The 72,089-nt window shown below is 35.3% G+C and overlaps 4 protein-coding genes and 2 pseudogenes across 4 annotated transcripts; all 6 read left to right on the top strand.

Annotated features, from left to right (window-relative positions):
* The first annotated feature begins 295 nt into the window (after window positions 1-295).
* Window positions 296-724, top strand: LOC140008677 (MADS-box protein AGL24-like). Its single transcript, XM_072053522.1, has one exon. The coding sequence runs from the start codon at window positions 296-298 to the stop codon at window positions 722-724; it is 429 nt and encodes a 142-aa protein (XP_071909623.1).
* Window positions 725-1,228: 504 nt separating this feature from the next.
* Window positions 1,229-14,716, top strand: LOC113739988 (uncharacterized; annotated as a pseudogene).
* Window positions 14,717-16,150: 1,434 nt separating this feature from the next.
* On the top strand, window positions 16,151-17,909 carry LOC140008548 (putative pentatricopeptide repeat-containing protein At3g25970). The gene has a single exon (XM_072053274.1). It carries the CDS (start codon window positions 16,151-16,153, stop codon window positions 17,876-17,878), a length of 1,728 nt encoding a protein of 575 aa, XP_071909375.1. The 3' UTR covers window positions 17,879-17,909.
* A 24,326-nt stretch (window positions 17,910-42,235) lies between these two features.
* On the top strand, window positions 42,236-42,664 carry LOC140008676 (MADS-box transcription factor 23-like). Its single transcript, XM_072053520.1, has one exon. It carries the CDS (start codon window positions 42,236-42,238, stop codon window positions 42,662-42,664), a length of 429 nt encoding a protein of 142 aa, XP_071909621.1.
* A 13,088-nt stretch (window positions 42,665-55,752) lies between these two features.
* LOC113738513 (uncharacterized) lies at window positions 55,753-70,713 on the top strand (annotated as a pseudogene).
* LOC113739094 (MADS-box protein AGL24-like) lies at window positions 56,030-56,458 on the top strand. Its single transcript, XM_027266340.2, has one exon. The coding sequence runs from the start codon at window positions 56,030-56,032 to the stop codon at window positions 56,456-56,458; it is 429 nt and encodes a 142-aa protein (XP_027122141.2).
* Window positions 70,714-72,089: the final 1,376 nt, after the last annotated feature.

Raw genomic sequence — 72,089 nt, 5'->3', positions numbered from 1 at the left:
ATAATTAATTAATTAATTTGTTTATTTAAATTAAATAAAAATCAAGACCCGACTTAATATATCAACGGTCTAATTTGTGAATTTCCCGCGGCTGCCGAGACGAATTAGGAAATCACCTCTGCTTCCACGCGGGACTTTCCTTTTTCTGATAGCTGTTTCCTTTATATAATTATCAGTACCCTACTGGTCGTTAAACAGATTCAGATTACTCCCTAAGAAATTGCAGAGCGACTGAATTATCACGTCAAGGAGGCAGGAGAAAAAAAAACCCACAGAGGATATCGTGCAAACAAGGATGGGCTCCGGAAAGAAGAAGATAGAAATCAAAAAAATTGAAAAGGAATCATCCCGAATGGTAACATTCTCGAAAAGACGCAAGGGTCTTTTCAAGAAAGTTCGAGAATTGCAAGCCAAAATTGGGGCCAACGTTGCCGTGATTGTCTTCTCGCCGGCCGGGAATCCCTACACGATGGGAGATATATCGTTGTTCGATAATGCTCTGAACAAGGGTACCGGCCCTGCTTCCGGTGGTGCTACATTTAATGGGTTCGATTTCAAGAAAGGTGGGAAGGATGCGAATGCTTTTTGTGCAAGTACCAGCAATGGTTTGAGGGAGTGGTTGGATGGGATAGACGTGGATGGTTGTGCTGAAATCGAGGAATTACTGCACATGAAAGAGCAGTTGCTGGCGGCTAGAGAGAGGATTCAGGGGCTGATTCGATGAAACCTTCTTAGTTTCTGTAGATTTTTTTTTTTTTTTGGATTGGGCGATAGTTACAGTTTTAGATTAGTTAAGAAAAGGATACAGAAAAGAAATAGTTTGTTGGTTTTCACTTCCTTCGCCTGTGACTATACTTTGTTTACCCAATGGTACAGAGTTGAAGAGCATTCAACAATCAACAAAAAGCCCCTTGCCATTCTGCAACAATTTTAGTTCAACAGGTTTACCCGTTTCCTGTGTTGATCCCTTGACTCGATTCATTCTTTACATTTCTTCTCATACCAAGAATTAACTCCTTTTATTTATCAACAATGAAGTGCTAAAATTTAAGTTTAAAGACCAGGCTTACTAATACTCCTCTCTTGCATGTTCAAGTTACACTTATGCCAAGAAACTTATCAGCTTTCATCACTCCGAAACGATTCCAAATTCAAAATTAAGAAGCTAATATGTTTTGACAACTTCTGGTAAAAGGTCTGGTAAAAAGTCACGAGCTTTAACTTCTAAATAGATATAGTGTGCAATTGTTGATTTTTGTTAGCCGTTAGCTGTTGCAGCTGCAGCAAAGGGCAAACTGCCACAGCAAATAGCAATGGGAATCATAAAAGACGGTACAATCTCAGGCAATTGGCCCGCCAACACGGCGGCCTTCGCTGTAAACTACCCGGCTTACCCTTCTTCCATCGCCCGCGCCGTCGAGACTCTCGGCGGCACTGAAGCCATTGCCAAGGTTCAGTCTTTAAACTACAAAAAACACGCACTCACACACTTGATTGTGCGTTTTTTTTGTTCTACTTGTTATTACTAGCATTGATAATTACATTATTTTTTTTTGGTTATTTAACAATACTACGTTGCGTGTTGTCATGATAGTGTTCTGGGATCGTCCTATTATTCAATTGGCATGTTAGTATTCTGTTTAAATCACAAATATACACACTCTGAATGCGTATTTTGTTCTGCTTGGTACTTGTAATCTTGATATGTACAATATTTTTTTTGGTTATTTAGGAATTCTACGTTGCGTTTTCATGATAGTGTTCTGGGTCTGTCCTGTATTTGAATTCGCAATTGATTTTGTGATGAACATTCTTAACAAGTTTGATTATTTATGTCTGTTATTGTAATTGATTGTTGTGATATGGTTGGTTCAAGTGGTAAAATTATTGTTCCCCAAGTGTTAAAGTTTTTGCAAAGATAATAAAATGGCTACTGGGCTAGCTCGAGGGATAAAGTTAGTTAATGGTATAGGTTGCTCTACTTCGACTCCATAAGGCATGGATTTGTAGGCCTTCTGTTTAGTACTCAACAGCACGCATTCATGATAACTGTTGAATATATTTGAACATTTGATTCGTTTTCTTCAAAAGTTCAGTTGTTGTAGAAGGATGAAACAGACTAGTTATTCACCAGTGTAGAGGTAATGAGATGAAACAGATTAGTTGGGTTTAATGTCTTTCTCCTGGGAATCTATTCGATGATCAGTTTGCTTTTATTGATGGATGTTGATTCTGATGGTGGGTTCCTGGACTTCAATAAACTGGACTCAGAACTTATTAACAGTGGAATATATGCTAGATCAGATTGCATTGAGGAAGCACTAGATTGATTAATTGCTTTGAAGCTTCATTGGTTATTTTGGTTAAGCCACATTAAGGTTCACAATATGGCAAGGACCTCAACAGTTTTAGGTTCTTGGGAACTATCCGAAAATTGGCTCATTATCTTACAGTGGGAATGCTAATGCCTTGTTTCTTATTAGAGCCTATGTGTTCATGGAAGTTTCTTTGTGCTTTTGCCCAGGTAGAATGCTCTAGTTTTCCTGTAAAACATGTCGGTGTCCACCACTCAGTATGAAACAATACTTGGGGATGATTTGGAGTTATTGGAGGACTCAACTGACTGCATTCTTTTTTCTAACAAATACCAGCAATGAGCAGTGGGACTCCCATCCCTGAGTATGCGTAACATAGGTTTAATCTGTATTTGGAAGAGGAATTTCAGGCTCTTTGCTTATTGTCTCTTATTTTCTTTCCTTAGTTGATTAGTTGATCCATTGCTCTATAAAGAGATATTAGAGTTGGCAAGGATAGCGGCTTTTTTTTTTTTGTGATATTTTTATCTCATTGGAATATCAAGAATTTGACAAATTACCAAGTAGAGAAGAATGGTCCACCCTGCTTACCTCGAATAGTGAGAGTTGGTATTGCTTTTGGTATTCTTGAAGTTGTCAACTTCTGCTTAAAATTTGAACCTTTAGTATATTCCTAAATGGTTAGAATTTTTGGCTTGCATGTGAAATGCCCTCTTGGCTTTGTTTCAGGCTCGTAGTTCAGAGTCAAATAAGTTGGAACTCCACTTCCACCCAGAAGATCCGTATTCACACCCTGCCTTTGGAGAACTTCATACTTGCAACAATTTTTTATTGAGAATATCAAAGGACAGAGTAAGCAATGCCCAAGATCCTGAGCTTAGAAAGAGGGTATCAAGCAGTTCTTCTGCTGATCCTGTTAGTCTTGAACAACATGAATCCTGTTCTGGATCGATAGAAACTACAGCAGAAGCTGAGTCCCAGGTTGTTGAGGAACGGCAAGAACATCTTTCTGCTGATATTGTTGCTTGCATAGGAGAAGCTTATCATTTTAATGGTTTGAAAGTTCATTCATGTTGTTTTGATTTTTTCAATTCCTCTGTATCTATCACCTAGGATGACATGACATTTCTCTTTATTGTATACATGCTTTTTTAGGAATGGTGGATTACCAGCATGCTGACGTTGCCAGACGAAAGAAGAGAAATTGGGCTGAATTTGGTCAGGCTTACTTTATTTTATCAGAATTTGAAGTAAATTAGATAAAACTGTTTTCTTATTTAACTTGATTTTCAGTTCTTATTCAGCTTGATCTTCTTTTATGCATAATTAGTAGAGAAGGGTGGCCTTATGGATGTTGATCAGGATGATTTGATGATCCTAGTACCACCGCTGTTCTCGCTGAAGGATAGACCAGAAAAAATAGTGTAAGATGTCACCTTTTAGCTGTTTACCTATACATCATTTGTAGATGCAACATGTTTTCATGTCCTGCATTTTAGCACGTGTTGATGTCAATGAAAAGGCTTGTCATCTGAGTACTTATTGTAACTGGGAAGGAGCCTTATTGCTTAATAGTGGAGGAACTTGAGTCAGCGAGGCAGAAAGTTGTGCATTAGAAACTTTTTAATTCTACGTATTTGATGTGCTTATTGTACAAAAATTATACAGTGAAGATACTGCAGAAAAATGGTTCAGTATGTTCCACATTGGTATCATTCCATAAATCTATGGACACAGAATTGTCATCGTGTTGCCAGTGGTTTTGATGCATATGGGAGGTTCTGATCCATAATAAAGTATGTAGAACGCCGTGAATATAACATTCAAAAAAGAAAAACGTGTTTCTTCTAAAGCATATTCAAGGGACCACTAAAACTTGTGATTCCTTTAAAAGTACAAGTTTCTCATGATTTCGATTTCCACCAGATTTTGTTTTGTTTCTAAATGGTTTTAGGCCTGACTTCTCTCATTAAGATTATTTTCTGCATTATTACCTGCAGCTTTTTATTTTTACTTCCTCCACATCTTTCACTTAACACTACTTAACTATTACAGGATGAGTGAATTCCTCAATTGCCGATAAAGTTAACTATGAAAGGGATTTCTTCTAATAGGTTTCTTTTGTTGCTTTTAAGTCCAAATTTTAACAGTTACTGTACCCTTTCGTCTTATGGCTTTTGAAGATCACCATGAGTTTGAAATTGTTTGGATGTCTGACATCACATGCGCATGCAATCTGAGGAGGAATGAACTTAGAAGTTGGCATAATTCAAGTCAAATTGCATTGCAGGTTAAAACCATGTATGCATAGCAGCTCGAAAACAAAACAAGAGGATATGAACCAGCATCATCAGGAGGTAGCCTAATCTTTCCAAGGATGATTATATCTGATTTTGATGTTCATCTTCTATTTGCATGTGAACCACGTTTTTGTAGGTTGAAAAGTTGCACAAGTATCAATGCTTGCTTTAAAAGGAAGAGCAACTGCTTTTTGCCTAGTCCTAATATTTACTAAATACTTCAGCAATAATAGATGCTGGCACAAGCTGGCTGCTGATACCTTTATTATTTATATCAGATGATGGGTGATTCGAGATTTTTTTTCTTTTTTAATATACCCATGAAAGGGATTCTTGGAAAATTGGTAGTCGGATAGTCTAAATAGTTAATAAAATTTATGAAGGATAAGAAGCATGGATGTAAGCAAGGCATCAATACTGGGCATGACTTGTTCCGAGAATACATCAACTGTTTTCTCTGCCTCTTATCTGTATAAGCCCATAAACTTATTTAAAAATATTATTGTCAAAGCGGAAAACCGATCAGAAGCTGTCAGAAAAGTGGTTAGAAGCTTCAGATTTGTGAAAAGAGAAGAATTTTAATATTTTGTGAAAAGAGAAGAATTTTAATATTTTATTGTCAAAGTGGAAAACCAATCAGAAGCTGTCAGAAAAGTGGTTAGAAGCTTCAGATTTGTGGACCTAAAACTTATGAAGGGATAAGGAGCATGGATGTAGGCAAGGTATCAACACTGAGGTATGACTTTGTTAAGATAATTCATCAAATGTTTTCTCTGCCTCCTATCTGTACAAACCCATGTACTGATTTTTAAGTTTTAGTTTTAAGAAAGGAGAAGATTTTAATATTTCATTTCAAAGTGGAAAATCTATCAGAAGCTGGCAGTAAAGTTGCTAGAAGCTTCAGATCTGTGATCCTTTCTCTCCCTCTTTGTGCTGTTTCCAACTTTAATAGTTTGCAGTTTGAACTTCTTCCTTTTTTCTTTCTGGGTTAGGCCCCGGATTTTTAAGTAATCCCTAACCCCTCTTTTCCAGTTTGAGGAATTGCTAATCACTCTAAGCTAGTGTGGTGTTGGTGTCATTCATTTGTTGCATTGTGCTAGATAAGATATGGTGATCATTTTTCATGTGTTGGATCTCAAGTTCAGTGGCACATAGATTGACCTGTTGGGAACTTATTATTAAAAAGTAAAGCATTGTTGATTCAGAGATTTTTTTTTTATATAATCTCTTTCCTCTTACGATGGCAGTAGTTGTCTGACTCATTCCTTCTGTTGTACTAATGACTCTATTTACTTAGTGTACTCGTCTTTCCTATGTATCTTCTATTAGGTTTACGGTTTTTTTTTTTTTTTTTTTACCACTAACTTCATTTTGTTGATGCAGAGGAATATGGAGCCAAGTCTAGCACTTGATATTGATATTGAAGATATCCTAATCATGATTATCTGTATAACTTGAAGTTCTATAGTCTATAGGATCCAGTTCTGTCTTTTATTACCTTTGGCCATTCTTCTCTGAAAAATTGGTGTTGGACATTACAGTTGTTCGTGTAATATAAATGCTGAAATTGTTAAAATGTGAGTTTGCTTGACCACTTACCATGAAAACATTAGTAGCTTTTGGTTTTGGAAGTGAGAGGAGTAATTTCAGATGGATGATATCACTCCTTTGAAGTTGTGTTATGACTCCAGAGAGACTTTAGCCCTTTTTTAAGGATTGGCAGGAGACAGAGCTAGAAGGGAAAAGTTGAGGGTCTTGACTTGTGTCTCTCAGCATTTATAGCCCTAAGTCTCAATAACAAGTTTAGGCTGATCATTTGTTGCACATATAAACCTTCTACTGTTGGAAATTTTTCTCTGGTGCACAAAATGAAAGTTTTGTACCCTTAATGAGTTAGCTGCCATTTCATTTACTATAACTGTACAATAGCACCTGATATTTTTTTTTTTGGATTGCCGTTACTGCAGAAAGATCATTTCTTTGTAAAATTCAGGGAACCCTTGAGCATCATAACTGTATTTTGATGACTGTGTCTTCAATTCTAGTATTTATTAAGCAAATGTCGAAAGCTAAGACATGATCAAGCATTTAAGCATCCAGAGCAGTGTAAAGAATACTAAAACAGACATTGGATAAGTCAGTGTTAAATCTTCGCCATTTATGTCAACCATTAGTCATGTGCCTTCATGTTGTCTCTGGCTAGTTTAACTAATACTGAACGTGGAAGGATATCTATTTTCAGGAAATCATGATTCATTCTTGTTGAAGTTAATTTTCTTGCCGAAAAGAAGTTAAACTTTTTGGATTTGGGTGCATTCTTCCTATTTCTAGTTCACTTAACGTTCAAACAGATCCCAAAAAAGGTAAACTGGGAGAAATTCATACCTGAAGGTTCAGAACAATGGGTTTGCAGAACACAGTGGCTGAGCTGTTCAATGAACGACCAATATGGGTAAAAGATTCATTGTCTGAGCACTTGCTTGACAAAGGTCTGGAATTTGGAGAAAACATGCTCAAAAGGTGGTTTTTGTTATCTTATCCTGTCATTTATATGACATCGAAATTGAGTCTTTGAACTAAACAGTGAATTTCATGTAAATATTTCTTTTGGCTCTTGATGTTGGTCCATTGTCTTTCAGGCTTCTGTTCAGAGCGGCTTATTACTTTTCAACAGGGCCATTTTGCAGATTCTGGATCAGAAAAGGATATGATCCTCGCAAAGATCCCGAGTCTCGCATGTGAGGGTCCCATAAGAAAACTCATACTTTTTTATTCCTCATGAGTTTGGCATTTTCTTTCCTTCTTTTACTTAGCCTTTTATTTAAGCTGATTGTGGCCATTGCCAATACTATGCTGTCTTTTGTGATTAAAATTCATTGGTACATTTGCTTCAGGATGATTTAGACCATCTCCCAAGTCTCTTAACATCTTGTGATTTAGTTCTTTTTATGTATCAATTTGATGCTTTTAATCCATCTTTCAGGGCTAATTTGGAAAAGTGCATATCAATTTTGTGGACTACTTCTCGTAGTTTACTTGCTCTAACATGGTATATACTATGGTTCTCCACTAATTCATTTAGGGGTTGATTGGTAACTAATATAAATTGGCTTACTAAGCTCTTTGAAAACTGTAGACTTTTGGTAATGATCACGTGAAGGGACATTTAAGGAACCCACTTCTCTAGGAGGTCTGTTTAACAGACCTCCATTACAGGTCCATTAAAGACCTTGACCCATTTTACAATAGGAGCTAAAAGTCAACTTAAACCTCAGACCAAAAGAGAAAACTTGGCATCACTCTTATCAAATACAATATAAAAATTTAGTGGTTTGTCAATAGCATAATAACGAATTCATTTAATTAATTGAACTTAAACTAGTTATTGTAGCTCAAGTAATTTTATGTCAGTAGCGTAAGAATGAATTTATTTAACGGTTGAAGAAGCTTTAAGAAGCTTTTGGTCATCCCATAGCAATCAAGTCTGAACGTGTCTGGCAACATTAAACTGGTTTCGTAATGAAGGAGCCTTGTTAATATTGCTACATGGTCATATTTGCTCCCAGATCAACAATGAGATTTTTGAGCCAATTCATTTACAGATTTTGTTTCTTTGTGCTTTTCTCTTCTATGGAAATTAATTTATTGCCTTCTGCCCTACAGCTTCACAAGTCTCGCTCCATCCTCTGTTGCATGACTCTCCTGGAACATTTATTTTGGTTCTGAGCAGCTTTGTTAATTTTTGCTCCGTTTAATCTTTTTTATTCTTTGTATTGTTGAATTTGGGACCTTTCAAAGGAAGCCGCTGTCTTTTAGGCTCTTCTGTGCCAAATTTTTCTTCTTACCATTTTTGAACTGCCAAACCTTGTCTTGTAAGAAGGAGCAAGGCTTGATATTCTTCAGTCATAAGGTTGTCTTTTATTGCTGTATTTATCAAAAGTAGAATGCAGGGATGGTCCTTCAGTACTTGCTTGGGAGATTTTACTTAAACAGTAAATGCTGTGAAAGAAAAGTATTAACTTTACCTGCTTTTGCAAGCTGGAAAGTGAACTGCTGATTTTTCCTATGGATAAGCTAGTTATGGAACTTCTTATTATTTCCTTTTTCTTTTCTTTGTTTTCTTGCCCCCATAGAGTTGTTTCGTTTCTTTAATAGTAGAAAAGTTGCTGCTTTTCCATCAATTATTACACATTTTCTTTTAATAGGATCTTTCTAATGACATTGAGAAATTTTGCTGTTGTCATTTTAATTACTCTTGGACATTCTATGCATTCATCTCCATCACCAATAGATATGCTTCTGGGACATTGGAAATGCCTTATTGCTATTTAAATACTGCCTACTCATTGACCAATGGATTGTGATGTACTTTGTGAACAGATATCAAACAATGGACTTCCGTGTGCCAGTACCATTAAGAAGCTACTGTGAGGCTAATTCAGCATCAAGGTTAGTGCTTTGAGAATTAATATCTTTGGTGAAATGCATTCATAAAATTTGTTGGCTTGGTCAATTTTTTCTGTTTTTTGTTTTGGTAATTCTGTCAGTTATTTTCATCTAAAAATCCCAAATTCGTTTTTGCCCATTAAGGAGACAAATGGCTGTCATCATTGCCTTTTCCTTTATCTCAGACAAATGTTCATCTCAATGGTGATTTCCATCTGGCTTGAAACAAAAGAGATGGAGGTTATTCTGTTGGGACTCATTTTATGTTAATTTAGTCAATGTTTTATTGCCTTTATTGTAGATTTCTATTTTCAAATTTGTCTTAAGGAACTTAACGATCATTATAAAATAGTTTACTAACAATGTCTCACTGAATCTATTCAAAGGATAGAATATAAGTAGAACAGCTATTTTATAAGATTTATAACAGTGTTTGACTATTTGATTTTTTGAACAAGTCTGGAGACATTTATTTTTATCTACAAAAGTTTCTTTTGCTTCCTCTTCCTTTTATTTTATCTAGTAAAGTTTCTTTTTATTTTTAGACATTTATTTTTATTTACAAAAGTTTCTTTTGAGGCTAGTTTGCAAGAAAAAAGACGTCATGAAAGGGTGGCGCTCCCATTTACAATCATGAGAAGATCCTAGCAGTAAAACGTAATCCATTGGTGAATCATCCAAATTGGTCTCTTTGTACACAACTTATATTGAAGGATCTATACTGTAGATGCTATATTGGGAGGTTATATGTTAACATTGGTAGGATAAGCATCAGCACTTGGCACAGATGCCACTCATTGAAATATATAGCACTGCCAAGATGGAAGGTTAATATCAAATACGGTACAATCATGAGGCAACAAGGAAACCAAGTTCAAAACATTTGAAGTTGCCGATAATAACCTTAAAAAAGCTCAGGGGATGTGGCTTGATAGCTTGTGAGTTATACTGGAAGCAAAAGAAGTCTAAACTGGATGAACGAGATGCTAGGAATTCAGAGTCATTAACTCCTGAGTTGCATATCTGAACCTTTTGTTCTCGGTAGTTGGCAAGGAGCAGACCAAGTTATGAGGCATATGGAAACAAACTTGTGAGGTTGAAAGCAGTTTAAAGGATGAGAGCTCTTAAGCATTTATATTTGATTCATGGCCAAATTTACATTGTATGAAGGTTAAAAGATCAAAAACTTGACGTTTGATTCTGTATTGAGTTGCTTAGTTGTTACCGTTGTCCTTCTTTTCTTCTTTCCTCTCACTTTTTTGCTTTAGAATATATGTTGTGTAATGAGAAGACAGTCAATAAGACTTCAGTAGCCATTTTTAATGTTTCAAGAGACTATGATGCAGAAAGCTTGAAAATCCCTTATTTACTTATTTATGTTTTGCTGTTGTTAGTTTTTATTATCCAACAAGCTAACTAATAATTTTCTGATACCACTTCATGCAGACTGAAGCATCGCTGGGAGGATATATGTGCCTTTCGAGCTTTCCCATATAAATGCCAAACTTCACTGCAGCTCTTTGAACTTGCTGATGACTACATTCAAGAAGAAATAAGAAAACCGTCAAATGTAGAAGCATTCAGTGTATGTTGTACTAACTTGCAAATCAGTATTTATTAGTGTGTTATCATCATTTTTGTAGTTATCTGGAGTCTAGAGTGGTTTCTTTTAGGATTGTTTTGATTCTATAGGACATTATCGAAACTGTTTGTCATGCCAAAGGTCTAGACTACCTTTGTGAGTTCTGGCACTGTTAAATGATCATCCATTCCAGCACTGTACGAATTTTGTAGGATTAAAGAATACATTGTCTTATTTTATGATAAAACTTGGGTATTGACTGCTGCTGATACGTTGTATTGCACGTCCAATTCCATTCCTTGAAGTCTTAGTCGTTCTTTGTTTATGCCAAAAAGCTGTTAAGGTTAGAAAATAAACTTTTATCAGCACCTGTTTTAAACTTTTTAATTCTCATGAAATGATAAATGTTAACACTTCATATCTTGTCATTGGAAAGATTATAAAATAAACTTTTATCAGCACTTGTTTTCAATTTTTAATTTTCATGAGATGATAAATGCTGAAACTGATAAGAGTAACACCTTGTTGCTTATCATAGAAGGGGTTTTCCTGTGAATGTTTAAATAAGTCACTAATTAATGTGATATCTTCATTTTGAAGCATAATTTGTAATTATTTTGCTGCTAAACTGTTTCAGTGATGTTAGAAAGGAGGTTCAACATATTTAAAAGGGAAGCATTTTCACTTTAGGCCTCGTCAACATGATTTCCCAGTTTATGACTCTCTGGCATTCTCGGTAATGATTTTCTGGTTTTGCTGGATGTAGGAGAATTTGGTCAAACTTTTCCTGGACTTTAAATTTAGAATCAGAAAAAATAGGCTAAGAAAGATTTTTTTTTTTTTTGAGGATTTACGTCATTTGTTAGGTAAAGATGAATCACTTGGCAGGATAAATGAGAATATGAGCTTTATTTTCTGGTAGAAGACAATAAGATTAAACATTTATTGGCTCGATCATGGCCTATCTTCCTGTGGAAGAGAGACAATTTAGCTTTATAGATCATGAGGTTCTGGGAATTACTATATGTTGAAACTCCGTATCAATAAGAAAACCAAGGAAATACCCTATATTCCTGTACACATCTTCATTTCATTATGCAAGGTAGTGAAACTAGAAGCAAATGGGTACTTCTAATGGTACTTTGATAATTCATATTTTGATGTAAAATCATCTTTTTGTCTGGCTGCTTATTTGTAATGCTTTTTGAACTTGTGCTGGACTCCCTGCATCTGTATGGTTGTGCTACAGTGTATCAATATTTTACTCATCGATAAACTTGTGCATATAGCTTGATTTCTTTGGCTGGTTTTTCAAATGCATCTTTACCAATGTTCTGCTTGTTACCGATATTTTGATTGCATATATGATGAAAATCTCTGTAAAAGGTGACTTTTTAATCTGTACAACAATTTTAATCTGAATCTGATACAGAAGGCAACAGGATGGTTCTCAGCCAATGTGCTTGAAACCTTGAGACACCGGGTTGCTGTCAGGTTTCTGTCGGTGTATCCCAATGCTGGTGCAGAGGCAATCCTGAAATCTGAATGTGACCTCTTTGAAAAGTCAAAAAAGATGCGTCTGTATCCAAAGAACTCGAAAGCAAATGAGGAAAGGCAGCAAGACAATAGAGGTCATATTAACTTCTACATCTATGCCACTTTCAGTGTAAATGAAATTGTTGAATAGTAGACTTACTATTTTCTCATAACTTGAAATGTATTTCTCGAAGTAAATGTGAATCCTATTGGCTATTTTACTTTGTCTTTACTTCCCTTCAAATACTTGTAAAAGTGATTTGCATATATAATCTTGACAAGCTTTTCCTACGACTCAAAAGATTATTGTATTTCTAGCTTCACATTTTACTTGCAATCTGGTCTTGATGGAAATTTTGTCTTACATTGCTTGCACAATTGGAAGCTATAAAACAACCTTTTTCTGAAGTGTCACTAGGATATCGTTTTCATTGCAGAAGTGGTTGAAAATCAAGAAAAGGAACCAAATGATGAAGTAGATTATGAAGAAGATGAGGTGAATAACATTGACGATGACATTGATGAAGAGGATTTTGATGCATATGAAGCGATAGACCCGGTAAATGTCAATTGATTAATGTTTCAGCTCTCTTTAATGGTTGAAATTATTCAAGTTCCTTTTTTTTAACCAACTTTTCATGATCTGCTCATATTTCCCATGTTCTCTTTTTGTTCAGATTGGGTTCCAGGAAGGGGATTTTTCTCCACAACAGGATTCCTGTATCCTTGTGAAATTGAGTTTATTTTCTTTTTGTTGACACATTAGAAATAGGATAGACCTTTTTTACACTCACTGAATGATGGAAATGAAAGAGGTTATGGTGAAACATCTGAGCAGCTTTCCCCACTTCTGAAAGCAGATCCTGGATAAAAACTTTACTTCATTTTATACTTTCCTGTTGGAAAGGAAAACAAAGAACTGATAGATCCTTGTGATAACTGACTTTATTCTCTTTCTGTAGACCCTTTTTACAATTGGTACATGGTTAAAAAGACAAAGAGATAAGGGAGTCAGATTTCCTTACTTCTGAAAGCTGATCCTGGATAAAAACTTTATTTTGTACTTAGTGTCTTTTTTCACCCTCCTGTTGTCGGAAAGAAAAACAAAGAAATGAGAGGTCCAACGGTATGTTGGTTTGACATATAAGCTCTACCATCAAGGATCTCATGTCTTGTGTATGTTGAGATATCCAGTTTAAGAATGGAGGCCGTTTTGAACCTCCAGCTAGACCATTGACCCATTCTTTTTTTTTTTTCAATGCACGTCTTATGCTTTCCCGCTGTCTTTCTGCAAGGAAAAACTCCATCTAGGGTGATCCTGGACTCAATTACCAACCAGTGATAATGTTGCAGAAGCAGAAACTTCCATAGCATATTAATAACCATGTCTTGTACTTTAAAGGGGACTAAACAAGCATGCCTTTGGGAAAAAGCGCTGCAGCTAGTGAAGGATTATGGATGATACTTTGAGCCTTTAGTGGTGCTTAGTTTGTTTTTAGTTTGTCTCAAGTGCATTTTTTTTATGCCTCACATGTTTCTTCTCCTTTCCTTTATGTCCTGCTATGATCAAAACTGAAGCAGCAAGAGTCTTGGTTCTTATTTAGCATATGAGCATAACTATATTGTTGAAGAAATTCCTCAAGTTTCAGTACACCATTGTGGGTCTGTCCTATACATTTCCAGATACAGACCATGAGAACATGTCCAGAAATTATTTGCAAGAGCTCTTTGGTAGTTTTCCATTTAATGCAGCAGGCGATAATGAAATGCCTGATGCCAATATTAGTGATGGAGAGTACGAGATATATGAACATTATAGTGATGAAAACTACTCCAATGATGATGAGTATTAGCTTTTAATTGAGTAAGTGTTTTCCTGGTGCTTTTCTGCAACTTTTGAAGATTTTTTCCCTCCACTTGTATCATGAGACGCACACTAGTTTATCGCATTTAGCTTGAGGAATACAAAGTTGCAATTTTTGTTGTGTATTTGTTGCACATAACTGGATTCTGGTCCTTAACTGGTTGTTTCATTGTTTCAAAAGTATCATGTAGATCATCTAATATCCAGTTTCTAAGTCTTGATGTTTTGATGAAACAACTTGAACAATTTCTGTGAATTTGAGAGTTGTGAATCTATTCTACCTGCTCATTGCTTTCGACTATTATTCTAGTAATATTCCCCTTTCTTCATCAAGTCTTTATTGCAGTGAGCTTTCAATGCTAGTTTTTTGAATGTATATTACTCATTATTCAATCCGTTCCAGTGTTTTATGGCAAACTGAAAACCACTCTGGTATGCTGCAGATGCTGAGTTTGCCAATCAAGCTGAAGATGCAGCGAGAAGCCAGTGACTTTTGTAAAGCTGGAGAACTCTTTAGTTGTCCTTTCGCACTGTAGGCTCAGAAATTTAGTGTAGCTGGAGTAGGATGGCTAAATCAAATTTGTATATATACTTTTAGTTCACTTCTTCCTCTTTAGGGGTCAAGAGCGAGGTATGTTGATGATACTCTATATAAGGTTAAAAGTTTCTTCTATATTTAAGCTATCTTGTGCATATATTGACTGCCTTCTACAGCTTGTGAGGTGATGAATGAACAGAAATTTGCTTGAATCTTCCCATCTCCATTAGATGTTCCTTCATGTACTGTAAAATCTTCTTTGGAAGAAAACTGCAAGAGAAAATAAATAAATGAATAAGTTGAAGTGACACTGAAGATTCATTGTTAACTCAGAAGTTCTTGTAACTCAAAAAGTAAATTCGGTGACCATCTTCATTGGTTCCTCATCCAAATGGGTTTAATATAACTATGTCCCATTGTATCCAATCACCTTGAAAGCGTTGGTCAGCTTTCTTTCACCGGCTTCCCATCTTGTCGGTTTTAATAATTGTTCCATTGTACCTACTTAATTGCAAGAAAGCGTTTCATTATCTTATCTTTATTAGTTCTTCGTCCAGAAAACTATTTTAAAAAAGCGTCTAAAATGTGTGGAACAGTGGAAACATTAACGTTAGAGAATGGATACTTACGAGTTTAGAGTTACCATATCATCCAATCTTTAGAGCATGTTTCTTTAAAATAAGGTTTAAAGAACTATCCTATTATTGTTTTGTTATGTGTGCTGATTATTATTGTCAAATGCTAAAATTCGGGGAGAATCTAGAGCTATTTTCATCTTTCTAGATGTTATCAAACCAAGAAGAAAAGATTATTGACATCAAAAGAATAATGCTATCCCTAAAATATAATGAATAGATGTAAATTTCCATAGGTTCGAGTCAGATATAGCACATATTTCCCTTCCTTTGCACAAAGTTCCAAGTTTATTCATTTGAAGTAATTACATGGATAACGATTCTAGATAAAAAAAAAAAATTTCGTATTTCAAATTATTTTTCAAAAAGTACAAATAAATACTTTATTTCTTGTAAAAACCAAACCTTATAATTTGAATATCCAAGAAATATCCTTTTCGAATTTTTCGGTGTCCAAGATCGTTTTTAAGGTACTATTTCATCACATTCACAAGTTTCTTGGATTGGTTCTTCCATATGGTGTGATGAACAACATCTAGAAGAATAGTAAGGAAATGACTTTGGAAAAACTTGGGACATTTTTTTTCCTGTTTTAGTTGCAAATGTTGTGGATGCAGGAGACAAATTTTTATGGTGTGATGAATGCTCAAAACATACTAGAGAACTTCTGGGGATCGCTTCTTTATAAAACATGAAGAGTGCCATTTTCATAAGAAATTTTAACGACTAAAATAGGGGGTTTTTTTGTCAACTACAATATTTTAACTATCCATTTGCTGAGGTGGACTGACAGAGTGGACAAAGTGAGAAAAATAAAATATTAGGGGGTAAACTGCAAACCTTTGGGACTTCTTGTGATTGATCCAAAAAACACAGTGAACTTTATAGTTTTTAAGCATAACGGCACGGGCACGTTGGTTGTAGTTTTAGATACATGTATGCAAGCAAGTGTGGTCGAGTTGAAGATGCAGATAGGGTGTTTCAATACATGCCAGAACGTAATTCGGTGTCTTGGAATGCTTTGATCGCCGGTTATGCAGAAATAGGTGACCATGAAAGCTGTTTTCAGTTGCTGAAATGGATGGATAATGAAGGCGTGGGGCTTCAGGATGGCACATTCGTGCCACTTCTGACATTGCTTGATGACAGTGAATATTACGAACTAACAATGCAGATCCATGCCAAAGTTTTAAAACTGGGGTTGTGGATTCAAAATACCGTGCTAAATGCTATGATTACTTCTTATTCAGGATGTGGGTCCCTCAAAGATGCAAGAAGAGTTTTCAGTAGTGCTAGTGGCTACCGGGATCTAGTCACATGGAATTCCATGCTAGCAGCTTATTTACAACATGATCGCGGAGAGCTTGCATTTAAGCTCTTCTGGGAAATGGAACTGCTGGGGTTGGATTCAGATCTATATACTTATACTAGTATAATAAGTGCTTGTTCTGGAGATGCAGAACAGGCTCAAGGGAGATCATTGCATGCGTTGGTCATAAAAAGAGGGCTGGAAAAAGTAACAGCAGTATCTAATTCATTAAGTGCCATGTATTTGAAATCAAATAACAGAGGAATGGAAGATGCAATAAAAGTATTTGACTGTACTGAGATAAAAGACTCTGTTTCATGGAATTCAATTTTGACGGGCCTATCACAGAAAGGTTTCAGTGAAAATTCATTGAAAACTTTTCAGAATATGCTCTACCACAACCTGGAGATTGATCACTACACTTTGTCTGCCGCTCTTAGATCTTGCTCAGATTTGGCAACTTTGCAATTGGGTAAGCAAATTCATGTGTTCACAATAAAATCAGGCTTTGAGAAAAATGACTATGTAACCAGTGCTTTGATATTTATGTACTCCAAAAGTGGGAGTCTGGGGGATGCTTGGAAGTCCTTTACTGAGTCACCTGGAGACAGTTCAATCACTTGGAACTCAATTATGTTTGCATATGCTCAACATGGGCAAGGTAAAGTTGCACTTGACCTCTTCTTTCAAATGATAAAGAAAAATGTAAAACTGGATCATATAAGCTTGGTTGCAGTTCTAACTGCATGCAGCCATATTGGCTTAGTAGAGGAAGGCAAAAAATTTCTAAAATCAATGGAATCTGCATATGGTATTCCACCACGAATGGAACACTATGCTTGTGCCATTGACCTGCTTGGGAGGGCTGGCCGTATAGAGGAGGCAAAAGAGCTGGTCAAAGAGATGCCTTTTCAGCCTGATGCAATGGTGTGGAAAACTCTACTAGGTGCCTGTAGGAAATGTGGTGACATTGAGATGGCAACTGAAGTGGCAAGTCATTTACTGGAATTAGAGCCAGAAGAGCATTGTACCTATGTTCTTCTCTCTGATATGTATGGACATTTTGAGAAGTGGGACGAGATAGCTACTGTTAAGAAGCTCATGAGGGAGAGACGAGTGAAAAAGGTACCAGGTTGGAGTTGGATGGAAATTAATAACGAAGTGCATTCTTTTAATGCTGAAGATCATTCACACCGCCAATGCCAAGAAATGTACCAGTTATTGAGAGAATTAACAAACAAAATCAAACTTGAAGAAAAATCTCTTGATTTGGACATTAATATAGAATACTTCGGTAATGTGCCTTATTATTGCCCTAAAGATACTCACATCCATCTTAGTGTGGGTCTTTGAGCATCTGTTGATTATTCTGTCCTTGCCAAAACTTCAATTTCTGAAAGCCGCACAGCTGGTAATTTTTAATTCTCGCACCAGAGTGGGTAAATCATCTCAATGACTGGCTGGACTAATAAATTGCTTAAGAATGCGTCCTTCCCTTCCTCTTAGTAGGAAATTTTCAGATTTGTATCTTGGTTTGGCATGGATTTTGTTGGATACTTGGCAAATGATTTCCTGATAAAAGCGGATCCAACATCAAATCATGATGATTGAAGTCATTTAGATTGAGTTGTCTGCACAGCTAAACTAAATGCATAACCAGCCAATGCATTCATCCTTCTGAATTACACATTGGTGCTGCCGGGTAAATCCCGGTTTGTCACCATTCTTTGAGAGCACTACTGTTTAAAGCATAAATGATTAAGGGATAATTTCATAAACCTCCCCTGAGGTTTTACGAAATATCACCTAGCTCCCTTGAGGTTTTCAAAATCTCACTTAGCACCCCTCGAATTGACATTTTGGTAACATTGGAAGCCCTTCTAACAGGAAAAGGAGTTGGAAAGCATAAGGAAGAGAGAGGGAGCTGGACCAAGCTATGAAGGATCTATCACAAGGGTCTGGAAAACACTATGGAAGCAGAAGGTGAATCCGAAAATGAAAGTGTTCATATGGAAGTGCTTGCATGGTGGACTACCTGTGAGGGGAGAAATATACAGAAGAACGAGACAAGGGAGTCCTACGTGTGCAGGATGTGGAGAAGGTGAGTCAGAAAATGAAAGTGTTCATATGGAAGTGCTTGCATGGTGGACTACCTGTGAGGGGAGAAATATACAGAAGAACGAGACAAGGGAGTCCTACGTGTGCAGGATGTGGAGAAAAGGAAGAAACAATTGAACACCTTTTGTTCCAGTGCAGCAAAGTAAAAGAAATTTGGAAGTTATCACCAGTACAGTGAGATGGAATACAGCAACTCTCGGACTGCTTCATCAAATGGTGGTCTGCTGTAATAGAAGCTCAAGAAGATAGAGGCGGGGAGGATCAGGTGTACCTCACAATTAATATTCTCTGGCAGGTCTGGAAAGCCAAGAACGAGAGGGAGTTTAACCAGAAGGACAGGGAACCTCATAAGATAATTCAGAAAGCCATGAAAGAATGGATGGAGTTTGAAGAGGCCAACAAAGGAACGGTGACAAGGAAGAACACTCGGGAAACAGATATACAGCAAGGACCTGAGCAAGAGCATAATCAAATAGAGAGCCAATCCAGTCTGATGATCAAGGTCCATACGCATCAAGATAAAAGGCAAAAAACAGTGGGGATTGGAATCACAGCAACTGACTCTGTGGGACAACTTCAAGCAGGTTGGGCACTGAGGGAGAGAATGTCAGCAGACCCATTGCAAGACAAAGCTGTTGCTGTGAGACTCGCACTACTGAATGCGATCAACCAAGGATGGAGAAACATCACTGTGGTACTGGACAACAGGGAGCTGGTGGAATGCATTTTGAAAACAAGGAACAGCAACCAACTGATGGCTACTCTAATAGATGACATTCAGTCCATAAGTAATTTGTTTCATAAGTGTTCTTTCTCTTTTGCTAATTCAGGGTATGTAGGAAGTATTAAGTTGAGCTTGCATGCTCTAAACATCTTTTTAGATGAAGAATGGGTGAATCCCAATCTTAGGTGCTAGGCACCAACGATTTTTGTAGGATGGTTGTCCTTTTGATTGGATCTTTGTCCAAATACTGTAAAGTATTCGGTTATAAATATAAAGCTAACGTTTCGACAAAAAAAAAAAAAAAAAAGAAGCCCTTCTAACCAAAAGTAATATTAAAAAATTCATGTTTGAAGAGAGAGATTATTTTAGTGCCTTTAATATCCTTAGACTATAAAAAAATGAACATTTTACAAACCAAGAAAAAAAAAAGTACTAAATCAGAACCACCTTAAAAGTGAAGAGATGAAAATTGGTAAAATTTTATGTTACAACCAATAGTCACTTCTACAGTAGGAAGGAATAGTAAAAGCAAATATTATTTTTTAAACTATTTCTACAAATAGAACCCTTCATAGCGTTGAAGGTAATTAGCATGTAAAATCATACATTTGAGCAAAAAAAAAAACTTAGTAATAGATGAAATTCAACTTCAATATCATACAAAAAATTTACTCAAAATAGACAAACTTTTTTTATGGGTGTGAAATATGAAAATTTTATTATAGAAAAAGTCAGAATTTGAAAAACTGTAGTTCGGAGTTTCAATTACTTTATTTCTCTTGTGCTCTACATGAATAGGAATAAATAAATAAATAAAGTTGTGAAACACAAAAAAAGGGAAAAAATAAAAAGAACCTGCAGCTATTCTTCTCCAAATATATTGAATATTTCATTGATTAAATCCTATATTTCATTGACATTTGCAATTCAATTATACATACATATATGTATGTATGTATGTATGTTTGTATAGATATTGTTAAAGAAAAGTAGGAAATTTAGGAAAAGAAAAACAAGTATAGAAAATTTAAATATTAGGGTATTATTGGCAATTCATCACTTTTGATATTAGTATATGGCCCTACTATCACTTCAAGGGTGCTAAGTGAGATTTTAAAAAGTTTAGGAGAGTTAGGTGATATTTCATGAAACCTCAAGGGAAGTTTCTGAAATTATCCCAATGATTAAAGGTAACTTTTAGCATAGCATTTTTACATTTTTTTCTTTTAAATTTTCTTTTTTTCCTTGATATTTAGAAACCATCATAAGCTGAAAGAAGTTTTTCTTGCATTAGTCCTCAGCTATTTTTATGTTTCACAGGTTTTGTTTTTATCCCTGAAGCGAGGAACTGCCAAGGAGGTGTGCTTGTTTCATTTCTTAGTCCTTTGTCTCGTTCCTTCATTGAAGTCTTGCTACTTTGTGTGTTTCATCTTGCGGTCAAAAAAGTCAGTATGCACAATATTAAATACGAAAATTTGCATCAGGGGATGAGAAATATGCAGGTAGGTCTACAATTTCATACAGGGAAAGTGAAACAAATTCGTTGTAGTTCATCATAATTATGTCACTTGTGAAGCATGCCTGAGTTGAGTTTCTGGCAGAATCCACATACAGTGGATATCCTTTGAGTCAAGATTGGCCTGTGGCTGCACTTGTAGTGAAGGCAATAGGTAATATATTCATACCAATTAGGGTTAATTGCAGTTTGCACCCTCAAACTATCACCGAATTGCAGTGTGCACCCCAAACTTTTAATTGTAGCAATCTAGTGCCTTCAACTATCCATTTTTGGCACATTTTAAAATCATGTTAGATCCGGCGAAAAAAGAAGCGATGTGACCGGTTTACCCAAAATTTGTTTTCGAACTTCCAAAACTACCCCATGGGAGCCAAATCTATAGGAAACCCTATAGTTTATCCCGCCTCAGTTTCATTTGTATTTATGCTTATCTCTCCTAGTCGCTTATTCGTCTCTCTTAGAACGCTCAAATGCAGTTTTTTTTTAGCAAAAAACAAAAAAAAGGCATTATTATTTAAGTGTTAGATCTTACAATGTCTGAAAAGCTCGATCGGCTGCCAAGACAAAGGCTGAGAAAGAGTAGTGTTGAAATCAAAGGACAAATCCTTCTTATTCAAAGTTGAAATAGGTAATACGATTTTTCGATTTCATGCATGGTGTCTGCATGAAGCTAATGCTTTGGATTTGTTCATTTTGTTGTGAATCTAGACATATGTGTTGGGAATATGATTTTTCGATTTCATACATGGTTATAGGTTTACCAATGGTCCCAATGGAAAAAAAGTTATTGTTCTTGTAGATAATATTTCCTTTGTGCATGTGTCCCATGAGCATAATATATTATGATTTGATTATGTAATCAAGGATTTGGAACCATAAACAAGTATATTAATTATAGTTTTCATAGCTACTGTTTTCAGTTTGTGTGTGTGTATATATTATATATTTTGTCTTTGCATGTAGAAAACATGGTTGATATTCAATTTGTACTCAAAATCCATCATGGAGGCGTGTTGGTGAGGGGAGCAATAACAAAATATGTAGGGGGAACTACAACGTTCACCCATGTAGACGTAGACTTGATGTGCAAGAAGAAGCTTGATAGGTGTGGTATTCTTGATGTGCAAGAAGAAGCTAAAAGAATAGGTTATAAATCTTTAGAATATAACATGTAATTTTTACTCCCAGACTCGGAGTGACTTGGATAGAATAAAAGTGGACTCAGGCCCTTAGGGTCCGGGTGGGGACATTGATGTGATGGACATGTATGCCATGTATAATGGTAGGAAAACAATGTTGATTTACATAGAAAAGTTGCACCTTGATGTTCCTATGACTGATATTAAGGTTGTGAATGATGTTGAAACTAATATGGGCCTTATCAGTGAAGGGTTAATTGATAATGGCAGTTTTGAATATCTTAGTGAAGACACTAGAAGTATTTCAATTGAAGATATGTTGTATTTTAATGATGAAGACATTTATGATGATGAATTCACCAACATAACAAAGTCAAAGGAAAAAGAGTTATCTGGTACTGCACCTTCAAGTATAAAGCACCAAATTGCCATCAACACTAATGACTATGATAGTTGTGAGACTAGTTTGGACAATATAGATGCTCCATTGAATTCTGATGATGAAAGTTTTGAAAGGAAATTTCCAATCTTTGATACAAAGAAAGATATGTCAAATCCTATTCTAAAGTTAGGTATGAAATTCACAGATGGTAAACTATTTAGGGCGGCACTCAGAGAAAACTCAATTAGAAATGGTTATGAATTCAATTTCAAGAAAAATGAAAGCAATAAGGTTACTGTGGTGTGTGTCGAAGAGGAATGCCCTTGGAGAATCCACGCATCTAAGTTACAAGACAGCAGCACTTTTCAAATTAAGAATATGATTGAACACAATGTGCATCCTAGAAAGTTTAAAATGAATGCTGTGACTTCTACTTGGCTAGCTGAAAAGTACATGAACAGGTCGATTGATGATCCTAAAATGGATGTTACTGCTCTTATGAAGGCTGCAAAAAGGGATTTTAGTGTATTTATATCCATAGACCAAGCATATAGAGCAAAGTGGAAAGCCAAGAAGAGAATTGAGGGAGATCATGAGAATTAATATTTGAAGGTTAGATCTTGTTGTGAGATGCTAATGAGGTAGAACAATGGAAGTGTGGCTAAAGTTGAGGTTCAAAGAACAATATCTACTGAACCTGCACATTTTCAGAGAATGTTCATTATGTTTGATGCACAAAAAAGGGCATTTTTGGCTGGGTGTAGGCCTGTCATAGGCTTCAAAGCATGTTACTTGAAAGGACCATTTGAAGGGCAATTGATTGCTGCCGTGAGCAGAGATGCAAACAACCAAATATATCCACTTGCCATGGGAATGCAAAGATTCTTGGATGTGGTTTCTCAAGTTGATGATTGATATACTTGGAAGACTAGAAGATATAGGGTGGGTATTTATATCAGATACGTAGAAGGTAACTCCACTCATTCAATTTTTTTTAAAAGTGTTTTGTTCTTTTATACACTACTATTGGTTTTCCTAATTCCGTGAGTATTCAATTTTTTTAGGGACTTGTTGAGACTTTCAATAAAATCATGCCCAGAGCAGAACATAGGTTCTACATGAGACCCTTGTATGCAAATTTTAAACTATAGTATAAAGGAAATGACTTGAAAGAACTACTCTGGCTTGCTGCAACAGCATATACTATGGAGGAATTCAAGCAACATATGAATGCTTTGAAGAGTATAAATTCAGGTGCCCATGACTGGTTGATGAAGATTCCTCCAAACACATGGGCTAGATCTCACTTCTCATGTAGGCCTAAGGGTGATTTATTAAGCAACAATGTATGTGAGTCTTTCAATCAGCTTATTAAAGAATCAAGGGACAAGCCTATACTCACAATGATGGAAATGATCAGGAGGCAACTAATGAAAAGGTTTCAAGAGAAAAGGGAGGCACTTACTACATTTACTGGTGACCTTTGTCCTAAGATTATGGAGAAAATTGAGGAGGCAAGACTCGGAACAACTACATGTGATGTTACACTTGCTGGCGAAGAGATCTTTGAGGTTGTAATTGGAGTTAAAAATGCCATTGTTGACATTGGGAAGAGATCTTGTACCTGCAGAAAAATATGATCTGACTGGAATACCATGTGTTCACGTAGTTGCAGTTCTTATGCATATGAACGTTGATATTCTAGAATATGTTCATCCCTGGTATAGCAAACATGCATATGGACTGACATATCAACACATGATCACACCTATTCTAGATAAAGCACGTGGGTTGAAGATGAATATGATCCTATTATGCCGCCCTTTAAGAGAACCAAACCTGGTAGGCTAAAAAAGTTAAGAAAGAAAGCACCAGATGAGTTGAAAAGTGCTACTTCAATTAGTAGGCACTATGAACAAGCAAAATGTGGTAAATGTGGCGCATATGGACACAAAAAGAGAAGATGCAAAGAACCTCCTAAACAGGTTAAGTCTTTTAATACGCCTACTTTATTTTGTCATAGTATGTTCTAATCATATTTTAATTTCAAAGTATTTGTCTTTTGCTTGGTTAGGATGCTAACAAAGGGAAGAAATCAGATATGGCTGCCAATAGGAAGGACAAGGGTAAGGGAAAGTCATAGAAAAGTTGCAACAATTGACATTCCTATCACCTATGCTAGAGGTAGAGGTGCAACTAGAGGAGTACATAGAGGTAGAGGTGTTGGAAGAGGAAGGGGAAGAATTTGTGGAGGAGGTAATCCTCTTGGTCCTGATGGATTGTCATGCACTGGTGAGTCCCCTATATGTAGGAAAAGAGAAAGCTCATATGGTGTGGGAAGGAATTATTCAAGACTTGGAAATAAAAAAAAAAAAAACCAAAATGCTTCTACTTGTCTAAGTCGGCCAAGGACCCTACAACCAACCCAGAATATAGCAACTCAAGGGTCCCAACTAGGTGCAAATCAGTCCAACTCTACAGCTCCAATGTACCCTCACCTAGTCCAACTATTTCAACCCCCTCAATCAGCTTCAAATACTCAAGTATTTGGTTACTTCAATATATCATGTTAAAGGCCACTATAAAAATACTATCACCTCTGATTTTAATTTACATTCACTTGAACTGTATAGGTCATTATAAGGCAAACGAGGTTTGGGGGGGCAATGTTCAAGCAAACTCCAGTTTCTGGTGGCAATTCAGGACAAAGAACTAAAGTTGGAGCAACTTCTAGTCAAGTATCCAGTAACATTACACCTTCCTGCGAGGGGCCGTTTTAACCCAACTCAAAATATGATGCTTTCTAAGCACTTCCGTTGACTGTTCTGAAAACTTTTAGTAGTTACAATTTGGTGTCTTTTGTTTAGGATTTCAGTTTTGTTTGGGAACTTATGATCCCTATTTATGTTGTCTACTTTGCCAGCTTTATTGCTAAAACTATGCTGGATTAGTATGCTTTTGATTTAGTATTTAGATGTTGGATTGCTTGAAATAATGATTGATTTGAATACTTTTGCTATGTTTGGATGGCTTATGATGCCAAACTAAAGTACTTTAAGTAGTGGTTTCCTTAGTAGAGCATGACATAAAAGCACATTTTAATTGCTCTACAAGTTCATTTATTTTTGTGCAAACAAGGTTTGAAGTTCCAAAATTTTTTCATGTACCGATTCAGAAAATTTGTCCTTGATACTTCTTGTCAATTGTCACTGTGGTTAAATTTAGTTATTGAACACTAAAAGAAATTAGTTATTGAATTTTTACTTCTGCACATGAGTTTATTTTTGCGTATCCTTTACCGAGAAAAGTAAGGAAAGGTTAACTAGTATACTGTAGCTTGGTGGCATGAACAAGCATCCTTAGTATCAGTTTCATCATTCTATGTGTCAAGTTGTTTAGAGACATTGGATTTGCATTTTTGAGGTTTGATTATAGAGTGGATTACTAAGGAAAAAGGCAATAAACCTGTGTAAATGCAAAAATGCTAATGCAGATAGAATTACTTTTAGGCAATATTAGTATACACATCAAGTCAAAAAGATAAAACCATTGAAAATATCCTTTCATCAGCCTTTGCACCATTGAAATCAAGTTGATAAAGTTGACAGCTGGCTACTTTTGCTCTAGTTTTGATTTTTAAACTTTTATTCTGAATTCCAGTAAATAAATATCATGAATTTTGTATCTAAGAGGTCTAATAGGTTACTAGCATTCTTAACTTCTAGTTCTTTGGGTATTAACTTGAAATTAATCACTAAGTGCTCCAGCGTTATTGAAAGATTGCAAGACAGCATTATTGATACACTTGTCTCTTTATTCAATTGCTCTGGTTGCAAGTTTGAGATAGAACATGTTATTCATATCATAATCCCATAGGAAAGATGTATGGTGTATCCACGGTTCTTTTGTAATAGATTGTGCATTCCCATCAAATTTGTGATTGCGAAAAACATAATCATTCTTGCTTATGCTGAAATTGATGCCCAATATCTTGAAATATTTCCTGGTATAATAAGCGACTCCAGCACATAATGGGCCTAGGATATTGTTGTTCATCTAGAAGTGCATCTTCATTGCATATAAAGGTAACAAATACTGGTCCATGAACAATGATCACATTACCATCTCCTGTAAACCATCAGATGACTGCAACCTAGGCTTGCAAGATAAAACTGATTTTGAGAATTTTAGCAAGCTTCCTGGAAACTCCCTTCACTATATTGCGATAATTTGTTCCATCATTAATGATGCACCAATTATCACATGAAGTACAAAGCAGCCGCACCTTTAGATATACCTGTTGCAAGATAGAGAGAGTTCTACGCTAATTTGGGAAAATAGATTAAAAATGAAGATGAGATTTTGATATGGAGGCGGGAATGATTATCTGATAAAGAAGGGCATTTTGGGGACAAAAAAACCAAGGGTTCAAAATGTCTTTTTATTATTTTTGGGTTGGATGATTTTGGTCGAATTTGCCGAAAATTGATTTTCATGTAGTGATTTGCAAAAGATGAATAGTTGAAGGCAGTAGATTGCTGCAATTAAAAGTTTGGGGTGCACACTACAATTCGATAATAGTTTGAAGGTGCAAAATACAATTAACCCTACCAATTATACAATCTCTTAGCAAACAGTGAGGCTTCCCCCTTATCCATATCTTGATTTTATTAACTATAATTTAAAAAGTTAAATACTCAGAATTGAAAACGAAGAAGCAAAGTCCTTGTTTCGAAGAGACAATGTCAACTATCCAAGTAGGTTTCTCCAATTCTAAGAGCAATTTTAGGATGAATCTTTTCTTTCATAAAGAGTCACTTTTATGTACAAACATTTCCCTTAGTCCTTTCTCCCTTCTTCCTATGGGAAAATTGAAAATTTTCTTTTTTTTGCTCACTACTTTAGCTTTCACAGACTTTCATGCACTTAGACGTAAAGCTAAACTAGCAAACCATTTACAACTTAAGTCTTGAATGATCGCTAGTGCCGTACGGTGTGTTGGCTTATAGAAATTTAAGCAACCTGTGACAAGTGATATCAGAACTTTTTTTAAAATCATATCTTGACATAAATATACTCTCTACAATCTATTGAGTTCTTTTAGACATCAAATATCATCATTTAAACAACAAAATCATGAGAAAAGAAGATCTAAGATGCAAAACCTTAGAAAACTCATATAATGACTTAAAACACATGAAAAACGTTAGAACAACCAAGAAGCAAGGGAACTTGAATAGATGTGAAAAATCGTGATGAAATGTGTTCAGATTCCGAAAGTGAGACAAATCACTCCATATTGCAGAAGTTTAAGAGCTAAGAAATGGGTAACTTTAGGCCCGATTTTGAAGGTTCTAGAAGTGTTTTTTCAAGCAACCTTCCACACGAAACTCTTCTACTGCATCATAGAGTATCCAAAAACTAAGATTCGATTAAAAGAAGCCAATATGAAGGAGAAAATGTCGTCTGAACCCAGCCACCCTTCTAACCCATGCTCACTTTTTCCAGAATTTTTCTCTGCACTTTTTCTCTCGATTTTCTCTCCTCTTTTTGTTGTTTTTCCTTCCTTTCCCTTTGGCAACCACCTTCCTCTTTATCTCTTGTTGTCTTCCACCCTTCTCCAGCCTTTCCTTTTGCTTTTATATCAAATCCAAAATCTCAAATCCTCCCTTCAAAGGTGAGGATGAGCTGAGGTTTTTCATAGCAAATTAGAGCCACTAGATGGCTGTTAATCGAGAAGATTCTTGATGTTTGGATCAAGGCCAAGTGGCCACGTATCGAAGCGATCAAATGGAGGAAAAAAATGGAAGAAAATGAGTGAAAAATGGGACAGAATTTTGCAGCGGAGTTTCTTGTACTATTGCTCCTCTTCTTCGTACGAAGAAGAGGAGAAACCCAGCACACGTGGGTTTTTCTTCCTCTTTTTTTTTTTACAAAAATTGATTTTATTCACTTTTCATTTTTCTTTTTTTTTTTCTCTTTTCCTTTTCTTTTCCTGATTTTTCCAAAAAGAGTGATTTTTATCAAGAAATGGAAATGAAACAAAATAAATAAAATAAAATAAAATTTAACTAAAAATGAATAAATAAAATGATAAAATTTTGGTGTCCACAACTTGCCCCTCTTTGTCTGAGTTTCAAAAAAATTCAAGACAAAGACGTAGACACCAAATTATTCACTTGTTCAGCTCAACTGCAATCAAAACAGTTAGCAGAACTTAATTAATCAAAAAATTTAAACCTAGAAAATAAAAGGAATGGTGGGATAACCCAAACCTAACAAAATAAACGATCGGTGGGATAAAACCCAAACTCAATACGGTTGATGGGATAAAATTCAAACCCAACAAAATAAAAGGTTGGTGGGATAAAACTCAAACCCAACAAAATAAAAACGGTGGGTGGGATAAAACCCAAACTCGCCGAGGTTGTTGGGGTAAAACCCAAGCCCAACAAAATAAAAACGATCAGTGAGATAAAATCCAAATCCGCCGTAGTTGCTGAGGTAAAATTCAAATCCAACAAAATAAAAACGATCGGTGGGATAAAACCCAAACCCGCCGAGGTTTGTGAGGTAAAATCTAAACCCAACAAAATAATAACGGTCTGTGGGATAAAATCTAAACCCTTCGAGATTGGTGAGATAAAATCCAAACCTAACAAAATAAAATGTTGGTGGAATAAAATCCAAACCCGCTGAGGTTGGTGGGGTAAAACCCAAATTCAATAAAATAAAAATGGTCAGTGGGATAAAATCCAAATCCGTCGTGATTAGTGGATAAAATCCAAATCCAACAAAATAAAAATGATTGATGGGATAAAATCCAAACCCGTTGAGATTGGTGGGATAAAATCTAAACCCAATAAAATAAAAAGATGGTCAGTGGGATAAAACATAAACCCATCGAGATTGGTGGGATAAGATCCGAGTCCAACAAAATAAAAATGTTGGTAAGATAAAACTCGAGCCTAACAAAATAAAAATGTTAGTGGATAAAATCCGAGCCTAACAAAATAAATAATTGGTGGGATAAATCCGAGTCTAACACTGTTGGTGGGATAAAATCCGAATCCAACAAAATAAAAAACGTTAGTGGGATAAAATCAGAGCCTAACAAAATAAAGGATTAGTGAGATAAAACTCGAGTCTAACACCGTTGGTAGGATAAAATTCGGACCCAATAAAATAAAATGTTAGTGGGATAAAATCTGAACCTAACAAAATAAAGAGTTAGTGGGACAAAATCTGAGTCTAACATCGTTGGTGGGATAAAACCCGAGTCCAACAAAATAAAATGTTAGTGGGATAAAACTCGAACCTAACAAAATAAGAGTTTAGAAATAACTTCTGAAATCGCTCTTTTCAAAACTTGTCCCAGTGTAGGGCTTCTTTTTTTTCGTGATTGACCTTCCAATTCGCAAGATTCTGACTTGCGTTTTTTCATCAATTTCAGCCATAAATACCTGTACATGGGGGCTTATCAAAGTACAACATACACTTGAATTTCTTATTTTATTTTAAAAATTGATGCAACTACTACTCTTGAAAATAGCAGCGTTATCGAAGTCAAGTTTTGGACGATCGATTCGAAAGTATATTACTTAACTCTTGGGCTAAATCTTCAAATATATTACAAAAAATTGCTCCAGTGTGGGTCTATTTTGCGAAATCTCACAAATAAAAATTTGCCCTGGTATGGACCCATTTGGTTGTAAAAATTTTGTTCGGATGGCTCCCTATTTATTTGAACAAAGTAAGAAACTATGTTTCCTAAAATTTAGAAACTAATCACATACTAACATACAATGTGAAGTAATTTAAACGTCACGTTTAAACTCATGCAGAAGATTTCATGATGAATCTCTCAAAATAATATCAAATTACAAAATATTTCTTCCTCATTTTAGCATCGGTGCTTAGGGGGAATGATTATTTTTATCATTAGCTCATCCTTCAGGATCAAACAAGTGAGTATTATTTATAATTTTGAAATGGTTTAGGAAAATGGTATGTCAGGATCAGTCTTGTTTTTATGTCCAAATTGTATCTAATACATTTAATATCACATTTTAGCGAAAACAAATAGTTTGTCACCCTTATTTCTTGAGAAAATTCAGTCAACATATAAGTTCTATAAACTTGTAATATATGGGTAGAAGCGATAGTTAAACATATGGAAATAGATTATGGCCTTATGATCACGAGTGATTGGTAGATTCTTTAAGAGCATGATCCTTACTTCGAGTTATCATGAAGATAAGTCAACGATGGACTTTATGAGCTCATAATGTGATTTGAAAATGATAGTTAAAGAAATAAAATTTTCAAGGATATTGCACTGAAAATCGCATTTCTTCCCAAAAATTGCCCCAATTTTGAACTCAAAGATCTTGGATTTTATTTGACTTTTATCATCCCTCACTAAAGGATTCAGTATTGAATCTCTTTGCATTTTTTCTCATTTTCTCTGCTCTTTTTTTTTTGTCTCTTCACATTTTCCTTTTTCTTTGTCTTCTTCGTTTTTTTTTTCAATACCGAAATGCCAAAAATGATAGAATTGAGAATCCCCAAACTTTTTAGATTATAGATGCCCCCTCTCTTTTCTTTTCTTTTTTAAAAAAAATTGGAGCCCAAATATTAATGATAGAATTAAATTCCTCCAATTTGTAGTTCCCTCTCTTCTTTTTAATTTTAGCATTTTTCTTTTTTTCTTTTTGAAAAATTCTCCAATCTCCTTCGCCAATGCGGGGTGCGATCATAAGTGTTTTTGAGAAGAACCACTCATTTTAGCTCAAATGAGAATGCAAGGGACAAACAGTATTTAAATTGTAGAAACGACGGCTAAAACATCATTTTTACGTCTCATGACAACCAAATTAAAGAGTAGCTCATTGAGAACCCATTCCGTTTTGATATTTGAAAATTTTTCCAATGTAGAGTAATGATCATTAAGGCTCTTAGTTGAAACAAAATTATCCCTTTAAAGGCTCAAATGAGAGAGCAAATGATAAAATCTATATAGGTAGAGAAACAAACGCTTGAGGTATTATTCCAAATTCTCAAAAATAAATAAGAATAATGTACATTTTTGCTTTCTCTCAGATGTGGATTGAATTTGGTTAAATACAATGGGCATTTTGAAAATAAAAATTGCCACACTCTAAAGTTTGTCAACCAATATGACTGATTTTGAAGGCTTGATAGAAGCGGGCAAAATATGAATAGTAAAGATGAAAGGGAAATAGATATCATAGTTGGTCTATTGAGACAAACTAACCAGCTTGAGTGATCTCTTTTGATTCCAAGCGCTTTTATTGAATAGTCTGGACCGCAAATCTTATGCATGTAAAGATTTTAGACAATTAAACATGCACTTGTGAATTTTCAGAGAAGAAGTTGAAAAGCTAAACTTAGTCTTATTTCTTAAAATTCATCATGAAATCCCTTAATTAGCCAATCAAGAATGAAATATACATGATTATATACAACAATAATTGTCTATATGAAAAACTTTATTGCTGGAAATGTTGAAACAAAATTTCTTGTTCAACTATAATACAAAAGAGAAAAAAAAATCTCTAAAGAGCTCCACTTTCATATATACACACTTTTTGTCTCCTTTTTCTTTTGGAACAAAATGTATTAACAAATCAAATAAACACGATTTTTTTTACAAACAATTATGAAGTCTCTTAGATGCTTTAGCCTAGAGCTTCCAGATGGATTCTTCATGTTTTTACATTGTAGGATCTGTCCAAAAATCAAGTAATACTTGTTATTTTTTAAAATTTATCAAACCAAAATTGTTATCGGATATAGAAAAAATATTTTTACCTTATTGAAATATCCTTTACAAATGCAGGGGTGGGGGAAAAATAAAAAAAAATACCTAGAGTTAGTAAGTAAAACTGTAAAATCGGTATACATGTCCTATGGAGGAATCTTTTTATGTCAAGGGTAGGTCTAGTATAAAAAATGTAATCTTCTGGGGTAAGCATCATACAATATCTGATGGATCCGATCAATTTATTAATATTCGAATGAAAAATAATTTGAAAAAAAATTTGACTAATTGGAGTGACAGAAGACATTTGATCTAATAGGATGAGGACAAAGTGCGAATGGATTGATTGCTTTGATTAACACATAAGGTGATGTTAAAAGTCAATTTAGCATGAAAGAAGCTATTTTTGAAAATATTGCAATGTCTCGACTAGTTTTTTTAGTAAACGATAGATTGAAACCCTAAAAAAAATAAATTGATCAAATGGATCGAATGAAATTGATGATTTATTCAAAATTAACTGGTTGGTCAAATAGATAAAATGGATTGACGTTTTATTCAAAATTGATTGGATTGTCCTAAAAATGAATAAATTGGTCAAAAGGATTGAATGAAATTGACGGTTTATTTAAAAATTAATTGGGTTGTCTTAAAAGTGAACAAACAGGTCAAACGAATTGAATGGATTTGACGATTATTTCAAAAAATTGACTGTATCGTCCGCCCATTTGTAGTTTGAAATTTCACAAATTTTGTTGCATTGCATTAATCTATGAGTATTCTAAAATCAAGATTTGGCCTCGATATATTTATTATTTCAACAATGAGGAATTATTTGTAAATTTTTTTTAATTTAGTGTCATTTACGCCATGGAATTTTACCAACTCTGATATGATGGTCAAAAAATGATTATTAGATGCTCATATTCTAATGTGTGAAAGTTGTTCTATCATCAATGATGTCAATATCATGAAAAATCGGATTCTACCTTACCTCTTGCGCTACCTCTTTGGATGGTACAAGAAATATAAACATGTAAGTCTTATTGAATTATATATCCGAGATACAAGGTAGTTTATCCCTAACATAGGATTCCTTATATGGCATTCCCTTCTAAGGTTGATGCATGATGCCAATTTATTAAAACGAGTAAATATATGCGATAATGAAAATCAAACATGACCTGAAAGAACCCTTTTTATATGCCAGGCTAGGCATAAGATGAAGTACAATGTTATGGCACTAAAATGCAATAACTTGTAATTTATATATGTGAGAATCTATTTATGGGCTCTAAAAAGAGTACCATGCTGGACTCTTATTTTCTGAAATTAGTGGATGCAAGAGAAAAAAAGGAAGGTTAGTTTAACAAATAATACATAACACGTTAGAGTAAGAAAATGATACAAAAATGTAAGGTAAAGAAAGAGGGGTAAAATCCCTCCCCTTGTGTCTAGTGTTCCTAGTTGGGTAAGATTGACCCTATCCTAGACAATTTCTAGTATGGATCCATGAGATTGGGTTCACTAATACATCTAGACTCGATAAGGTTTCAGATTCTCAAACTTTCAGACCAAGAGGCGAAAGGTCATCAATCCCAAAGCCTCCAGTAGGTGGTTCGAGTGATCCCTCAGACATTGCTACGTGCACGTCGTGCCACGGCCACATGTCCAAGTGAATCGATCCTAATCCTAATAGAGAGGAGTGGTGTGACAACAACTAAAAAAAAAAAGATGAAGGGTTATAAATAAATAGCGTATGCACGTATGAAGTGTTCCTTTGAGGGGAGGGATTAAATACCATCAAATATAGGTTATGGTTCTAAGTCGGCTATACCCCCTTCCCAAGATGCAAAGCGTGATATAAATACATAAACATAAGTAAATGAAAGTAAATAAACAAACTATGCATCATATACACGGATATCGAGACGATTGCACGTGTGAAATGCAAGAAACCCTAAAAAGAAAAAAAATGCAATCTAAAACATTCTAATGTGATATGTAAAAAGGTTAGAAAAAGAAACGGATTGACTAAATCAAGTGCTCGAATTCTCTAAAAATCCCCAGTGGAGTCGCCAACTATCGTGCCCTTTTTTTTTGAAATAAAAATTACGGGTTATAAAAAATGAACTTTTGATTTTTGAGTGAAAATGAGTTTGATTTTTAGAGAATAAATAAAGAAAAATGGCCTAACATAGGATTTAAAAAGTGCAATGATTTTGGCCCAAAATAATAGTCTAAAAAGGATTTTTAAAAAAAATAGAAGTCGCCACTTGATATCGAGTTTAAATGTACCAAATCACCTAAAAATATGTTTTTTTAATAAAAATAAACAAAACCCTTTTTAGAAGATTATAGGTTTTCGAAAAACAAGAGAAAAGAGTTCGAGAGTCACGGTTGAAAAAAGAGAATACAAAGATTTGATCTAAGACACCCTTTCAACCTAACCAAAACTAGTTGTGTGATTTAGTCAAAAATTTTCTTAATATAACCTATAAAACTTATCATATTCGAATGTTTCTACATGGATGCAAAATCTAAACTTAGGAGGATATCGGGGGCTCAGAATATCTCTTCAAAATTTAATTGGTGTCAATCGAATTAATTGCGACGCCAAAGAATGACTCTTTGAAGAGATCACGAATATACAATATGAGGCCCAAAGGAAAAAAAATTATAATATATGAATATACGTGACCTAAAAGGGAGGAATGCAACATAACGGGTGCGGGGGACTAACATTCGTGACTCGATTTTTCTTTTTATAGAGGGGATACGAGCGTGCTAAGACCAAATAACCATATTCGTTCGTTTTCCATATTTAAAGGGTGCTCCCTAATCTAATCAAGTAAATGAACTAACATATTTCTAATTTTTCTTAAATGGAATGCAAGTCTAAATGTCATGTTACGCACATAGGGATAAAAGATATACTTATAGAGAAATATCATGCAAAATGGTAAAGTTCCTAAAAAGAAGAAAATATGCATGAAATGTAGTGATTGTCACGTCACGCAAACATGATTTAGCGAGTGGATAGTTTCTAAGGGTCTAGTTTTGGACTAACCCATTTCTACAAGTCATGCAAATAAGAGTCTAACTATTACATTCGGGGCCCTAGCTACAATCTAAGAGGGGAATTTTGTGTTGTAAAATATAAGTATATTTCAAAAGTTTTGTCCCACATCGAAAAATGAGAAGGATTGCTTTCTCTATCCCACATCGAAAAATGAGAAGAATTGCAGTCTTTGTCCCACATCGGAAGTGAGAAGGGTTGCACCTCATTCTAAAATCTATAAATAGCACCTATTCCCTCCTCAAAAAGGCACTTCGACAGCTTCAATTGATACCTTCCTAATAGCTGCTCGGACTCTCTCTATCTCTTTTATTTCTGTCAGTCGATACCTTCCTGACAATTTTGTTCTCATCTTCTCTCTCTATATCTGCTGGTTTAATTTGCTAGTTTTGGTCCTTCTAGTTTGCAACAAGAAGAAAGCCTGTCTTTCTTGTTCGCAACAAGAAGAAGGCTTGTTTAATGTTGGGGAGACATTTCAATTTCATGAAATAGTTTCTTAGGACAGTGCTACAAACGACTCAAACCATAGTGTTAACATTGTTGTGGCCGTTCCCACAACAATCTAAGAAACTATAGCCTCCGACAGTGTTAACACCACACAACCTTCATCCGCAGCAACAGTAGTCGCAATACCATTTGCTAAGCCTTTTTCTGACGTCTCCAAAATTGAAATTTTTGCAAATAAAAATTTCAAAAGGTGGCAAGAATGTGTACACTCCCTACTCAACATTCATGCAGTGGATTAAGCACTGATAGAATCCCAACTTGCTGCGATCGTGGATATTAAGATACAAGAATCATGACAATATGTCAATAAGGTATGTCGTCATACTATTTTACAAACACTCTCAAATGAAATATTTGACGTGTATTGTAGCTACAAGCAAGCCAAGACAATTTGGGAAGCTTTGGTAACAAAGTTATCGTCGAAAATACAACCAAACAAAAATTCATCGTAGGAAAGTACAAGCAGTAGCAAATGACTGACGACAAAGAAATGAAAACCCAAATCATGGAATACCAAATGCTACTCGAGGACTTGAAAAATGAAGACATCATGCTGCCTGAGAAATTTGCTGCAGGCATGCTAATTGAAAAACTGCCTGAGTCATGGGGTAACTACAAAAATAACTTGAAGCATAAGGAGAAAAATTACACCATTGATGAGCTCATGAAATACATCCTGGTTGAAGATTCAAACAGAAAGGAGTTAAGAGCTGCCAATGCAAAGGAAATGAGCTTCAGAGCTAATCTAGTCCAAAACAACAATCAAAGGTACGCCAATAAGTCCCAGTATAATGGACCAAAAAATCCCAACTACAAGCCCAATATTCCCAATTTTAAGAAAAAGAAAGGCAACTGCTATTATTGTGAAAAACCAGGACATTATGTTGCCCAGTGTAGATACAATAAAGGTGACAAAATAAATGCTAATCCTCCTAAAGTTAATTTAACCGAAAGAGATGAAATAATTGCTGCAGTCATCTCTCAAATGAACATTGCAGCTAATGTGAAAGAATGGGTGGTAGACTCTGGGGCTACTCGGCACATATGTGCAAATCGAGAAGCGTTTTCCTTCTATACTTCAATAGGGGATGATGAAAAAGTAGTCTACCTTGGAGACTCACGAACTGCTAAAGTTCTGGGTAAGGGCAAAGTGCTCTTGAAACTCACTTCAGGAAAAACTTTGGCTCTTATTGATGTGCTGCATGTGCCAAACATTCGGGCAAATCTGGTTTCTGTAGCATTGCTAGAAAAAGTTGGGATGAAAGTGTCATTCGAATCTGATAAGATTTTAATGACAAAAAATAATGTATTTGTGGGAAATACTATTGTAACCAGGGACTTTTTGTACTTAAATTTCAAATGTTCTTAATGAGAATGCTTCTTTTTCTACTTTTATTGTTGATTCAATTTCTTTATGGCATGCTAGATTAGGACATGTTAATACAGGTTATATAAAGAAAATGCAATCTAGTGGCCTAATTTCTGGTATTAATGATAAAATGGACAAATGTGAAATATGTGCAGAAACCAAAATAACAAAGAAAAGTTGTGTAAGTGTCCAAAGAGAAACTGAATTATTAAGTTCAATTCACACAGACTTAGGTGATTTGAAACAAACTATGACTAGAGGAGGCAAAAGACATTATGTTACTTTTATAGATGATTACTCTAGATACACTAAACTTTATTTACTTAGAAATAAAGATGATACTCATAATGCCTTTTTATCCTATAAGTCTGAAGTAGAAAATCAACTTAATAAAATGATAAAAAGAATTAGATCAGATAGAGGAGGTGAATATTTAGTTTTGGATAGCTTTTGTGAACATAAAGGTATAATACATGAAGTAACACCACCATATTCACCACAATCTAATGGTGTAACTGAAAAGAAAAATAGAACACTAAAAGAAATGATGAACTCCATGTTAGTTAGTTTTCATGCTCCTGATAATTTGTGGGGGGGGAAGCTATTTTATCTGCTTGTCATTTACAAAATAGAATTTCACATAAAAGAACTGGCAAAATACCTTATGAGTTATGAAAAAATTATAAACCTAATTTGAAATATCTGAAAGTGTGGGGGTGTTTAGCTAACGTATTATTGCTTGAATCTAAGAAAAGAAAATTAAGTTCTAAAACTTCTGATTGTATGTTTATTGGATATGCTGAACATAGTGCTGCATATAGATTTCTTGTTTTAAGAAGTGATGTACTTGATTGTAATACAATCATTGAGACAAAGAATGCTGAATTTTTTGAACATATTTTTCCAATGTCTAATAAAATTTCTCATGCACCTGTTGAAATAAATAAAGAAATAACCTCTAATGAGGAATTGAGAAGGAGTAAAAGGACAAGAAAAGAATTTTCCTATGGAAATGATTTTCAAACCTTTTTTGTTGATAATGATCCTTTAACTTATTTTGATGCTATTCTTTTTCTGATAGCAAATTTTGAAAAGAAGCAATTAAAACTGAAATTGGCTCTATTATGAAAAATAAAACTTGGATTTTGGTAGACTTACCACCTGGTGCAAAACTTATTGGTTGCAAATGAATTTTTAAAAGAAAATATAATCCTGATGGCTCTATTGATAAATACAAAACTCATTTAGTAGCTAAGGGATTTTCTCAAAAATAATATTTTGATTATTTTGATACATTTGCACCAGTAACAAGAATTTCCTCTATTCGTGTTTTATTTGCTCTCATTTTTATTCATAAACTTTTTGTTCATCAAATGGATGTCAAAACAACCTTTTTAAATGGTGATTTAGAAAAAGAAATATACATTATCCAACCTGAGGGATGTATCATTTTTGGACAAGAAAATAAGATTTGTAAATTAACTAAATCTCTATATGGTCTAAAACATGCTCCTAAACAGTGGCATGAGAAATTTGATCAAGTATTGCTCAAAGACGGATTTTCATCTTTAGAAGTGGATAAATGTGCATATATTAAAATTGTAAATAATCAATATGTGATAATTAGTTTGTATGTGGATGACATGCTTATATTTGGTACTAGTCTATATATTGTCAATAGTACTAAAGAATTTTTATCTTCCAATTTTGATATGAGAGATATGGGTGAAGTTAAAATGATATTGGGTGTTAAAATCATAAGGAGAGATGATGGTATAATGTTGTCACAAGAACATCATACAGAGAGACTTCTTAAGAAGTTTCAAAATTATGATGTGACACCTGTAATCAATCCCTCTGATGCTAACACTCAATTAAAGAAAAATAATAGTGACCCGGTTGCTCAGTCAAAATATGCACAGATTATTGGGAGTCTGATGTATTTAATGAATTTTACAAGACCAGATATAGCCTATTCTGTATGTAGACTGAGTAGATATACTCATAATCCCAATCGTGAGCATTGGTTTGCATTGGTCAGACTAATGAAATATTTGAAAGGTACCATAAATTATGCTATTTTATATAGTGGATTTCCCACGGTACTAGAAGGATACAGTGATGCTAATTGGATCTCTGATTCAAATGATACAAAATTCACTAGTGGTTATGTGTTCACCATTGGTGGCGGTGCAGTAGCGTAGAAGTCAGCCAGGCAGACAGTTATTGCTAGGTCAACTATGGAGTCAGAGATAATAGCTCTGGAGTTGACTGGTACTAAGGCTGATTGATTAAGGAATTTCTTAGCCAATATTCCTTCAAATAAGGATCCATTGCCTCCCGTGCCTATACATAGTGATTGTCAAGCGGCTATTACTATTGCTAAAATTAGATCGTATAATTGTAAAAGTCGACACATGAGATTGAGACATGATGTCGTAAAGCAACTGTTTAGAAATGGAATTATTTCCATTAATTTTGTGACGTCAGAACTGAATTTGGCCAATCCTCTGACTAAACTCGTAGGAAGAAAATTGATTCTTCAAACTTCAAAAGAAATGGGATTTCGACCAACAAATAGTCAATAGAGATAGTAACCCAACCTATGTGATTGGTGATCCCATGAAGTAGGTTCATATGGGTAATAACAAATCAATATTGACCGTAAAGAGGAGCACATAAAACAAGTCAATAACAAGTTAAAATATAAGCACTCAAAACATGCAATGCACATAAAATACATTGGAGCACATAAAGAATTTAAAATAATAAAAGAGATTACCTCCCTTGAAGTTGTGGTTAAATGAGGTGAAATTTGCCTTAATTATACTCTAAAATCAACAAAATAATCAAGACACCAATTTAATTATAAATAAATTGAAATAATCATGAAATCTACCAATCAAAGTACTTAAATGAAGTATAATTAACAATTAAAGAAGAAAAGCAACTTGTATTTAAGGAATAAAAACTGTTAGGGACCTAATTGCAAAATTTAAGAAAATTTTTAGGGTTAAATTGTAATTATCACAAAGATTAGGGCTCAAAATTAAAGAAAAATAACGTTTATGGACCAAATGGAAATTAAAATAAGGATCTAATTAAAAGAAATCAAAGGTTTAGGGCCTTAGTATAATTAATCAAAACTCCAGGGCATTAAAATTTCCTTAAGAGAACGGCCCATTGAACCATATTATTATGTCCTTGGGCCAACACTCCCAGATCCAATCCAAAGTCCTAATGAAAAGGAGTGGACCAGCCCACTTATTTTCTAAATCAAACCCAGCCAAAAATGGTAGACTTAAACAACAAAACCCACAGACGACCCAACACGAAAATCAACTTCTTGGTCCAATTATTTAACCCAAAAACATGTCTCTTTCACCATCAAACAGCCCAAATGGATCAAACTTCATAAAGCCAAACAAAAATCGTTGGAACAGAACCAAGAACTTCCGGCAGGTCAACCCGTTTGGATGAAGATTCCGGCGGGTAACCTGGAAAAATTCCTGCCATCTTGGCCAGAAAATTGCCGGAATCCATTTTTTGGCTTTTTTTAAAACCAGATCTTGACATAAATATAGTCTTTACAATCTATTGAGTTCTTTTAGACACCAAATATCATCATTTAAACAACAAAATCATGAGAAAAAGAAGATCTAAGATGCAAAACCTTAGAAAACTTATATAATGACTTAAAACACATGAAAAGCGTTAGAACAACTAAGAAGCAAGGGTTAAAATTACTTGAGGAAGCTAGGGAACTTGAATAGATGCGAAAAATTGTGATGAAATGTGTTCAGATTCCGAAAGTGAGACAAATCACTCCATATTGCAGAAGTTTAAGAGTTGAGAAATGGGTGACTTTAGGCCCGATTTTGAAGGTTCTGGAAGTGTTTTTTCAAGCAACCTTCCATGCAAAAACTCTTCTACTGCATCATAGAGTATCCAGAAACTAAGATTCGATCTAAAAGAAGCCAATATGAAGGAGAAAATGTCGTTTGAACCCAGCCACCCTTCCAACCTTGGCTCACTTTTTCCAGAATTTTTCTCTGCACTTTTTCTCTCGATTTTCTCTCCTTTTTTGTTGTTTTTCCTTCCTTTCCCTTTGGCAGCCGCCTCCCTCTTTATCTCTTGTTGTCCTCCTCCCTTCTCCAGCCTTTCCTTTTGCTTTTATATCAAACCCAAAATCTCAAACCCTTCCTTCAAAGGTGAGGATGAGTTGAGGTTTTTCATAGCAAATTAGAGCCACTAGATGGCTGTTAATCCAGAAGATTCTTGATGTTTGGATCAAGGCCAGGTGGCCGCGTATCGAAGCGATCAAATGGAGGAAAAAAATGGAAGAAGATGAGTGAAAAATGGGATGGAATTTTGCAGCGGAGTTTCTTGTACGAAGAAGAGGAGAAACCCAGCGCACGAGGGTTTTCCCTTCTTTTTTTTTTCTTACAAAAACTGATTTTTTTCACTTTTCATTTTTCTCTTTTTTTTTCTTTTCCTGATTTTTCAAAAAAGAGTGATTTTTATCAAGAAATAGAAATGAAACAAAATAAATAAAATAAAATAAAATTTAACTAAAAATGAATAAATAAAATGATAAAATTTTGGTGTCTACAGAAGTATCAGAATTTTTTACTCATATGAAGGTAAAGAATTTTAATATTAGGTTACGGGAAAAAAAAAGCATTGAAGGAAAAGAAGCGTGCCAAGGATTTTCCGTTTTAATAGCCTATTTCAGTTCGGGCCTCAGTTTTTCTCGACCCAGTTATGTGACCCATATGAGATTCTTTCCCGTCTCTCAGTTTATCTTTTATATATATATATTTATTTAAATTAAATAAAAATCAAGACCCGACTTAATATATCAACGGTCTAATTTGTGAATTTCCCGGGGCTGCGGGACGAATTAGGAAATCACCTCTGCTTCCACGCGGGACTTTCCTTTTTCTGATAGCTGTTTCCTTTATATAATGATCAGTACCCTACTGGTCGTTAAACAGATTACTCGCTAAGAAATTGCAGAGCGACTGAATTATCACGTCAAGGAGGCAGGAGAAAAAAAAAACCCACATAGGATATCGTGCAGACAAGGATGGGCTCCGGGAAGAAGAAGATAGAAATAAAAAAAATTGAAAAAGAATCATCCCGAATGGTAACATTCTCGAAAAGACGCAAGGGTCTTTTCAAGAAAGTTCGAGAATTGCAAGCCAAAATTGGGGCCAACGTTGTCGTGATTGTCTTCTCGCCGGCCGGGAATCCCTACACGATCGGAGATGTATCGTTGTTCGATAATGCTCTGAACAAGGGTACGTGCCCTGCTTCTGGTGGTGCTACATTTAATGGTTTCGATTTCGAGAAAGGTGGGAAGGATGCGAATGCTTTTTGTGCAAGTACGAGCAACGGTTTGCGAGAATGGTTGAATGGGATAGACGTGGATGGTTGTTCCGAAATCGAGAAATTATTGCACATGAAAGAGCAGTTGCTGGTGGCTGGAGAGAGGATTCAGGGGCTGATTCGGTGAAACCTTCTTCGTTTCTGTAGAATTTTTTATTTTACTTTTTTTTTTGTGGTATTGGGTGATAGTTACTGTTTTGTTCTATTTCATATTAACTTTAAGAGTGTTTACTTGGGGGAATTGCCCGTAAATTCCACTGGTAAAGTACAAAAATTTGTTCTTAGGGGAAGGGAAGTCCCTCTAGCTTATCGTTCATCTGTATCTATATCTCTTTGTGCGACTAAAGAGTTATTGGTTTTGAGAAATAAATTGACATCGTGAATAACGTTTCTCGACCATGGACATGGAGCCCCATCTATCTGGAACAACTGTATTTGGTGGGCTCAAGTTTCAGAATGGTTGATGGTGCATTTTTTTTTGAAAAAAAAAAAAAAGAATACATATCAAACAATTTGTGCAAATTAATGATTATGATTCTAAGAACCCATGCTTGTCTGCCATTAGGTTGGTAATCCTAACCTAAATGAAGCTTTTGATTATTCAAATCATAATATATTTGAATTTTGGGACAAATAAATGCATTGGAGCATTTGGTTGATCCTTTAGCGTTCCTGTCACAAAATGACCTCTTCTTTCACAAAAGTGCATTATCATATTGAACCAAGGCGAAGACGTTAGACAAATATTATATGTTCAACTAGTTAGGACGAGAGTCATCAGTGTAAACCCCACAAAATTTGAATTTTTTTATATTTAAAAAATACAAAAAAAGACAGTACTACTATTAAAATTACACATATATATATATGTGTGTGTGTGTGTGTGTATTATTAATAAATACAATATATAGCATACCAAATTAAAATCATATTCAAATAAATCACAACAAAATTAAGCAATAAAGTTATCAATAACAAACTTAAAATCCTAAATTTCAATATGTTTTTGCTAAAAATTATGAGATCTTATGTAATGCTCAATTGCTCACGCCTACACCTTTATGTTTCTTTAATAACAAAATCACTTTGTGGATAGAGAGGAGTTAGTATTTGTGGATTCTTAAAGTTAATATGTAATCAATTTTTGGGTTTGATTTTAAGTTCTCTGTTTCTTGTTTTACATCTACTAGCAAAATATGGTCATGCGCAAAATATTTTTAAATATGCCCAGTATTGATTAATAATGATAAAAATTGTGCTTAATTAGTTGTTAATTTGTTAAGGAGAATTTAGTTATCCATGAAAAAATTTCTTCTTTTTTTTTTTGGAAAAATGTTTTAAATAATTAAATATATACTTTTTAGTAGTATAATTTAGTAGTTGAAAATAAATTGCATACATGCTTTAGGTGTTAGGAAAGTATGATGGAGTACTATAATGAAGCATCTTAGCAAAAGATGGATGCAACCTCGAAGCCAATAAATGGGTAAATGGTATAGGTAAACGATTCACAAGAATGAAACTTGTCTAAAGCAAATAATTCTAAAAAGTCTATTTTTTTATATATATCTTGATAAGAAAAGCATTTATCCTAAACTTAAATAGTACTCTAGTAGCTAACATGACAACTAATTTTACATTGACAAGCAGATTAGTTTAGGGCTGCGTTCGAGTCCAATCGAGCTCGAGTAGTGACTGGACTCGAGCTCGACTTGATGTAAAATAACTAACCTCGAGATCGTTTGGAAAAAAAAAAAATTAACTTGCCTTGTAACTTTCAATGGATCATTCTCCATAACACAATTCATCCATTGGTACTGCACACAACTCCACTGTTGCCTCCATTTTCCCCAGCTCTAGGCAGGATTTTCCTTCAAACCTTTTCGCCATATATACATAACCACTATAAGCTTGCCTTAACAATCACATCAATTCCACGTGCCTCCAAGTTAACAAGTACAGCTCCATCAAAGTTTGCTTTCACCAATACCCAAATTCGAACTGTATTAATTTGCTGAGACCACTGCTGACACAGTCCACCACCGGCTTCACTCGCTTTCCTTAATTCTCCAAGTAAGCTAATCCCAAAAGGATCCTTAGCTTGACCATCATGAAGCACAGGAAAATTTGATGCAAGGTAGACAGGAAAACTGCCAAATAAATAGTTCATTTTTGCATTGTCAACCGGACAGCAAATATAGGACTCTAATAGAACACAACTACACACGCATATACCACCGACGGCACTTCAGGCGAAACACAATAACAATAACAAGAAGACGCCTAACAAATTTGCTTCATGGTTCAAGCACTGAATCACAATAACAAACCATTGGTACCTAAATTTGATCGTGATGTTAGTCTAAAAATGTGACTAGAAATATCTCATCTCTTCAAGGGGTCCTGCAGTTTCCTGGATACTAATCTGTATTGAGACGACTTGGAGAGAGAGCTCTTTTTGTTATTCAAATGGATGTATGAAGGTTGTGCTATTAGCTTGCTGGTTTATGTTTTGCTTTCTTCTTACATGGTAGAGACTCAACTCTTCACAGCATTATCACTTCTATTTGTACACACGAAAATTAGGCCATGCCGATGAATACCTTTTATAACTAAGTATAGACTGCTCAGAATTATTGAAATACTGAAAAAGTAGATCTGATCACCTTGCATCAATACTTGCCTAAAAACAATCTTGCGATTTTTGTCCATCTGTTCCCAAATATCTTCTAGGCTTGCATATCATGTTTAGATTTCAGAAATTTAACAAGATTGGTGAAATTATGCAATCAATCCTAGATCCAATGTCATGTAATGGAAAAATCAATTCAGCATATCTGAAGTCAGGGAAAAAAATTGAAGTAAACATGAATAACATCCTCCAGTTATTCTATCGGCTCATTTCAGAAAACTGGATGATTCCATAAAGACGAAAAAGTCGCAAAGGCCCCATGATGTGCGAACAGCCAATAGCAGCAAAATAAGGTAAGAAACAGATGATACAAAAATAAGGGTAAAATCAAGCAATAGTTAGATTCCTAGAAGCAAGTAATAAATGTTTAAGCATTCCAGATAACAAAAAATATCTAAAAATCAATTACAATCATGGTTCAAAGTCACGGTCGCGGTCGCGGTCACGACCCGGAATGTTCCACATCGGTCTCGGCATATCGGTCGCGGTCTCGGTGAGACGCAAATTTTAAAGTATTTAATATTCTAAAAATTGTTAATAATATAAAAAGGGATGCTAAATAAAAATAGTTAAAAAATAGCAAAAGAAACGGCCAAGTCAATCCGTCGCGGTGTGACTCGACTGATTTCTCGTCTTGACTCGGGATAACTCGGAGTGACTCGGTGTGACTCGGCCGAATCAATCCGTCGCGGTGACGACTCGACCGATTTCTCGGCGAGTCAAGTATTTCGGTATCGTTTCGTCACGGTATCGTATCGGTAGGGGCCGAGACGGTGACGACTCGGCCGAGACTTCGAACCATGATTACAATGGCCCTCAAGCAAGCCCCGCCCATATCAGAACATATATTAATTTTAAATTTAATCCATGCGACCCCAAATAACCATTTCCATATCAGAATATATTTTTATGTTAAGGATATTAGGGTTTCTTTAATTTAAATGAGCCCTAATAAAGTTAAATAGGACATTTAAGCCCTATAAAATCCATATGTGTGACCCATTAAATATGTAGTTTTTTTTTTTTATAAAGTACTTATGGATTTCAAGAAAATTTTTGGGCTTAAATGTTAATTTTGGGTCAAATTATGGATATGGACCTTTGGTCCAATAAGTCATGATTTAATTTGATTGATTTGACCATGTTTGATCACATTTTGACCAAAGTTGACCAAAGTTGACTTTGATCAAAATTTTATTTAATTTTGGATAATTTTAAATTTGAATATTGGTATGATTATATATATTTTAGAATAAATTAATTGAAATAATATGCCACCAAAGTGACCTCTATTATGGAAATTAATTTATTTTAAAATATAATTAGTTGGGCACTAGTAATTTTATGAATATTGATCGGCCCAAAGGAAGGTCAATATTTAATGAAATTACATGTGCACTTGTGGTAATAAATACGTGATAATTATTTGGATTTTACATGTGATTTATAAATTGGCCCAAAGGAAAATTTATTTTCGACATGTTATTATTATCAGTATTTATTACTGCACCAAGATATCACTCAGAAGTTAATATTATTGTCCAAAGACGAAATATTAATGGAATATCGATATCTTGAGATGGGACTGCCATTATTTGAATTTATTATTGTTTTGATTTATGTGAATTTGTTTTAATTATGTTATGTTTTCTGTTCAGTTGCTAATGATCTTACAAATATTACTTCCAACATCAATAATATTCCTATGCTGAATGGCACAAACTTCAAGTCCTGCAAAGAAAATCTCTTGATAGTACTTGGAGTAATGTATCTCGACCTTGCATTAAGGGATGATTCTCCCCCACCTCTTACAGATCAAAGTACCTCTGATGAAAAGAGAAATAATGAGAGGTGGGAGAGATCAAATCGCTTGTGTCTGATGATCATTAAAAAGGCCGTTCCAGAAGCATTCAGGGGAACAATGTCAGAAACGACTGTAACCGCTAAAGAGTTCCTTCAGGACATTGAAAAAAGGTTTGTCAAGAACGAAAAGGCTGAAGTTAATACGCTCTTGACACGCCTAGTTTCAATGAAATATAGTGGTAAAGGCAACATCAGAGAATATATCATGGAGATGTCTCATCTTGCTTCGAAATTAAATGCACTTAAGTTGAAACTCTCAGAAGAGTTACTAGTGCATTTGATTTTAATATCTCTACCTACACAGTTTAGCCAGTTTAAGGTGAGTTACAACTGTCAAAAGGAGATTTGGTCTCTAAATGAACTCATCTCACACTGTGTAGAGGAAGAGGAAAGGTTGAAGCAAGAGCAGACAGAAAGTGCCCATCTGGTGTCAACCACTAATAACAAAAGTAAGGGACTAAAAAGAAAGAAGGAAAAAGGAGCTGCAGGTACAACACCACAAAAGAAACAACAAAAGAAATCAAATGATCAAGGAAAGAATAGTTGTTTCTTCTGTGGAGCTGAAGGGCATCAAAAGAAGCATTGCACCAACTATCACGCTTGGCGTGCTAAGAAAGGTATGTTTCTTAATTTGGTTTGTTCTGAGGTTAATTTAACTTCGGTATCTAGACACACATGGTGGTTAGATTCTGGTGCAACAACTCACATCAGTGTGTCAATGCAGGGTTGCCTGAATTGCCGAAAGCCTAATGATAATGAAAGATATATCTACATGGGCGATGGCAAAACAGTTCAAATTGAGGCAATTGGAGTTTTTAGATTATTGTTAAAGACCGGATTTTATTTGGATCTCTATGAGACATTTGTTGTACCGTCTTTTAGACGGAATTTAATTTCTATTTCTGCTTTGGACAAATTTGGTTATTTTTGTTCATTTGGAAATGAAAATTTTGAATTGTTTCATGATTCAAAATTGGTTGGTTCTGATTCTTTAATGCATTACGATAATCTATATTGAATTGATACGATTGCCTCATTTAATGAATCTCTGCATTTGAGTACTAGAGGAGTTAAAAGAAAATTAACCAATGAGAATTCAGCTGCATTATGGCACAAGAGATTGGGACATATCTCCAAACGGAGAATGGAAAGGCTTGTGTCAAATGAAATTCTCGACCCCTTTAATTTTACAGATTTTCATGATTGCATTAACTGTATAAAGGGGAAACAAACCAATAAAAGGAGATTTGAAGCCAATAGGTCCTCAGATGTCTTAGAACTTATACATACAGATATTTGTGGACCATTTCCTACATCTGCTTGGAATGGTCAACAATATTTTATAACGTTCATAGACGATTTTTCAAGATATGGCTACATATATCTCATTTCTGAAAAATCACAGTCACTGGACGTGTTCAAAAATTTTAAGGCTGAAGTTGATAATCAACTCAACAAAAGAATTAAAAGCGTCAGATCTGACCGTAGTGGTGAGTACTATGGCAGATATGACGGTTCACGTGAACAACGTCCAGGACCATTTGCTAAATACCTAGAGCAGTGCGGTATCGTCCCACAGTACACTATGCCGGGTTCACCCACTATGAATGGTGTAGCTGAAAGACGAAATAGAACACTTAAAGACATGGTAAGGAGTATGATATGTCATTCCACCTTACCAGAGTCACTCTGGGGTGAAGCACTTATGACTGCAGCATATATCCTTAATAGGGTTCCAACTAAAGCAACTATCAAAACCCCTTATGAGCTTTGGACTGGAAAAAAGCCCAGTTTAAAGCATCTACACATTTGGGGATGTCCAGCTGAGACAAGGCCTTATAGGCCTAATGAAAAGAAACTGGACTCAAGAACGATTAGTTGTTATTTTATTGGATACTCTGAAAGATCTAGGGGTTACAAGTTTTATGATCCCACAGCCAAATCAATTTATGAGACAGGAAATGCTCGGTTCTTTGAGGATGTCGAGTTTGGGGGAGAAAATACAGTAAGGGACATTGTCTTTAAAGAGGAATATATTAATATTCCCACAGTGTCATTACTCTTGCTCAGGACCCTATTTCTGAACTTGATCATGACATGACAAATCAAGACAATGTTGAAGAGCAAACTATTATAGAAGAACAAACTCTTCCTTTTCAAGAACCAGTGCCATTAAGAAGATCCACTAGAGAAAGGAGAAGTGCAGTGCCAGATGATTACATTGTTTTTCTCCAAGAACATGAGGATGCCTCTGGATTGATGGAAGATGATCCAATCAACTTCCGTCAAGCCATGAAAAGTTCAAATTCTCAAAAGTGGATCGATGCCATGAATGAGGAGATTAAATCCATGAAGGACAACGACGTTTGGGATCTTGTCCCATTGCCAGAAGAAGCGAAACCCATTGGTTGTAAATGGATATTTAAAATCAAGAGGGATTCGAAAGGCAATGTAGAAAGATACAAAGCTCGTCTTGTCGCTAAGGGATTTACACAAAAGGAAGGTATCGATTATAAAAAAACCTTCTCTCCAGTCTCTTCAAAGGACTCCTTTAGAATTATCATGGCATTAGTGGCACATTTTGATCTTGAATTACATCAGATGGATGTAAAGACAGCGTTTCTCAATGGTAGCATTGATGAGACGATTTATATGGTGCAACCAGAAAATTTTGTATCAGGAGATCCAAAGAATATGGTTTGCAAACTTAAAAAATCCATCTATGGGTTCAAACAAGCGTCTCGACAATGATATTTCAAATTTCATCAAGTGATTATCTCATTTGGTCTTGAGATGAATCTAGTAGATGATTGCATATACCATAAGTTCTGTAGGAGCAAATATATTTTTCTGGTATTGTATGTTGATGATATTTTACTTGCCAGCAACGATATTGGTCTATTGCATGAAATCAAGAAATTCTAACTAAAAATTTTGAGATGAAAGATCTTGGTGATGCATCTTTTGTGTTAGGCATACAAATACACCGTGATCGCTCTCGGGGTATTTTAGGACTATCACAAAAGGGCTATATCGAAAATGTCCTTAAAAGGTATGGCATGCAAAATTGTAAACCAGGTGACACCCCTGTGGCTAAAGGAGACAAATTTAGTCTTGAACAGTGTCCCAAGAATGCTTTTGAGGAAAGAGAGATGCAAAAGATTCCTTATGCCTCAGCAGTAGGGAGTCTAATGTATGCTCAAGTATGTACGCGTCCGGATATTGCGTACATTACTGGAATGTTGGGTAGATATTTGAGTAATCCTGGATTAGATCATTGGAAAGCAACCAAACGGGTCTTACGGTATCTACAGAAAACAAAAGACTACATGCTCACGTATCGGAAGTCAGATGAGTTGGAGATCATTGGGTATACTGATTTCGATTATGCTGGATGCAAAGATACTATGAAGTCAACGTCAGGCTATGTCTACTTGTTGGCTGGAGGTGCCATATCCTGGAAGAGTGCTAAACAGTCCCTCATAGCATCTTCCACTATGGCTGCAGAGTTTATAGCTTGCTATGAGGCATCCAACCAAGGAATTTGGCTGCGAAATTTCGTCACGGGATTACGTGTAGTGGATGGCATTGAAAGACCACTCAAATTATTCTGTGACATTAAGTCAGCAGTCTTATATTCCAATAACAACAAGAGCTCGACCAAATCTAAACATATAGATATCAAGTTCCTGACTGTTAAAGAAAGAGTGCAAAATGGACAGTTATCAATAGAGCACATCGGGACAAACTCCATGGTTGCGGATCCGCTTACTAAAGGATTGCCACCCAAAATGTTTCATGAGCATACTGCTCATATGGGTGTCGTATTAAATGATGTACAGTTTTAGTGGGAGTTTGTTATTTTAAATGCTCTTATGATACTTTTTCAGTTATTAAGGGTTTAAGGATATTTTATGCATAAATAAAGTCTGGATTTATTTGCACTCTAACTTTGGTGTGGTTTGATCTCATAAAATTTAAGGTAGACCAGTTGGAAATAGCTAGGCATGTTTTGATCACATTACATGAAATTTTCATGCTACACATCCACATCATAATTCATGTCATTCAATTGCATTGATATATGTGACCATTGATGGGTCGAGTTACGAAATTGTAACAAAGGCCGCTTTGATCCTATATTGGTGTAATTGATGGACCGAATTGGTTACAGATACATTGTGATAATGACAGTAAAGTTGAGCTCATACGGTTAATTGCAAAACATAATTATAAGGTTACACATATAGTCCAAGTGGGAGATTGTTGGATCCTTAATCCAACATTGGACTTATATGTGAATAATTATGTATTGCAAACTGTCAATTAAGGTTAAACCCAATTAAAGTGATCAAATATAGTTTGGGTTTAATGTATCTAATAGGATGTGGGCCCTTTTATGTGTAGAAAATTATGGGCTCCTATTTCAATGATGGGCTGAAATAGGGCTCCAAAGGTAACAGGAATGTTACCTATAAATAGGGTTATGGTCCCCAGGTCATAGGCATCGTTTTAGTTGTCGTATTTTCTAATACCACAAAATACCTCTTCCCTGATATCCCATCGTCAGGAGAGATACCAGAGAGAAACTAAAGGCATCTCTCAAAGGATCGGTGAATACCTGTTGACCTGGAAGGCCACCCCAAATCTCTAGGGATTCAAGTATCAAGTTTATCGATATGGATTCAGGTACGCTTCCGCTATTTTACAGTTAATTATTTCTTAATAATCGCCATATCGATTTTAGGTTTAATAGGTGATGGCTTTCACCAGTGGTTAATATAAATTACCACCCTAACATTCCATTCTATAGAAACAAAAGAAATGAGGGAATCTGTGATAGTAAGCCAGTTATTCAGTGGTTGAGTGCTTAAAGTACAGCATGAACTTAAGCGCCTAAGATTCAAAGTTTTGCTTGCCTTATGGGATGACGCACAAAATTCAACCTGAGAGCAGCTATCAAATTGAAGGTCTCCTGCAAAAGAGAGGCAATTCATTTAGGATATCAGTACCAACAAAAAACAAAAAGATACATTCATGGTTTCCTATAAAAACAGAAAAGAAACAAATCTTTAAACTTGATTAAATGTATTTCAAAAGGCTGATTTTGTCTTCTAATTTATTTTTTTTCCTGCTTCTTTTTAATATAGAAGTGGCCGGACAAATCGTACTTTAAGTGAGAATGGAATGCAGTCTAGAACATGGTTCAAACACTCGGCCGAGTTGTCACCGTCTCGGTTTAGTCCGAGACGAGACCGCGACGAAACGATACCGAGATACGTGACTCGCCGAGACGTCACCGTGAAGGGTTGAAACGGCCGAGTCTCACCAAGTCACTCCGAGTCATCTCGAATCAACTCGATTTTTTATTATTTTTACAAAATTTTTAATTATTTTTGTTTATCATATTTTTTACAAATTTTAAAATATTAAATATTTTAAAAATTCGCGTCTCGCCGAGACCGAGGCCGATATGCCGAGACCGATGTGGAATGGTCCAGGCCGTGACCGCGGCTTTGAACCATGGTCTAGAATGACAAAAATTGCAAGTATTATAGGATATGTACACCTGTCATTCCACTCGAAATAAACAATGCTTGTAATTTCTGTATAAAGGTTGAAAACGACTGTGACACACATTCTTTGAACTCCCAAAGCATCAGCCAATACTGAAGTGTCTAAACTTTAAATGTAGAATAATGACAAAGAAAATGTCTAGTTCCTGGACCCAATATCGAAACTAAAACGGTAAGGAAAAAGAGAGAAATTCCATCACATAACATGTAAAACACCAATTTAGTCTGAAAACTTCCAAATACAGGAATTTCAATAGTCAGAAAAGGAAGGAAAGGACCGACTCACTTTGGTAAGTCCAAAAAACACCGTCCATGGCAAATCACATACTCAATTCTTGAGTCATTCACCATTGGATTAGCATCAGGAAACACACTATAAAGCATCATATTCTAGAATTCCCAAAGCACCAAAAGTAAAGAACAATTTTGTTAGGAAATTGGCTTAATTTCTTTTAGATAGGTTTCTTGTTTTGTGTGGAAGTAACTAGTTTCTTAATTGGTTTTAGTTATTTGAAATAGTAGCCAAGGAATTTCCTATTTTGTTTAGGATTTAAAAGTCATTTCCTATTCTGTACAAATTTAGGAATTAGTATTGATTTTCTGTTGTTATTTGGGTTTTGGCCAGACAATGTTTCCTATAAATAAGTGGGTTAATATACTGCACAAGAGACACATAAGAGCGTACAAGAGACGACATGTAGTCTTATATAGGGATGACAATGGGGGCGAGTGACCACGGCACCCGCCTCGAGGGGGGCTAATGGGGAAGGGGGTGGGGCGGGGCCGCCCCGCTTAGAAACGGGGCGGGGGAGTATACCCCCGCCCGCCACCCGCTTTAAAAAATTAAATATATAAAATACATGTATATAATTATATATATAATATATAATTTAATCAGTTACAAACTTATGATAATAATATTATTAGTTATATGTATTATATAATGTCTATTAGTATATATATTATAATTGATATTATTAATTATACTAATAATTATATATGTGTACTAAAACAAATTATTAATTGGTTATACTAAATTTACTAATACATTTATACTAAATCCCTAATTACACAAAATACAATAACATTTTTTTCTTAAAAAAAGCACAAGCACAATAATGAATTAGTGATTGTATTTGTGCCAAAAGTGAAAACTTGACTACTTTAGTTATATTTATTTCATCATGTTGGATTGTATTCAAATAATTTTTATTTGATTTTTTTTATAAGTTTCAATTGTAAAATTATAATGAATAATAATTTGATGATGTGTTGATATTTTAGTACTTGATTATTTGCTAAAATTTAACCACAATAAAATTATATAACAAATTTTTATTAGTCCTACTAGGGCACCTGCGGGGGAAGCGGGGCGGAACGGGGACGGGGCGGGGGGAGCGGGGGACGGGGGATGGGGCGAGGGCGGGGGGAGTTTGTAGCCCCGCCCCAACCCCACCCAGCTGCCATCCCTAGTCTTATACATGAGTGCTGAGAGAGGGTACTTGGGAGATGAGAAATGGTATATAAGGATTAGGTTTGGATTCAAATTGTATTCTTGTATAGGGTATTCCTCTCATAATAAAGAATGGGTTTCTCTCCGTGGACGTAGGCTCAATAGTGGAGCAGAACTACGTTAAATATTGTGTATCGTTTATCTTTCATACTTGTGACTTATTTATCATTAAATTGTTATATACTTAATATTTCAATAGTTGTTTGTTCTGTGTTTGGATTCTAACAAGTTCAAGGTGGGAATTTTATAATTTAATCATCAATATCGTGAATTTTATTTGAAAAGTCTGTTATTAACTGAACTTACTTTTGACAACTTGCAATGAATCCACGCTTCTTTGCGACGGTGATAGAAGAAAAGGAATACATATAAGAGAAAATCATAGTTTTGGTCTCTAATATTTGACTTGTGCACTATATTGGCCCATAATATTTAATCTAAAGTAAATATGGTCCCTAAAATTCCTGATTTTAGGCACATTTAGGGTAACTAATGGAAATTCAAGAATAACTAACACTCAACCTCTAAATACCATTAGTCAATAACTTTGAATTTGCACTTTTGATTCTCAATATTTTGATTTTGAATTATTGTATTTCTCTAAATTTTATATAATAATGTTAAGGGCTTATAATGAAATGAGGTGCCAATTAGATTGAAATTGTATTGAATGGGTAAAATGAATTTTAATTAAATTTATCTTTCTTCTTCTTTATTTTGTTTAATTCATTCATGTCACTAATATCTCATATACTTGTTCTCTTTTGCATAATTAGTCTCAAATTTGGTATACAATATGTATATCATTATTTTACACTACTAATAATTAATTTGATAGTGAGTTTCTATTATTTTTTTTATTTGTATTAAACAACTGATTGAATTCCCTATAAAACATAAGAAATATAAAGTATTTATAAATTAAGGCTTTTTTAATATTTCTAACAAGTACCCCATGAGCACTTGTTAATACACCTAAATCACATATAATCTAATATATATCTATATATATATTAATAGGGGGAGGGTTGGGTGTTAAGGTGGGAGAGATTGTAAGAATAATTTCTAAATTATTCTTATTTAAGAACTAAGTTTTATGCTTAACTAGAGGTCTTAGATTCAAATCTCTCTACCCACTCTCCCGTTTCTTAAGTTCCATCATTTTCTATTGGGAAAAAAAATTAAAAGTGTAAAAAAAAAGGAAGAAGAATTAAGTTTATACTTATAGTTTCTATCTAAGGCTTATACGATAATCCCACACACGAAAAAAGGAAATTTTTAAAATTCTTTTTTACATAACCTAATTTATAGATCCTTTCTTTTTCATCCTAGCCAAACTAGATATTGGGTGAGTCCAAGCTTTGACGCTTGACAAGAAATGAAGTATTAGAATTTTTCACTCATATGAAGGTAAAGAATTTTAATATTAGGTTATGGAAAAAAAAAGCATTGAAGAAAAAGAAGCGTGTCAATCTCCGTCCAGCTATATGACCCATATGAGACATTTTTGTTCTTTCTTTCCCGTCTCTCAGTCTCTATCCTTTTTTTTAATAATTAATTAATTAATTTGTTTATTTAAATTAAATAAAAATCAAGACCCGACTTAATATATCAACGGTCTAATTTGTGAATTTCCCGCGGCTGCCGAGACGAATTAGGAAATCACCTCTGCTTCCACGCGGGACTTTCCTTTTTCTGATAGCTGTTTCCTTTATATAATTATCAGTACCCTACTGATCGTTAAACAGATTCAGATTACTCCCTAATAAGAAATTGCAGAGCGACTGAATTATCACGTCAAGGAGGCAGGAGAAAAAAAAACCCACGGAGGATATCGTGCAAACAAGGATGGGCTCCGGAAAGAAGAAGATAGAAATCAAAAAAATTGAAAAGGAATCATCCCGAATGGTAACATTCTCGAAAAGACGCAAGGGTCTTTTCAAGAAAGTTCGAGAATTGCAAGCCAAAATTGGGGCCAACGTTGCCGTGATTGTCTTCTCGCCGGCCGGGAATCCCTACACGATGGGAGATATATCGTTGTTCGATAATGCTCTGAACAAGGGTACCGGCCCTGCTTCCGGTGGTGCTACATTTAATGGGTTCGATTTCAAGAAAGGTGGGAAGGATGCGAATGCTTTTTGTGCAAGTACCAGCAATGGTTTGAGGGAGTGGTTGGATGGGATAGACGTGGATGGTTGTGCTGAAATCGAGGAATTACTGCACATGAAAGAGCAGTTGCTGGCGGCTAGAGAGAGGATTCAGGGGCTGATTCGATGAAACCTTCTTAGTTTCTGTAGATTTTTTTTTTTTTTTTTTATTTTTTGGATTGGGCGATAGTTACAGTTTTAGATTAGTTAAGAAAAGGATACAGAAAAGAAATAGTTTGTTGGTTTTCACTTCCTTCGCCTGTGACTATACTTTGTTTACCCAATGGTACAGAGTTGAAGAGCATTCAACAATCAACAAAAAGGCCCTTGCCATTCTGCAACAATTTTAGTTCAACAGGTTTACCCGTTTCCTGTGTTGATCCCTTGACTCGATTCATTCTTTACATTTCTTCTCATACCAAGAATTAACTCCTTTTATTTATCAACAATGAAGTGCTAAAATTTAAGTTTAAAGACCAGGCTTACTAATACTCCTCTCTTGCATGTTCAAGTTACACTTATGCCAAGAAACTTATCAGCTTTCATCACTCCGAAACGATTCCAAATTCAAAATTAAGAAGCTAATATGTTTTGACAACTTCTGGTAAAAGGTCTGGTAAAAAGTCACGAGCTTTAACTTCTAAATAGATATAGTGTGCAATTGTTGATTTTTGTTAGCCGTTAGCTGTTGCAGCTGCAGCAAAGGGCAAACTGCCACAGCAAATAGCAATGGGAATCATAAAAGACGGTACAATCTCAGGCAATTGGCCCGCCAACACGGCGGCCTTCGCTGTAAACTACCCGGCTTACCCTTCTTCCATCGCCCGCGCCGTCGAGACTCTCGGCGGCACTGAAGCCATTGCCAAGGTTCAGTCTTTAAACTACAAAAAACACGCACTCACACACTTGATTGTGCGTTTTTTTTGTTCTACTTGTTATTACTAGCATTGATAATTACATTATTTTTTTTTGGTTATTTAACAATACTACGTTGCGTGTTGTCATGATAGTGTTCTGGGATCGTCCTATTATTCAATTGGCATGTTAGTATTCTGTTTAAATCACAAATATACACACTCTGAATGCGTATTTTGTTCTGCTTGGTACTTGTAATCTTGATATGTACAATATTTTTTTTGGTTATTTAGGAATTCTACGTTGCGTTTTCATGATAGTGTTCTGGGTCTGTCCTGTATTTGAATTCGCAATTGATTTTGTGATGAACATTCTTAACAAGTTTGATTATTTATGTCTGTTATTGTAATTGATTGTTGTGATATGGTTGGTTCAAGTGGTAAAATTATTGTTCCCCAAGTGTTAAAGTTTTTGCAAAGATAATAAAATGGCTACTGGGCTAGCTCGAGGGATAAAGTTAGTTAATGGTATAGGTTGCTCTACTTCGACTCCATAAGGCATGGATTTGTAGGCCTTCTGTTTAGTACTCAACAGCACGCATTCATGATAACTGTTGAATATATTTGAACATTTGATTCGTTTTCTTCAAAAGTTCAGTTGTTGTAGAAGGATGAAACAGACTAGTTATTCACCAGTGTAGAGGTAATGAGATGAAACAGATTAGTTGGGTTTAATGTCTTTCTCCTGGGAATCTATTCGATGATCAGTTTGCTTTTATTGATGGATGTTGATTCTGATGGTGGGTTCCTGGACTTCAATAAACTGGACTCAGAACTTATTAACAGTGGAATATATGCTAGATCAGATTGCATTGAGGAAGCACTAGATTGATTAATTGCTTTGAAGCTTCATTGGTTATTTTGGTTAAGCCACATTAAGGTTCACAATATGGCAAGGACCTCAACAGTTTTAGGTTCTTGGGAACTATCCGAAAATTGGCTCATTATCTTACAGTGGGAATGCTAATGCCTTGTTTCTTATTAGAGCCTATGTGTTCATGGAAGTTTCTTTGTGCTTTTGCCCAGGTAGAATGCTCTAGTTTTCCTGTAAAACATGTCGGTGTCCACCACTCAGTATGAAACAATACTTGGGGATGATTTGGAGTTATTGGAGGACTCAACTGACTGCATTCTTTTTTCTAACAAATACCAGCAATGAGCAGTGGGACTCCCATCCCTGAGTATGCGTAACATAGGTTTAATCTGTATTTGGAAGAGGAATTTCAGGCTCTTTGCTTATTGTCTCTTATTTTCTTTCCTTAGTTGATTAGTTGATCCATTGCTCTATAAAGAGATATTAGAGTTGGCAAGGATAGCGGCTTTTTTTTTTGTGATATTTTTATCTCATTGGAATATCAAGAATTTGACAAATTACCAAGTAGAGAAGAATGGTCCACCCTGCTTACCTCGAATAGTGAGAGTTGGTATTGCTTTTGGTATTCTTGAAGTTGTCAACTTCTGCTTAAAATTTGAACCTTTAGTATATTCCTAAATGGTTAGAATTTTTGGCTTGCATGTGAAATGCCCTCTTGGCTTTGTTTCAGGCTCGTAGTTCAGAGTCAAATAAGTTGGAACTCCACTTCCACCCAGAAGATCCGTATTCACACCCTGCCTTTGGAGAACTTCATACTTGCAACAATTTTTTATTGAGAATATCAAAGGACAGAGTAAGCAATGCCCAAGATCCTGAGCTTAGAAAGAGGGTATCAAGCAGTTCTTCTGCTGATCCTGTTAGTCTTGAACAACATGAATCCTGTTCTGGATCGATAGAAACTACAGCAGAAGCTGAGTCCCAGGTTGTTGAGGAACGGCAAGAACATCTTTCTGCTGATATTGTTGCTTGCATAGGAGAAGCTTATCATTTTAATGGTTTGAAAGTTCATTCATGTTGTTTTGATTTTTTCAATTCCTCTGTATCTATCACCTAGGATGACATGACATTTCTCTTTATTGTATACATGCTTTTTTAGGAATGGTGGATTACCAGCATGCTGACGTTGCCAGACGAAAGAAGAGAAATTGGGCTGAATTTGGTCAGGCTTACTTTATTTTATCAGAATTTGAAGTAAATTAGATAAAACTGTTTTCTTATTTAACTTGATTTTCAGTTCTTATTCAGCTTGATCTTCTTTTATGCATAATTAGTAGAGAAGGGTGGCCTTATGGATGTTGATCAGGATGATTTGATGATCCTAGTACCACCGCTGTTCTCGCTGAAGGATAGACCAGAAAAAATAGTGTAAGATGTCACCTTTTAGCTGTTTACCTATACATCATTTGTAGATGCAACATGTTTTCATGTCCTGCATTTTAGCACGTGTTGATGTCAATGAAAAGGCTTGTCATCTGAGTACTTATTGTAACTGGGAAGGAGCCTTATTGCTTAATAGTGGAGGAACTTGAGTCAGCGAGGCAGAAAGTTGTGCATTAGAAACTTTTTAATTCTACGTATTTGATGTGCTTATTGTACAAAAATTATACAGTGAAGATACTGCAGAAAAATGGTTCAGTATGTTCCACATTGGTATCATTCCATAAATCTATGGACACAGAATTGTCATCGTGTTGCCAGTGGTTTTGATGCATATGGGAGGTTCTGATCCATAATAAAGTATGTAGAACGCCGTGAATATAACATTCAAAAAAGAAAAACGTGTTTCTTCTAAAGCATATTCAAGGGACCACTAAAACTTGTGATTCCTTTAAAAGTACAAGTTTCTCATGATTTCGATTTCCACCAGATTTTGTTTTGTTTCTAAATGGTTTTAGGCCTGACTTCTCTCATTAAGATTATTTTCTGCATTATTACCTGCAGCTTTTTATTTTTACTTCCTCCACATCTTTCACTTAACACTACTTAACTATTACAGGATGAGTGAATTCCTCAATTGCCGATAAAGTTAACTATGAAAGGGATTTCTTCTAATAGGTTTCTTTTGTTGCTTTTAAGTCCAAATTTTAACAGTTACTGTACCCTTTCGTCTTATGGCTTTTGAAGATCACCATGAGTTTGAAATTGTTTGGATGTCTGACATCACATGCGCATGCAATCTGAGGAGGAATGAACTTAGAAGTTGGCATAATTCAAGTCAAATTGCATTGCAGGTTAAAACCATGTATGCATAGCAGCTCGAAAACAAAACAAGAGGATATGAACCAGCATCATCAGGAGGTAGCCTAATCTTTCCAAGGATGATTATATCTGATTTTGATGTTCATCTTCTATTTGCATGTGAACCACGTTTTTGTAGGTTGAAAAGTTGCACAAGTATCAATGCTTGCTTTAAAAGGAAGAGCAACTGCTTTTTGCCTAGTCCTAATATTTACTAAATACTTCAGCAATAATAGATGCTGGCACAAGCTGGCTGCTGATACCTTTATTATTTATATCAGATGATGGGTGATTCGAGATTTTTTTTCTTTTTTAATATACCCATGAAAGGGATTCTTGGAAAATTGGTAGTCGGATAGTCTAAATAGTTAATAAAATTTATGAAGGATAAGAAGCATGGATGTAAGCAAGGCATCAATACTGGGCATGACTTGTTCCGAGAATACATCAACTGTTTTCTCTGCCTCTTATCTGTATAAGCCCATAAACTTATTTAAAAATATTATTGTCAAAGCGGAAAACCGATCAGAAGCTGTCAGAAAAGTGGTTAGAAGCTTCAGATTTGTGAAAAGAGAAGAATTTTAATATTTTGTGAAAAGAGAAGAATTTTAATATTTTATTGTCAAAGTGGAAAACCAATCAGAAGCTGTCAGAAAAGTGGTTAGAAGCTTCAGATTTGTGGACCTAAAACTTATGAAGGGATAAGGAGCATGGATGTAGGCAAGGTATCAACACTGAGGTATGACTTTGTTAAGATAATTCATCAAATGTTTTCTCTGCCTCCTATCTGTACAAACCCATGTACTGATTTTTAAGTTTTAGTTTTAAGAAAGGAGAAGATTTTAATATTTCATTTCAAAGTGGAAAATCTATCAGAAGCTGGCAGTAAAGTTGCTAGAAGCTTCAGATCTGTGATCCTTTCTCTCCCTCTTTGTGCTGTTTCCAACTTTAATAGTTTGCAGTTTGAACTTCTTCCTTTTTTCTTTCTGGGTTAGGCCCCGGATTTTTAAGTAATCCCTAACCCCTCTTTTCCAGTTTGAGGAATTGCTAATCACTCTAAGCTAGTGTGGTGTTGGTGTCATTCATTTGTTGCATTGTGCTAGATAAGATATGGTGATCATTTTTCATGTGTTGGATCTCAAGTTCAGTGGCACATAGATTGACCTGTTGGGAACTTATTATTAAAAAGTAAAGCATTGTTGATTCAGAGATTTTTTTTTTATATAATCTCTTTCCTCTTACGATGGCAGTAGTTGTCTGACTCATTCCTTCTGTTGTACTAATGACTCTATTTACTTAGTGTACTCGTCTTTCCTATGTATCTTCTATTAGGTTTACGGTTTTTTTTTTTTTTTTTTACCACTAACTTCATTTTGTTGATGCAGAGGAATATGGAGCCAAGTCTAGCACTTGATATTGATATTGAAGATATCCTAATCATGATTATCTGTATAACTTGAAGTTCTATAGTCTATAGGATCCAGTTCTGTCTTTTATTACCTTTGGCCATTCTTCTCTGAAAAATTGGTGTTGGACATTACAGTTGTTCGTGTAATATAAATGCTGAAATTGTTAAAATGTGAGTTTGCTTGACCACTTACCATGAAAACATTAGTAGCTTTTGGTTTTGGAAGTGAGAGGAGTAATTTCAGATGGATGATATCACTCCTTTGAAGTTGTGTTATGACTCCAGAGAGACTTTAGCCCTTTTTTAAGGATTGGCAGGAGACAGAGCTAGAAGGGAAAAGTTGAGGGTCTTGACTTGTGTCTCTCAGCATTTATAGCCCTAAGTCTCAATAACAAGTTTAGGCTGATCATTTGTTGCACATATAAACCTTCTACTGTTGGAAATTTTTCTCTGGTGCACAAAATGAAAGTTTTGTACCCTTAATGAGTTAGCTGCCATTTCATTTACTATAACTGTACAATAGCACCTGATATTTTTTTTTTTGGATTGCCGTTACTGCAGAAAGATCATTTCTTTGTAAAATTCAGGGAACCCTTGAGCATCATAACTGTATTTTGATGACTGTGTCTTCAATTCTAGTATTTATTAAGCAAATGTCGAAAGCTAAGACATGATCAAGCATTTAAGCATCCAGAGCAGTGTAAAGAATACTAAAACAGACATTGGATAAGTCAGTGTTAAATCTTCGCCATTTATGTCAACCATTAGTCATGTGCCTTCATGTTGTCTCTGGCTAGTTTAACTAATACTGAACGTGGAAGGATATCTATTTTCAGGAAATCATGATTCATTCTTGTTGAAGTTAATTTTCTTGCCGAAAAGAAGTTAAACTTTTTGGATTTGGGTGCATTCTTCCTATTTCTAGTTCACTTAACGTTCAAACAGATCCCAAAAAAGGTAAACTGGGAGAAATTCATACCTGAAGGTTCAGAACAATGGGTTTGCAGAACACAGTGGCTGAGCTGTTCAATGAACGACCAATATGGGTAAAAGATTCATTGTCTGAGCACTTGCTTGACAAAGGTCTGGAATTTGGAGAAAACATGCTCAAAAGGTGGTTTTTGTTATCTTATCCTGTCATTTATATGACATCGAAATTGAGTCTTTGAACTAAACAGTGAATTTCATGTAAATATTTCTTTTGGCTCTTGATGTTGGTCCATTGTCTTTCAGGCTTCTGTTCAGAGCGGCTTATTACTTTTCAACAGGGCCATTTTGCAGATTCTGGATCAGAAAAGGATATGATCCTCGCAAAGATCCCGAGTCTCGCATGTGAGGGTCCCATAAGAAAACTCATACTTTTTTATTCCTCATGAGTTTGGCATTTTCTTTCCTTCTTTTACTTAGCCTTTTATTTAAGCTGATTGTGGCCATTGCCAATACTATGCTGTCTTTTGTGATTAAAATTCATTGGTACATTTGCTTCAGGATGATTTAGACCATCTCCCAAGTCTCTTAACATCTTGTGATTTAGTTCTTTTTATGTATCAATTTGATGCTTTTAATCCATCTTTCAGGGCTAATTTGGAAAAGTGCATATCAATTTTGTGGACTACTTCTCGTAGTTTACTTGCTCTAACATGGTATATACTATGGTTCTCCACTAATTCATTTAGGGGTTGATTGGTAACTAATATAAATTGGCTTACTAAGCTCTTTGAAAACTGTAGACTTTTGGTAATGATCACGTGAAGGGACATTTAAGGAACCCACTTCTCTAGGAGGTCTGTTTAACAGACCTCCATTACAGGTCCATTAAAGACCTTGACCCATTTTACAATAGGAGCTAAAAGTCAACTTAAACCTCAGACCAAAAGAGAAAACTTGGCATCACTCTTATCAAATACAATATAAAAATTTAGTGGTTTGTCAATAGCATAATAACGAATTCATTTAATTAATTGAACTTAAACTAGTTATTGTAGCTCAAGTAATTTTATGTCAGTAGCGTAAGAATGAATTTATTTAACGGTTGAAGAAGCTTTAAGAAGCTTTTGGTCATCCCATAGCAATCAAGTCTGAACGTGTCTGGCAACATTAAACTGGTTTCGTAATGAAGGAGCCTTGTTAATATTGCTACATGGTCATATTTGCTCCCAGATCAACAATGAGATTTTTGAGCCAATTCATTTACAGATTTTGTTTCTTTGTGCTTTTCTCTTCTATGGAAATTAATTTATTGCCTTCTGCCCTACAGCTTCACAAGTCTCGCTCCATCCTCTGTTGCATGACTCTCCTGGAACATTTATTTTGGTTCTGAGCAGCTTTGTTAATTTTTGCTCCGTTTAATCTTTTTTATTCTTTGTATTGTTGAATTTGGGACCTTTCAAAGGAAGCCGCTGTCTTTTAGGCTCTTCTGTGCCAAATTTTTCTTCTTACCATTTTTGAACTGCCAAACCTTGTCTTGTAAGAAGGAGCAAGGCTTGATATTCTTCAGTCATAAGGTTGTCTTTTATTGCTGTATTTATCAAAAGTAGAATGCAGGGATGGTCCTTCAGTACTTGCTTGGGAGATTTTACTTAAACAGTAAATGCTGTGAAAGAAAAGTATTAACTTTACCTGCTTTTGCAAGCTGGAAAGTGAACTGCTGATTTTTCCTATGGATAAGCTAGTTATGGAACTTCTTATTATTTCCTTTTTCTTTTCTTTGTTTTCTTGCCCCCATAGAGTTGTTTCGTTTCTTTAATAGTAGAAAAGTTGCTGCTTTTCCATCAATTATTACACATTTTCTTTTAATAGGATCTTTCTAATGACATTGAGAAATTTTGCTGTTGTCATTTTAATTACTCTTGGACATTCTATGCATTCATCTCCATCACCAATAGATATGCTTCTGGGACATTGGAAATGCCTTATTGCTATTTAAATACTGCCTACTCATTGACCAATGGATTGTGATGTACTTTGTGAACAGATATCAAACAATGGACTTCCGTGTGCCAGTACCATTAAGAAGCTACTGTGAGGCTAATTCAGCATCAAGGTTAGTGCTTTGAGAATTAATATCTTTGGTGAAATGCATTCATAAAATTTGTTGGCTTGGTCAATTTTTTCTGTTTTTTGTTTTGGTAATTCTGTCAGTTATTTTCATCTAAAAATCCCAAATTCGTTTTTGCCCATTAAGGAGACAAATGGCTGTCATCATTGCCTTTTCCTTTATCTCAGACAAATGTTCATCTCAATGGTGATTTCCATCTGGCTTGAAACAAAAGAGATGGAGGTTATTCTGTTGGGACTCATTTTATGTTAATTTAGTCAATGTTTTATTGCCTTTATTGTAGATTTCTATTTTCAAATTTGTCTTAAGGAACTTAACGATCATTATAAAATAGTTTACTAACAATGTCTCACTGAATCTATTCAAAGGATAGAATATAAGTAGAACAGCTATTTTATAAGATTTATAACAGTGTTTGACTATTTGATTTTTTGAACAAGTCTGGAGACATTTATTTTTATCTACAAAAGTTTCTTTTGCTTCCTCTTCCTTTTATTTTATCTAGTAAAGTTTCTTTTTATTTTTAGACATTTTTTTTTTATTTACAAAAGTTTCTTTTGAGGCTAGTTTGCAAGAAAAAAGACGTCATGAAAGGGTGGCGCTCCCATTTACAATCATGAGAAGATCCTAGCAGTAAAACGTAATCCATTGGTGAATCATCCAAATTGGTCTCTTTGTACACAACTTATATTGAAGGATCTATACTGTCGATGCTATATTGGGAGGTTATATGTTAACATTGGTAGGATAAGCATCAGCACTTGGCACAGATGCCACTCATTGAAATATATAGCACTGCCAAGATGGAAGGTTAATATCAAATACGGTACAATCATGAGGCAACAAGGAAACCAAGTTCAAAACATTTGAAGTTGCCTATAATAACCTTAAAAAAGCTCAGGGGATGTGGCTTGATAGCTTGTGAGTTATACTGGAAGCAAAAGAAGTCTAAACTGGATGAACGAGATGCTAGGAATTCAGAGTCATTAACTCCTGAGTTGCCTATCTGAACCTTTTGTTCTCGGTAGTTGGCAAGGAGCAGACCAAGTTATGAGGCATATGGAAACAAACTTTTGAGGTTGAAAGCAGTTTAAAAGATGAGAGCTCTTAAGCATTTATATTTGATTCATGGCCAAATTTACATTGTATGAAGGTTAAAAGATCAAAAACTTGACGTTTGATTCTGTATTGAGTTGCTTAGTTGTTACCGTTGTCCTTCTTTTCTTCTTTCCTCTCACTTTTTTGCTTTAGAATATATGTTGTGTAATGAGAAGACAGTCAATAAGACTTCAGTAGCCATTTTTAATGTTTCAAGGGACTATGATGCAGAAAGCTTGAAAATCCCTTATTTACTTATTTATGTTTTGCTGTTGTTAGTTTTTATTATCCAACAAGCTAACTAATAATTTTCTGATACCACTTCATGCAGACTGAAGCATCGCTGGGAGGATATATGTGCCTTTCGAGCTTTCCCATATAAATGCCAAACTTCACTGCAGCTCTTTGAACTTGCTGATGACTACATTCAAGAAGAAATAAGAAAACCGTCAAATGTAGAAGCATTCAGTGTATGTTGTACTAACTTGCAAATCAGTATTTATTAGTGTGTTATCATCATTTTTGTAGTTATCTGGAGTCTAGAGTGGTTTCTTTTAGGATTGTTTTGATTCTATAGGACATTATCGAAACTGTTTGTCATGCCAAAGGTCTAGACTACCTTTGTGAGTTCTGGCACTGTTAAATGATCATCCATTCCAGCACTGTACGAATTTTGTAGGATTAAAGAATACATTGTCTTATTTTATGATAAAACTTGGGTATTGACTGCTGCTGATACGTTGTATTGCACGTCCAATTCCATTCCTTGAAGTCTTAGTCGTTCTTTGTTTATGCCAAAAAGCTGTTAAGGTTAGAAAATAAACTTTTATCAGCACCTGTTTTAAACTTTTTAATTCTCATGAAATGATAAATGTTAACACTTCATATCTTGTCATTGGAAAGATTATAAAATAAACTTTTATCAGCACTTGTTTTCAATTTTTAATTTTCATGAGATGATAAATGCTGAAACTGATAAGAGTAACACCTTGTTGCTTATCATAGAAGGGGTTTTCCTGTGAATGTTTAAATAAGTCACTAATTAATGTGATATCTTCATTTTGAAGCATAATTTGTAATTATTTTGCTGCTAAACTGTTTCAGTGATGTTAGAAAGGAGGTTCAACATATTTAAAAGGGAAGCATTTTCACTTTAGGCCTCGTCAACATGATTTCCCAGTTTATGACTCTCTGGCATTCTCGGTAATGATTTTCTGGTTTTGCTGGATGTAGGAGAATTTGGTCAAACTTTTCCTGGACTTTAAATTTAGAATCAGAAAAAATAGGCTAAGAAAGATTTTTTTTTTTTTTGAGGATTTACGTCATTTGTTAGGTAAAGATGAATCACTTGGCAGGATAAATGAGAATATGAGCTTTATTTTCTGGTAGAAGACAATAAGATTAAACATTTATTGGCTCGATCATGGCCTATCTTCCTGTGGAAGAGAGACAATTTAGCTTTATAGATCATGAGGTTCTGGGAATTACTATATGTTGAAACTCCGTATCAATAAGAAAACCAAGGAAATACCCTATATTCCTGTACACATCTTCATTTCATTATGCAAGGTAGTGAAACTAGAAGCAAATGGGTACTTCTAATGGTACTTTGATAATTCATATTTTGATGTAAAATCATCTTTTTGTCTGGCTGCTTATTTGTAATGCTTTTTGAACTTGTGCTGGACTCCCTGCATCTGTATGGTTGTGCTACAGTGTATCAATATTTTACTCATCGATAAACTTGTGCATATAGCTTGATTTCTTTGGCTGGTTTTTCAAATGCATCTTTACCAATGTTCTGCTTGTTACCGATATTTTGATTGCATATATGATGAAAATCTCTGTAAAAGGTAACTTTTTAATCTGTACAACAATTTTAATCTGAATCTGATACAGAAGGCAACAGGATGGTTCTCAGCCAATGTGCTTGAAACCTTGAGACACCGGGTTGCTGTCAGGTTTCTGTCGGTGTATCCCAATGCTGGTGCAGAGGCAATCCTGAAATCTGAATGTGACCTCTTTGAAAAGTCAAAAAAGATGCGTCTGTATCCAAAGAACTCGAAAGCAAATGAGGAAAGGCAGCAAGACAATAGAGGTCATATTAACTTCTACATCTATGCCACTTTCAGTGTAAATGAAATTGTTGAATAGTAGACTTACTATTTTCTCATAACTTGAAATGTATTTCTCGAAGTAAATGTGAATCCTATTGGCTATTTTACTTTGTCTTTACTTCCCTTCAAATACTTGTAAAAGTGATTTGCATATATAATCTTGACAAGCTTTTCCTACGACTCAAAAGATTATTGTATTTCTAGCTTCACATTTTACTTGCTATCTGGTCTTGATGGAAATTTTGTCTTACATTGCTTGCACAATTGGAAGCTATAAAACAACCTTTTTCTGAAGTGTCACTAGGATATCGTTTTCATTGCAGAAGTGGTTGAAAATCAAGAAAAGGAACCAAATGATGCAGTAAATTATGAAGAAGATGAGGTGAATAACATTGACGATGACATTGATGAAGAGGATTTTGATGCATATGAAGCGATAGACCCGGTAAATGTCAATTGATTAATGTTTCAGCTCTCTTTAATGGTTGAAATTATTCAAGTTCCTTTTTTTTAACCAACTTTTCATGATCTGCTCATATTTCCCATGTTCTCTTTTTGTTCAGATTGGGTTCCAGGAAGGGGATTTTTCTCCACAACAGGATTCCTGTATCCTTGTGAAATTGAGTTTATTTTCTTTTTGTTGACACATTAGAAATAGGATAGACCTTTTTTACACTCACTGAATGATGGAAATGAAAGAGGTTATGGTGAAACATCTGAGCAGCTTTCCCCACTTCTGAAAGCAGATCCTGGATAAAAACTTTACTTCATTTTATACTTTCCTGTTGGAAAGGAAAACAAAGAACTGATAGATCCTTGTGATAACTGACTTTATTTCTTTCTGTAGACCCTTTTTACAATTGGTACATGGTTAAAAAGACAAAGAGATAAGGGAGTCAGATTTCCTTACTTCTGAAAGCTGATCCTGGATAAAAACTTTATTTTGTACTTAGTGTCTTTTTTCACCCTCCTGTTGTCGGAAAGAAAAACAAAGAAATGAGAGGTCCAACGGTATGTTGGTTTGACATATAAGCTCTACCATCAAGGATCTCATGTCTTGTGTATGTTGAGATATCCAGTTTAAGAATGGAGGCCGTTTTGAACCTCCAGCTAGACCATTGACCCATTCTTTTTTATTTTCAATGCACGTCTTATGCTTTCCCGCTGTCTTTCTGCAAGGAAAAACTCCATCTAGGGTGATCCTGGACTCAATTACCAACCAGTGATAATGTTGCAGAAGCAGAAACTTCCATAGCATATTAATAACCATGTCTTGTACTTTAAAGGGGACTAAACAAGCATGCCTTCGGGAAAAAGCGCTGCAGCTAGTGAAGGATTATGGATGATACTTTGAGCCTTTAGTGGTGCTTAGTTTGTTTTTAGTTTGTCTCAAGTGCATTTTTTTTATGCCTCACATGTTTCTTCTCCTTTCCTTTATGTCCTGCTATGATCAAAACTGAAGCAGCAAGAGTCTTGGTTCTTATTTAGCATATGAGCATAACTATATTGTTGAAGAAATTCCTCAAGTTTCAGTACACCATTGTGGGTCTGTCCTATACATTTCCAGATACAGACCATGAGAACATGTCCAGAAATTATTTGCAAGGGCTCTTTGGTAGTTTTCCATTTAATGCAGCAGGCGATAATGAAATGCCTGATGCCAATATTAGTGATGGAGAGTACGAGATATATGAACATTATAGTGATGAAAACTACTCCAATGATGATGAGTATTAGCTTTTAATTGAGTAAGTGTTTTCCTGGTGCTTTTCTGCAACTTTTGAAGATTTTTTCCCTCCACTTTGAGAAAAATGACTATGTAACCAGTGCTTTGATATTTATGTACTCCAAAAGTGGGAGTCTGGGGGATGCTTGGAAGTCCTTTACTGAGTCACCTGGAGACAGTTCAATCACTTGGAACTCAATTATGTTTGCATATGCTCAACATGGGCAAGGTAAAGTTGCACTTGACCTCTTCTTTCAAATGATAAAGAAAAATGTAAAACGGGATCATATAAGCTTGGTTGCAGTTCTAACTGCATGCAGCCATATTGGCTTAGTAGAGGAAGGCAAAAAATTTCTAAAATCAATGGAATCTGCATATGGTATTCCACCACGAATGGAACACTATGCTTGTGCCATTGACCTGCTTGGGAGGGCTGGCCGTATAGAGGAGGCAAAAGAGCTGGTCAAAGAGATGCCTTTTCAGCCTGATGCAATGGTGTGGAAAACTCTACTAGGTGCCTGTAGGAAATGTGGTGACATTGAGATGGCAACTGAAGTGGCAAGTCATTTACTGGAATTAGAGCCAGAAGAGCATTGTACCTATGTTCTTCTCTCTGATATGTATGGACATTTTGAGAAGTGGGACGAGATAGCTACTGTTAAGAAGCTCATGAGGGAGAGACGAGTGAAAAAGGTACCAGGTTGGAGTTGGATGGAAATTAATAACGAAGTGCATTCTTTTAATGCTGAAGATCATTCACACCGCCAATGCCAAGAAATGTACCAGTTATTGAGAGAATTAACAAACAAAATCAAACTTGAAGAAAAATCTCTTGATTTGGACATTAATATAGAATACTTCGGTAATGTGCCTTATTATTGCCCTAAAGATACTCACATCCATCTTAGTGTGGGTCTTTGAGCATCTGTTGATTATTCTGTCCTTGCCAAAACTTCAATTTCTGAAAGCCGCACAGCTGGTAATTTTTAATTCTCGCACCAGAGTGGGTAAATCATCTCAATGACTGGCTGGACTAATAAATTGCTTAAGAATGCGTCCTTCCCTTCCTCTTAGTAGGAAATTTTCAGATTTGTATCTTGGTTTGGCATGGATTTTGTTGGATACTTGGCAAATGATTTCCTGATAAAAGCGGATCCAACATCAAATCATGATGATTGAAGTCATTTAGATTGAGTTGTCTGCACAGCTAAACTAAATGCATAACCAGCCAATGCATTCATCCTTCTGAATTACACATTGGTGCTGCCGGGTAAATCCCGGTTTGTCACCATTCTTTGAGAGCACTACTGTTTAAAGCATAAATGATTAAGGGATAATTTCATAAACCTCCCCTGAGGTTTTACGAAATATCACCTAGCTCCCTTGAGGTTTTCAAAATCTCACTTAGCACCCCTCGAATTGACATTTTGGTAACATTGGAAGCCCTTCTAACAGGAAAAGGAGTTGGAAAGCATAAGGAAGAGAGAGGGAGCTGGACCAAGCTATGAAGGATCTATCACAAGGGTCTGGAAAACACTATGGAAGCAGAAGGTGAATCAGAAAATGAAAGTGTTCATATGGAAGTGCTTGCATGGTGGACTACCTGTGAGGGGAGAAATATACAGAAGAACGAGACAAGGGAGTCCTACGTGTGCAGGATGTGGAGAAGGTGAGTCAGAAAATGAAAGTGTTCATATGGAAGTGCTTGCATGGTGGACTACCTGTGAGGGGAGAAATATACAGAAGAACGAGACAAGGGAGTCCTACGTGTGCAGGATGTGGAGAAAAGGAAGAAACAATTGAACACCTTTTGTTCCAGTGCAGCAAAGTAAAAGAAATTTGGAAGTTATCACCAGTACAGTGAGATGGAATACAGCAACTCTCGGACTGCTTCATCAAATGGTGGTCTGCTGTAATAGAAGCTCAAGAAGATAGAGGCGGGGAGGATCAGGTGTACCTCACAATTAATATTCTCTGGCAGGTCTGGAAAGCCAAGAACGAGAGGGAGTTTAACCAGAAGGACAGGGAACCTCATAAGATAATTCAGAAAGCCATGAAAGAATGGATGGAGTTTGAAGAGGCCAACAAAGGAACGGTGACAAGGAAGAACACTCGGGAAACAGATATACAGCAAGGACCTGAGCAAGAGCATAATCAAATAGAGAGCCAATCCAGTCTGATGATCAAGGTCCATACGCATCAAGATAAAAGGCAAAAAACAGTGGGGATTGGAATCACAGCAACTGACTCTGTGGGACAACTTCAAGCAGGTTGGGCACTGAGGGAGAGAATGTCAGCAGACCCATTGCAAGACAAAGCTGTTGCTGT

The sequence above is a fragment of the Coffea arabica genome, chromosome 6c (assembly GCF_036785885.1).
Source record: "Coffea arabica cultivar ET-39 chromosome 6c, Coffea Arabica ET-39 HiFi, whole genome shotgun sequence".
Classification (NCBI taxonomy): Eukaryota; Viridiplantae; Streptophyta; class Magnoliopsida; order Gentianales; family Rubiaceae; genus Coffea; species Coffea arabica.
The sequence above is the reverse complement of the archived record's forward strand: the minus strand, read 5'-3'. Positions and strand labels throughout refer to the sequence as shown.

Excerpts from the sequence above, each read along its gene's own strand:
- LOC140008677 (XM_072053522.1), top strand. The coding sequence starts at position 296 with ATGGGCTCCGGAAAGAAGAAGATAGAAATCAAAAAAATTGAAAAGGAA.
- LOC140008548 (XM_072053274.1), top strand. The coding sequence starts at position 16,151 with ATGTATGCAAGCAAGTGTGGTCGAGTTGAAGATGCAGATAGGGTGTTT.
- LOC113739094 (XM_027266340.2), top strand. The coding sequence starts at position 56,030 with ATGGGCTCCGGAAAGAAGAAGATAGAAATCAAAAAAATTGAAAAGGAA.
- LOC140008676 (XM_072053520.1), top strand. The coding sequence starts at position 42,236 with ATGGGCTCCGGGAAGAAGAAGATAGAAATAAAAAAAATTGAAAAAGAA.